Source organism: Empidonax traillii, unplaced genomic scaffold (genome assembly GCF_003031625.1).
Source record: "Empidonax traillii isolate 1590-97213 ecotype Southwest subspecies unplaced genomic scaffold, ASM303162v1 scaffold455:size476776, whole genome shotgun sequence".
NCBI classification, from domain to species: Eukaryota; Metazoa; Chordata; class Aves; order Passeriformes; family Tyrannidae; genus Empidonax; species Empidonax traillii.
Window position 1 is genome coordinate 18,419 of NW_020955648.1, and position 60,948 is coordinate 79,366.

At 55.2% G+C, this 60,948-nt stretch overlaps 4 protein-coding genes across 10 annotated transcripts; 2 read left to right on the forward strand and 2 right to left on the reverse strand.

Moving 5' to 3' along the window:
* Window positions 1-1,858: 1,858 nt before the first annotated feature.
* On the reverse strand, window positions 1,859-22,693 carry NDST1 (N-deacetylase and N-sulfotransferase 1). 2 transcript variants are annotated; one of them, XM_027895283.1, is made up of 15 exons: window positions 22,646-22,693; window positions 10,605-11,507; window positions 9,615-10,097; window positions 9,319-9,406; window positions 8,932-9,086; window positions 7,674-7,859; window positions 7,241-7,369; window positions 6,956-7,138; window positions 6,508-6,604; window positions 6,231-6,354; window positions 5,904-6,078; window positions 5,526-5,696; window positions 4,560-4,669; window positions 3,668-3,770; window positions 1,859-3,555 (listed from the first exon to the last, which is right to left on the reverse strand). In XM_027895283.1, the coding sequence occupies exons 2-15, from the start codon at window positions 11,112-11,114 to the stop codon at window positions 3,436-3,438; spliced, it is 2,634 nt and encodes an 877-aa protein (XP_027751084.1). In that variant the 5' UTR covers window positions 11,115-11,507; window positions 22,646-22,693; the 3' UTR covers window positions 1,859-3,435. The 2 variants fall into 2 exon arrangements, with proteins under 2 accessions (XP_027751084.1, XP_027751085.1); XM_027895284.1 differs by lacking the exon at window positions 22,646-22,693 and adding an exon at window positions 22,145-22,159.
* A 4,401-nt stretch (window positions 22,694-27,094) lies between these two features.
* On the forward strand, window positions 27,095-30,021 carry RPS14 (ribosomal protein S14). Of its 2 annotated transcripts, none has more exons than XM_027895286.1 (5): window positions 27,095-27,256; window positions 28,382-28,532; window positions 28,832-28,993; window positions 29,159-29,235; window positions 29,910-30,021. In XM_027895286.1, exons 2-5 carry the CDS (start codon window positions 28,384-28,386, stop codon window positions 29,975-29,977), a joined length of 456 nt encoding a protein of 151 aa, XP_027751087.1. In that variant the 5' UTR covers window positions 27,095-27,256; window positions 28,382-28,383; the 3' UTR covers window positions 29,978-30,021. The 2 variants fall into 2 exon arrangements, with proteins under 2 accessions (XP_027751087.1, XP_027751086.1); XM_027895285.1 differs by lacking the exon at window positions 27,095-27,256 and adding an exon at window positions 27,972-27,993.
* A 2,708-nt stretch (window positions 30,022-32,729) lies between these two features.
* Window positions 32,730-38,044, forward strand: CD74 (CD74 molecule). 3 transcript variants are annotated; one of them, XM_027895292.1, is made up of 10 exons: window positions 32,730-32,808; window positions 33,796-33,944; window positions 35,190-35,365; window positions 35,470-35,561; window positions 35,650-35,703; window positions 35,882-35,977; window positions 36,216-36,306; window positions 36,680-36,868; window positions 37,208-37,300; window positions 37,446-38,044. In XM_027895292.1, the coding sequence occupies exons 1-10, from the start codon at window positions 32,737-32,739 to the stop codon at window positions 37,454-37,456; spliced, it is 1,023 nt and encodes a 340-aa protein (XP_027751093.1). In that variant the 5' UTR covers window positions 32,730-32,736; the 3' UTR covers window positions 37,457-38,044. The 3 variants fall into 3 exon arrangements, with proteins under 3 accessions (XP_027751093.1, XP_027751094.1, XP_027751095.1); XM_027895293.1 differs by having other exon boundaries at window positions 37,449-38,044; XM_027895294.1 differs by lacking the exon at window positions 36,680-36,868.
* Window positions 38,045-38,558: 514 nt separating this feature from the next.
* Window positions 38,559-58,650, reverse strand: TCOF1 (treacle ribosome biogenesis factor 1). 3 transcript variants are annotated; one of them, XM_027895290.1, is made up of 18 exons: window positions 58,541-58,650; window positions 58,005-58,060; window positions 55,244-55,386; window positions 54,427-54,533; window positions 53,808-54,159; window positions 52,845-52,948; window positions 52,178-52,399; window positions 51,280-51,549; window positions 47,205-47,379; window positions 46,898-47,040; window positions 44,859-45,032; window positions 44,128-44,377; window positions 43,813-43,898; window positions 42,891-43,119; window positions 41,271-41,840; window positions 40,132-40,232; window positions 39,562-39,598; window positions 38,567-39,098 (listed from the first exon to the last, which is right to left on the reverse strand). In XM_027895290.1, the coding sequence occupies exons 1-17, from the start codon at window positions 58,643-58,645 to the stop codon at window positions 39,566-39,568; spliced, it is 3,120 nt and encodes a 1,039-aa protein (XP_027751091.1). In that variant the 5' UTR covers window positions 58,646-58,650; the 3' UTR covers window positions 38,567-39,098; window positions 39,562-39,565. The 3 variants fall into 3 exon arrangements, with proteins under 3 accessions (XP_027751092.1, XP_027751090.1, XP_027751091.1); XM_027895291.1 differs by having other exon boundaries at window positions 38,559-39,598; window positions 43,813-43,895; XM_027895289.1 differs by having other exon boundaries at window positions 38,559-39,598.
* Between the last annotated feature and the right edge of the window lie 2,298 nt (window positions 58,651-60,948).

Consider the following 60,948-nt stretch of genomic DNA (forward strand, 5'->3'; position numbering starts at 1 on the left):
GTGGCTCTCTGGAGGAGCAGAGATGGGAGGTGGTTACACAGATGGGAGGGGGGTGTGACAGCGAGATTTCTCCAACATAAATCCGTGGTATTGACATTTTTTTGATTGAAAGAATTCTGATTTCTAATAAGTCTCTTTGTAAAGCTTGATTTAAATGTCAAACTTAAGCAGGCTGTGAAGGCTGGACACAGCACAGAGTGCTTGGAGGAGGAACCCATCCCACTTACAGACTGCTGAGCACCCCTACCCTTGTCTGCTCTGGGGAGTCAACACAAGAGATGGCTTCTAAGTCATCCAAAAGGTTTCTCTGTGTGCCCAGCCAGGCGAGTCCTGCTCCCTGCTGCCAGCATCCTTCCTTGCCTGCATCCCTCCCTGCCCACATCCCTCCTGCCCACATCCCTTCTGCCAGCCCAGCATTGCCTGACCCCAGCCAGCCTGGGCACTTCTGGGGTCTCCATCGCTCCTGCAGCCATTTCCAGGAGGAATTCACCACCAGCAGCATTCCCAACAGCCAGGAGGATGCAGGACGTGTTGGAGCATGGATTTGGGATGTGTGTGGATGAGGATACAGGACATGTCAGGGCATGCTGCAGGATGAATCAAGGTGCAGAAAGCTGCCATTAGGGACGAACCCAATGCTGCAGCAGCTTGTGGGCTGGAAAGCCAGCCCTCACCATGGCCACCACGGTCCTGTCTGCAGGCTGGGGCTGAGAGGGCTTGGAGCAGCCTTGGCTCAGCCCTGTGCCCTCCAGGACCCCCAGGAGGCTGCTGACTCCCACCCACTGCCCCACACCACCCCCAGGGGCTCAGAGCTTGGCAGGGGCTGTCGTGGAATCTCCAGTAAAAGGCTACAGCAGGGAAAGCCCCAGCAGCCCCTGGCCAGAGCGAGGAGCAGCGCAGGGGCACGGAGGGTTTGAGCCCTGAACAGGGATGCTTCGGGGTCCTGCTGCCCCTGGGGCTCTGCTGGCATCAGCTGCCCAGCCCCTGGCCATTGCCCAGCCAAGCCCAGATTTCGCCAACTTTGCACATTTTTGGCAGAAGCTAGAAAACATTACTGGTGCCAAGACAGGCGACAGGCGAGGGGGATGGATCCTCCCTCCCCCATAGCTCTCCTGCAGCCGTGGGAGGGCAGGGACCTCGTCATCCTACCGGGCACCCCACAGCCATGGCATAGGGCTGAGCTGTGCTCCTCGCCCTGTTAATTAGCAAGCAATTAACTCAAGGCTAAGCTGGGCAGCAGCTGGGCCCACCTGGGGCAGCCCAGGGACAAGATGGGTGGGTGCATGGCCTGGCCTTACTCCAGCATGGCCAGGAATTCACAGCCTCCTGCTCCAGGCAGGCAGCTCCACGGAGCCCGCAGCCCCCGGCGCTCCCCTTGCAGCCCCCTCCTCCATCCGGCGGCTCCTGCGGCACCGCACATCGTTTGTCACTCCGACAGGTTCAAACAAACCCGGCTGGGATTAATTAGGCTCTGTCTTCGTTTCCTCCAACACTTCGCAGGGGCCGGGCAGCGGAAGGCGGTGGGGAGGGAGCAGACGAGCGGGCAGGCTCAGGCAGGCGGGGACTGGATAATGGGGCAGGGGGGAGAAGGTAAGCAGGGATCTGCCAGCCCCACAGCCCCCCGCCCCAGTGCTAGCGCGGTCGGAGCTGGATGCTGTCCCGGGAACAGGAGGCTGTGGGCGCTGTGCAGCGTGGATGGATCCAGGACTAGACAGCTGCTGCCACCTCGTGCATGCAGGGCAGCTCCCACACACCACCGTCCCAAAACCCTCCAAAGATGGGCCCAAAGGCAGCCAGGAACCCCAGGGGCAGGACTGGATTGTGCCACTGAGGAGAGACACAGGCAACAAACAGCAAGTAAAACCAGAGCCCCCCATTTATTAGCAGTTGGTTCAACAGGACCTTATACCGGTGCCTGGGAGCCTCTCCCAAGGCAGCCCCATGGAGAGGCAGCAGCAGGAGGTGCAGCCCCCTCAAGGCTTCAGGGGCTCCTGCTGAAACAGCTGGCTGGGAACCCCACTGCCAGCAGGGCCCCTCTGTCACCTGTGGCGAAACACCTCGTTACCCCACTGCCCTGGCCCCACTCTGGAGGCAAGGGCAGGATCCTGGGCACTGCAACCCCCTCTGTCAGGAACTGCTGCCATCCTGCATCCTGTGGAGCAGCTCCATCCAAGGGGAAATCTGGGCCCTTATCCCGGTAAACCCGTGATGGCTCAGTCTCGTCTGCCAGCAAATCCCAAGGCGTGGGAGAGCAGACTGGGGCTGTAGCTCTGTACGGCACCACTGGTATAAAGACGTGTCTCCCACTGGGAAAACTGTCCCGTTTCCCCACTGACCTTTGTCCATGTCACGTGTCACAACCAAAGAGACCACGTAAAACCCTCGGGGTTTAGGTACAAATTCTGGCACTGAAGAAAAACACCCCCCCCCCTGCAAAATGGGAACCAAACGAACCCTTCCCCCCACCCCCCTAAGCCCCAACATTATTAAAATACTTTTGTTTTTTTAATATTCAAGAGGTTTGAAGTTCTCAGAATCCTTCTGACTGCTGTTATCCCACTGTTCTGTCCCCGGGCTCTCCTCTGTGCCAGGGGATGCCGGGCACCACTCGGCTTTACCACAGGAAACACCACGTGAGTACAGGATTGCAGGGTGGGCTTGGGGGTCAGGAGCGTACTGGGACCAGCACACTGGGACCAGTATGCCCAGACCAGCACACCAGACCCTTCTCCTGCTAGGCTGCAGTCCCACCATGCTGCCCATGAAGGGGGAGCCAGAGGCTGAGGAGCTTGAAGATGAATAGAGATGACAAAAGAAATAGTGCCTGAGTCTTTGAAATCAAAATCCACCTGGTTTGCAGCATTTCCAAGCAGGTGATGGGGGAATCCTGCAAACTCTTCTGTTTCCTCCCATGGGGCTGATGGCAGGAGCAGGTCTGGGTTCCTCTCTGATTTGGGTCTCCACCAGCTCCATTTCTCTGCTCCAGCTGAGCAAAGTCACCACCAGTGCACCCAGAATGGCTGCTCCACCCTCGGACCAAGAGGTGAGGGACAGCTCTGCTGCTGCTCTCAGGCTCAGGGCAGTTGGCGCCCATTTTGGGCAGAGAAAGGGGAATTTGTGCCACTTCTCTACGTCAGAACGGGGCAGCAGAGGGACGGGAATTAAAAAGGGAAAATAAAATGAAAGAAAATGCAGGAGAGGTGACAGCACGGGGACTGCAGAGTCGGACTGCTGCTTGGGCAGCCGTAGCCTCCTGGGGGTCCCCTCCAAGCCTCTGGTGCAGCCATACGCTCCTGGGGGTCCCCTCCAAGCCTCTGGAGATGCTGTACACTCCTGGGGGTCCCCTCCAAGGCCACGGCCGGGTATTGCTGAGAAGGTCGCGCCGGAGCAGGGGTCAGCCCCGCTCAGGTATTGCTGGGGGGCAGCAGGCAGCAGCTACCTGGTGCTCTGCAGCTCCTCCCGCAGCCAGGTGGGCAGTGTCTGCCCCATTTTGTACAGGAGCTTGGAGAGCTCTATGTTATGGTCCCTGTAATAGTCCCGCAGGAAGGCGCGTGACTGCAACGGGAGAACAAAGAGGAGGGTCAGGGGGACCAGCCCCAAGCCCACTGCCCTGGCACAGCCCCCAGCCCCGCTCAGGACCATCCCAGGAGGCTTTCTGCATACTCACATCCGAATCCATCTCGGGGTACTTCCTCCCTTTGCTCTTTCCCAAGCATTTCGTTTTCCCTCCATCCAGAAGCTGACACCAGAATCCTTTCTTTGGGTCAAACCTGCAAAGTGAGAGCTCCGCCTCAGCCCTCTTGCCCTCCCACACACACCTTCAGCAGGCCATCCCTCTGCCCAGCAAGTCCTGCTGCTGCCCAGCCCTGCACAGGGCACTTTCTCCACCTCTGGAATCCACAGCACAGCTGACATTCTTATCAGCCCCCTGGCACAACAGGTTCCCTCTGCAGCTATGCAATAAGCAGCCCACCAAGGCTCATTCACCACCACACCACCTCGCTGACGGGGCATGGAGCCTACCTGGGTTTAATTACTATTTTCTGTGGCACCTTTGTCCTTGGATGCCCTCAAGTGCCCCATGGCACCTGGGTGAAGATTCAGTGGCCACATAACTAAGCCCTGACAGAGGTACACTGTTATTTTCAGAGGTAAATTAATATTTTTCTAGGAGCTCTGGAGGCTCCTGCTTCCCACGGTAGGGTTTAACGCCTGGAAGGCTCAGAGCAAGGTGACACTTGTGGAGTTGCCACATGGCCAGCAGCAAGAGCTGCTCTCGTGCCTTCACGAGGAGGTGGGGTGCCAGGGCTCAACACCATCATCTGTGCCACAAATGCACTCCAGGAGCCCAGAGCTGCTCTTGGGCTGTCTAGAGTGCCCCCACTATGGTGTCTGTCTGAGCCTCAGGGGAAAGCCTGGCCTCATCAAAACCAGCAGCAGATCTATGGAGAGCCCAAGGACTGGGGGCTGCTTCGGGACACTGCTGGGTGTCCCCAGGGTAACTGCTGAATGGGAGCAATGTCAGGGTGGAGGAAGGAGAAGTTCAGGCAAGAACTCACGCGAGGGTCTTGTGGTAATCGATGAAGTTGGTCACGCCGAGGAATTTCTGGACCGTCTCCATCACTTTGGCGGGTTCTGTTCGGAGCAGTTTGCCGTCCAGCACCAGGATCTGGAAGGAGCAAGGAAGGGTAGTGAAGTGCCACTGGCTCCCAGCCTTGCTTTCCTGGGGCACAACCACACCTTCACCACACCCTCAGCCGTCTCGGAGCCAAAGCTGCCACCAGCGTGCACAGGGGCCCCTGCTGAATGCCAGTGTGCCCTGCTGTTCTCTTACCCTGGATGGTGGAAAATTAAATGCAACTAAAAGCCAGGGCTAGGACCCATCCAGGAAAACATGAGAGCTTTGGCTCAAGGCTGCTCGACCCACGGCCAGACAGGATTGCAACACAGCAATTATGCCAGCAGCAGGAAACTAATAGACTTTATAAGGTTAATCGACAGTGGAAAAATCATTCAGGGATTGATCATGTACACCCCAGCAGTGCTGCACTGTGCAGGTCACAGCAGGGCTGGCATCCAGCTCCTATTTTTCCTGCAGGCAGCTCAAACCATGGGCAGCTTCACCTGCTATTTTTGTCCTGTTTGATGCTGTGGCAACACCAGAGAGGGAAGCCCCAGGAGTCTGTGGACAAGCATGCAGGCACGTGTTGGGTGACCCTGCAGAGCCACTCACAGCCCACCAAGCTCCCTTTCAGCCCTGCTATGACAACCTGCACATGGACATCTTTGCACATTGTCCATCACGCTGCAAGGGCTCCCTCCTTGCACAGCATCTCCCCACTGCCCTTCCTCCAAGTACTTTCACTCTTCCCTCTGAGGTTTTCAGGGTATAACAAAAGCAGCTCCCAAGGGAACACCCCCGCAGTGGGCCTTGGATCCAAACTCTTTTGCCCCTGCATCCTTGCTTGGGTGAGGGCTCTTCCCCAGGTGCTGCCACTGCAGGATTGGGGTGCTCCCATCCCTACCTGGTTGGCGTGGTAGCTGTTCAGCCAGCGCTCGATGTGGGTGGCGTACCAGCCCGGCACCAGGCAGCGGTTCTGCAGGGTCCGGAGCTTCGGGGCAGCCTCGGGCCCGGCTGTGATCACCTCGTGGAAGGTGTATTTCAGGGCGACCGGGTCGTCGTGAGCTCGCTGGTGCTGTCAGGCAGGAGCAAGGCAGGTTTGTTCCTGAGGTAACCCCAATCCTGGGCTCCCATGAGGTGCAGCAGCTCCCAGACCCCCAGGATGCGTCCTCACGCATCACAGCCAACAAGTGTGTGTCAGCTGTCACATCACATCCCAAATCAAACTCCTTGCCCACTGCCCTATGGGACTGCTCAATCCAGAGGGGAGGCAGAAGCTCACCTGATACCAGGAGTAGGCTCGATCTGCAGGGTTGATGAGGATGGTGATGACTTTGGCCTTGGACAGCAGGGCTGCAGCTCGCCGGGGAGCCACTTCAGAGTCAAAATAGTTGGCACTTTTCTCAAAGTAAAAGTCAGAGGTGGTGTTGGAGGGGATGGGGAAGAACTCCATGTACCTGGGGGAGGCACAGCGTGAGGTAGGCACATGGGCATGAGATGTGCCCGGCAGCCCCCTCACAGGTGACATCTCAGACACTCAGATGGGAAACCCCACAGCATCACTGCTCCCATTCCCACCCCACTCAGTCCCTACAGCACAGAGACCCACCAGTCGATGCCCTTGTGATAGTTGTGTCCATTGAAGAACTGTATCTCCTCGAAGGTCTCTGAGCTGGGGTAGTTGCTGCTCAGGTCCGGGTGCATTCCCAGGAAGAGATAAAGGGCGGTTGTTCCTTCAGACAGACAGAAAGCAGGAGCTGACTTGGGCCAAACCTCCCTCCAAGGTCTGCTTCAGGGCAGGAGGGCTAAGAGAAGCTATTTGAGGGGGTGGGGAGTTCTGTCAAGCCTCCTGGAATGCTCATGGCACCAAAGGTGGAGGGAAGCACCTGTTTTTTGAGGCCCGATGATGAGAAGCTTTGGGAATCGGTCACAGGTCTTTTCTTTGGACCAAATGTCCTTGTGCCGTTTGTCTTCACAGGGATCCTGCAACACAGCGGGGAGGATCAGAGACAGGGCAGCCTGGATGGGACTGCACACCACTGCTCAGCCCCTCAAGCCTGAGCAGACACATGGGGAGGCCACACTGCTCAAGGCAGGACAAAGACCAGGTTTATCTCCAGGTCTATGGGGCGAACTCCTTCCTGGTACTGCCCATAGAACCAAAGAGAGGTCAAAATCCACCGCTTACCCAGGGAAACAGAGGGAAATCCAGGCTGGAAACTACCTGAGGAGGTCATTTAGTCTGAGCTCCTGCTCGGAGCGGGGCTATATCACACTTCCCTCTCCCAGCAAAACAAACAGGGCCACTCCACCCACTCAGGGCATAGGGGGTACCTGCCACAGCGGGTCCTTCTCTTCAGAAAAGATCTGGAAGTATTTCTGTGCCAACTGCACAGGTGGCAACGTCTGCAGCTTCAAGTTGGTCCAGGAGTTGAGGAAGCGGACCAGGTGCTTGAAGGTGTACAAACCCAGGCGGTCGTTTCCGTAGTTGGACAGATGGGTCATGAAGATGCTGATCTGAAGCGGAGAGGACAGAGCAGGGGTTTAGCAGAGCCTCATCCAGCAGCGCTGGGACAGCTCTGCAAGACGCCCATCCCTCTGTCCCCGGGCAGTACTCACGGGGTTGAGGAGCACAGTCAGGAACAGTTCACCCCCGTTGATGATTTTGTCCAGCTCACTGGAGCCCCCGGGGTATTCATTGTAGAAGATGGTGTGCGTGAAGAGGCCGCAGGTTTGCCGGGGGAGTACCTGGGGCAGGAGAAACATATGGATGGCTTCCAGAGCTGTGTCCCCTTCCCTTCCCAACAAAAAGGGGGTCCTTAACCCCTTGGAGGTCAGGACCACTGCCCCTCACCACCCTCAACTTGCATCCACACAACAGAAGAGAGACTGTGGACAGAGGGAAAGGCCAAAAATTGCCCTCACACGAGCCTCCCCCATGCAGGATGAGCAGAGGGCACAGCCCCCTCGAATTGAACCGCCTGCTGGGGTTCTGGGTTTTGCTGGGGGGACAAGAGGAGAGAAGCACCAGAGACAAAGCCTGGCCACTCACCATGATGCCATTGTGGATGAAGCCGCGGCGATAGCGAGCGGGTTTCAGGTGCGGATACTCCTCCGTGCTCGTCACTTTGATTGACCAAACCTGCTTCCACGCCTCGTACAGCTGCACGTGCACGGGGTACACGCCCGAGTGGTGCGGGGCCACGGCGTACCCCATGTCAGTGGGGATGCCATGCTCCTGCAGAGAAGAGAGTGGGGACTGGGTGACTGTGGAGACCCCAAAATCACAACATCCCAAACCGATCTCTCCACAAGGGACTGCCCATTCCCAGCTACAAATTGTCTAAGTCGTGCTTCTGGAGAGCAACCAGAGTGGGGCTGTGCATCCTCTCCTAAGCCTGGCTGTCTCCATGAAAGGGAGCCCAGGAGCAGACATGCTGGGTGGACACCCCACTCCTGGCTTCACTCAGACCATCCTCATCCCTGCCTTCTGCTGTCACCCACAGAACAGCAGCAGCAAAGCTTTTCTGTGAAGAACAAGGAGATACAGCTATACAGGACCGTAAATTGGTTTATATTAGTAAATTTAAAACAGCCTGGAAATTCTGAGCTGGAAAATTGCCTATCCGAAGCAGGGGTGGTCTGGTGTCTCTCTAATTAAGCACATCTAATTATCAGACAATGAATTCAAATTAGTCTGAAGATCCCTCTCTTAGGCCATAGGATGCAATCATTATTACTGAGTCTGGCTTTACTCGCCTGGATTCAAGACAGCTGTGGGTCAGTCACAGCACAGTCTGGTGTCAGTGCTGGTTTCCTCAGGGCCACACAAAGGACAGTGAAGAGGATGAACAACCCCTGACCAAGCTGAAGGGCAGAGCCTGCCTTTCTAAACCAAACATGTCCCCAACAGCTCGGCCTGCAGAGGGAGTTTCCATCAGCTGAAGCCTTCTGGCACAGCCACAGCCCTAGGATCCCACATTATCACTCAGCACAGCATCACATGGTGCCAGGCTGAGCATCCCCCTGGACTGGACCTCTGCACCCCCACAGTGCTGGGCCAGGTGGGCACAGGCACCGGGGCAGATCACTGCCAAAGCAGCAAGTTGGCTGGTGCAGATAAATCCTTTTGCTCCAGGTACTGTTGTATAATTGGATTTACCCACCCAGCTGCAGTGTGGGGTACGTGACTTAACGTCACCAGGTCCCTTTATTCCAGCGATTAGAGACCATCCCCTGGGAATCCTCTCTGCCCCCCTTCTCCCCTCCTTCCCCACCACAAACATCCCCACCGGCGGCATCTTACTCACGACAGCGAATTTCTTGTTTAAGGTCATCTGCTCGGCGAGAACCGACTGGTTGTGGAAGAGGTGAGGCTGCATGTGGCTCCACATGTGGGGGAACCACCAGAACTCCTTCACGTAGGACAGCAACAGGTCATCACCTTCATCCTCGGCATCGGTACCTGCGGACGCGACACCTGCTGTCACCACGGAGCATGGAGAGCATGGGAGCAGCCAGGGCTGAGGAGAGGGAGGCTCTCTCTCAGTGACTCTTGGTGCAAGTGGTGGGAGAACAGGGTGGGATGCCTGAGGACCCTCTTGCAGCCTCAACATCAGCCTCTTTGAGCACCAACTGGCGCCTCAGCACCATCTGTGCAGTGACCACAGGCAAAGGGATGCCCTCACCCTCCTCACCTGTGTGGAAGAATTTCCCTGAGTATCCCAGGTTGAAGGTGAAGTTCGGGATGTGGGTGCGCAGCTCGTTCTGTGTGTCAAACAGCGCCTGGGAGAAGGGGAGGGAAATCAAGGGATCCTCAGCACGTGACCTCGGGGATGGCTGCCACACCAGGGAGAGGACCCGTGTCCCTGAGAGCTTCGCAGAGGGGATGCTCTGGGGACAGGAAAGCTCATCTCTGGAGCATCCCTGAGCAAGCACAAGTGTCCAGCCCCACGCACCCCCCGCCCACCCAGCTGGGACAGCACAGCCTCACCTTGACATCTTCCACTTTCATGCGCGTGCCCTCCTTGCCCACAAAGATGTCGTCGATGTCCACCAGGATGTAGCGGTCGAGGGGCAGGGAGAGCCTCTTGCCCGTCAGGAAGGAGACAGAGTCCACAAAGACCAACTTGTGCAGCCAGAAGTTGAGGTTGTTGCCAAACAGCACCCTCTGGATGCCGTCGTGGAGGCCCAGGTCCTGCATCACGGTGGTGTGCAGCGCGGCGTCCACGCTCATGTGCGGGATGGACTCGGCCGACTTGGTCTTGGCCAGGAGGACCGGCTCGTAGGTGGAGTGGTTCGACTGGAAGACGGTCCAGTCCTCCCCGGGGAGCACCCCCTTCTCCACCTCGCTGGGGCGCGTGATGTAGAGCAGGGGCGACTTGGGGTTGATGCTGCAGTCCTTCAGCGCCAGGTTGGAGTGGAGGAAGAGGGGGAAGCCCTTCAGCTGGGCACTCAGCAGGCTGTTCTCGTTGGCCTGCATGAGGAAAATGGGGGCTAGAGGAAATGGGATGCTGGGCACAAGGCAGAGGCTCACTGGGGATGCCAACAGCCACAGCAACAGAGGAAATCTGGGTGCAGAACTCCCCTTTCCTCTCTGGAGCAGGGGGTGCCCTTGTCTCTCTCACACACTCAATCCTGCTGCTGAGTGAAATACCTGCTCATGCTTTTGGCAGACCCCAACAAGGGTCACTCCTGGGAAACAGGGATGCTAAAAGCAACTGGACTGATCCCAGAAGTGTGTTTTTACCCCCCAAAACACCCAGAGGCCACACAGCCCCTCCAGAGGGAGAGGACTAGGATGATGCCATCTGCTATAAGCCTGTGTCCCATGCCAGGTTGCAGCCCAGCTCCACACCAACTCAGGTTGCCTAAAGAAAGCATGGAGAGGGCAAAGTCCCTGTGGGGCAACAAGATCCCAGAGCCTCCCTGCTCACACCTGGCCTGGCACTGGGGTCTCGGTTCACCCCCTGTACCCCCTTACCTTGAAGAAGCCGATGATGCCCACGCCATACTCCACACAGTACTTGTCCAGCAGCTCCCGGTTCCAGGCGTCCAGGTTGACATACTTGAGGATGTTCTCGTAGATGATGAGTGCAAAGCGTCCCCGGTCCTTGTCGGTCAGTGTGGGCATGTCCCCCTTCCCCGGGGCAATCTCTGTCCTGTATTTGAAGCGACTCGACTCCAAAATGGCCACGATCTCCTGGCCCAGCTGGGAGTAGAGGCTCTCCACGAAGACCAGCACCAAGGGGTCTGTGCGGGAGGAGTCGACCACCTTGACGGTCTTCAACGGCAGCAAACGGGAAGGGGCGACCTTGGGCTCATCACAGTCCGGCCCTGCCACGTCCCCAGAGGGCTCCAAGCCCCTTTTCCACCCATATAAATAATATGCAGAGATGAAAACACTGAGCAGGCAGAAGGCAAAGAGCAGGAGCAACACCACCTGCGGAGAGAGCTGCCAGATACCCCGCCGGGCCCTGGCCAGCACAGTCATCCTTGCATCCGCTGGGCAAGGTGGGGCCCCTCTCCTCTGCCCACCCCCTCCCCTTGTGAGCCCCGGGGAGGGGAAGAAGCAACCAACCAACCAAAACAAAATTAGATAAAACAAAGTTGAATACTACTAATAAATTAAAATACTAGCAGGCCGCCTGTGCAGGCTCTCTCCCCTCCAGCAGTCGGGCGTCCCTCGCTGTCAGCTTCATGTCACCATGGCAGAGGCACCGAGAGTCCCCTTGCTGAGCCGAAATTCCTGTGGTGATGGCAGTGGTGGCAGCAGCAGGAGCCCCATGGCCTCAGCGGGGCGAGGGGGTGGCGGGCAGCCTGGGCGCGGTACACGGTGGGAATGTGGCCATGGCAGCTCCCTGGTTCCCCGGCTCCACACGGTGCCCTGCAAGACAGAGGAGGGATGAGAGGGCAGGGACAGGACCAACGCCGCTGCTTTTACTTCTACCAGCACAATCCCTCGGCGAGCTGGCCTGCGTGTCAGGGCTTGCCACAGGAACGCCGTGAGCTCCCGACGGCGCTGGGGATGGGGCGGGAGCGCAGCGCGCACGCGTGGCCTGGGCTCCCGGCTGTGGGGTGAGCCTGGAGTGTACCAGCATCACAGGTGCTGTGGAGGGGAGCCCTCAGCCCCTCGTGAGTCCTTGACACCTCAAGCAGCTGGAGCAGCAGCCCCGCTCCTGGTTGCCCAGTGGGAGCCAGGCTGTGTCAAGGAGACTGCTGGGAGTGGTCTGAGCCTCCCATGGCCCATCCTGGCTGGCAAGGAGGGACATGGGCTGCCAGCCAGATGGGTGGCTCAAGGCTGAGTCAGGAGCTGCCAGACAAGGTCACTGAGAGGGGCACACAGGAACATCCACATGGAGCCAAAGAGACCTTGGGAATATTTTTCCCCTCCCTGTGAAAGGCCCATTTGAAAAAAGAAAAAGGATGGCACTGCTTGCTGGGAGGTGGAGCCACCCAGGTGACACCAATGCAGTGTTTAAGGAAAACAAGGTGCTGGCATGGTGGCTCGCAGCCCTGCCCCAAACTCACCACCAGTGCTGGGGACAAGGGCAGGAGTCCCTGTCCCTGTGCCCTGCCAGGGCCACGGCTGAGCACCCTCCCAGCCGACACCAGCCAGGCTCCTAACAGGATTAAACGTGGCCAGCTGAGCGGTACTGTGGATTACAGGCTGGGTTTAGGCAGGGTAATCCTGTCATCCCTGCCCTTCCCTGCAGTGAGTCCTGCTCCAGACACACTGCTTCCCAGCCCTGCCAGTATGGCACCGCTTCAGCCAGGCCCTTGCAGCTGCCACCAGCGGCCAGTCTCCATCCAGCCTCCACCACTGTCTCCTCCATCACCACCTTCACCGCCCACCAGCAACCCTGGGTTTATTGATCTGTAATATACCTTTGTGCACATGGATGGTCTCCAGGCAGGACCAAGAGCAGATGCACCTTCACTCTAAGCCCCCTAAGGTGTGCCCTGCCTGTCTCACCTCACTCCTTTCTCCCTTCCAGTGGGGCTGGACTTTCAGCATCCCCAGGCAAACATCCACAACAGGATTTTAGGGCAGAGCACTTCTCCAGGTCCAAAAGGAGAAGCACAAGGGGATGTAGATTTTAGGGATGTGCCTGTGCAGAGGGAGGTACCTGCCTAGTGGTGGGGAGAGCTGGAACTGTGTTATCCAGCACCCTGGCCACGCCATCCTGCTCCATCTCTATTTCTTTCATCTGCCAGGAGCAGTGGGTGCTAGCAGCATTCCCACAGTGATGGGTGGGCAAGTGACAACAGTGGGTTGTCACCGGAGCTGGTGACTGATGGGCAGGGCTGTGTGTCCATCCCTGCACCACCCTCCACGAGACACCCTCCATCACCTGCCACCTCCAAGGGCGCTTCATTAGTCCATCCTCTTCTATGAGCTTTTAATTACAGTACTTAATGACCAGGCTTTGGAGACAGGATCTCCGGGCAGACGCCGGCTGACTCTCCCTGGGCTGCCACGTCAAAGCCTGCCCGGGCAGGGGGCCAGCACCAGACCCCTGGAGCAGCCAGGAGGGAGCTGGGACCGGGGCAGGCACCGTCCCGCCCCACGCGCCCGCCAGCGCGGCAGGGAGCAGGCAGGAATCCTGCTCTGCCGGTTCAAACCCTCCGTGGGGAGGATGCTGAGGGGTTTGGGGCAATGCCACGGGGTGGGGATGCTCCTGCTTTCCCCACATGAGTGGGTGCTGGCTGCACTGTGCCCAGCACACCCCTCCAGTGGCGGGAAAGCTGACAGCTCCCCGCCAGAGAAGGAAGCAGGTTTAGGTCCAAGAGCACAAAACAAGTCCTTGAGACCAACAGCTTTTCTAAAACAAAAGGGAAAACATGATGATGAAATAGAAAAAAAAAAAAACACAAGAGCTGACAAGGTGACAGCCGGGGTCAAACTTCCTTTTAACCTGATTTTTAGAAGCTGCTCAGGTGCCTTTTAAACCCATACTAGTTATTTAAAAGGCACCAGCTTGAAATGTCAGCTGGACTCCCACACACAGACCTCAGGCCCCCAGAAACACTGTACAGTGCTGGCAGGCTCCCATCAGCCAGGTGAGCCACACATGAAGGACCTTGGGAGAAAGAGCCCTGGAAAATGTTCTTTTCTGCTGGGTTTCTGAGCAACACCACAGCACAGGCTTGCTGGAGAGGAGGCTCAGCAAGGAGGCTTAGCCACAGTGCTCCTAATCTGGCTGCCCTGACAAACACAATCAGCGTCCAAGCGGCTTCCCAGCGTGGCTGGGAGCCCGGAGCACCCTGCAGAGCCGGATCCGACCCCAGGACAGGCAAGGAGTGCAACCAGTGGGCAGAGAAGCCCTTTACTATCAGCACTTAAAATCTGGGAGAGCTGCAGGAGGAAGAGGAAAACAGCTGAAAAACTTTTCTAAATGCACCCCCCAGTGCAGCTGGGGGCTGTGGTTTCCCCCTGCCACAAACCCTCCCTGGGGAAACACCGCACCCCAGAAAGCCAGAGGGGTACTGCAGGAGATGAGAGGGGATGAAACCATCTCCATTAGCAGCTTGCAGTGCTCTTCCTTTAACCTCCAATGAGATTTTGCAGGGATGCAATGGAAGGATTAAATATAAGCAAGGAAGTGCAAGGAAATCCGGAGGAGAGGGAAGGGTCAGTGATCCCAGCAGACAACCACAGCAGGGTTTGATTTATTGGGGGGTGGGATAGGTCTGGCTGCAGGTGCAAGCAGTGAAGATCAGGCAGTTCACAAGTCTCAACTGTCAGATAAATCAACTGTTCCAATCCCATGGCCCAGGGATGGGAGGTGAGCTCAAAACTATGGGTGTGACACAGCAAGAAATTGCTCACACACTTCCCCTGCACCACTTTGGAAAGGGCTGCAAGGGGAAACAGGCACCAGTGAGGGAGAAGACGCCTCAAGACTTCGTGCAAGAACCCCAACCCCTGACTCCAGTAGCTCACAAACCTCCAACATTCAACCCACAGAGATGAAACCACATCCCAAACACCACATCCAGATGGGTCATTCTGCTCCTCTCCTGTTGGCACTCTCTGAGTGGTCACTCCTGCTGCTCCTCATCGTCACAGGGAGAGACCCACCACTGCTGGGTGATCACCAGCTCACCACCATGCCAGCTCCACTTCTCCACGTAAGCCAGCCCTGGGGGTTAAGCGTGGATGGAGGAGGATTTACAGGCAGGATGCTAAATTGCATTGCACAGCTCAGTGATTTGCAATCACTCCTGCTCGCTCCAACACTTCCCTTCCCGTATCCGACCACCGCAGGGGATGCAGCCGGCTCGGCCCTACCGACACATCTGCTTCATCTCCCACTTGGACACTGGAAGGTCTAAATTTGGCCAGGCTGGGGCCCAGGCCCCCAGCATGGCAACAGTGCTCACCCCACCCTGCCTCCTGTCTCTCCCGCCCCTCACACACTCTCACCAGCATTCCCAGTGATCACTAAATGGCTGCTTGGAGCCCTGGGAGTCAGCACTACCTGTAAAAGATTCACAAAAGGCAGCCAAATTATTATTAATAGGTTTAAGGTCCCTCTAGAGGGAATCCCCTTCACTCAATGGTAATATTTAGAGGACTACAGATCTAAAACCACTGAGCTAAGCACGTCCTTAGAGAGGAGATTAATGCCATCACATTATTCAAGAGACAACTGCAAGCTCAAGACAGGGGAGCTTGCTTTGAAAATGAAAGAGTAACTGGCGTGAAAAAATGGCCTTTAAACACCCACCTCTGCACTGCTGCCTTGATCAGCTCTGAATGGCAGCGACGCCAGCTGCCACTGGAATTATCTGCAGAGAGCTGAAAGTACTGGCCAGGGAAAAGAGCTATCACAGGGTGCAAAGGACCACAGCCTGTCCCTGTCCCCATCATCTCCCTCCCCAGCCAGGGCCAGACCCACTGGCCAAGAAAAGACAATCAGGAGGACACGATCTCCTTCACTGTGCTGAGCGATGATGATCCCACCAAGATGCTCCTGGAGCTGGGACTGAAGCCCTGCACCGGAGCAGCCCTGTGAAGCCACAGCAACCCAAGGAGAAGAAACCTGGCATAAAAACTTCAGCCACTGCAAAATCAAGGGATTTTCCTGGCGAACCCCATGTCCTGACAGCCTGGGCCATGAGCCTTTAGGATGGGCCCAAGAGACTTGGAAGAGGGGTGAGCTGTAGGGATGTCCAGCCACCTCCTGCCAGGTGGCAAACCCAGGGTGTCCAGGCAGGGGAGTGGGGTGAGGAGCAGAGAGAAAGGGGAAAACACTAAGAAGGACACAGAGGAACAAAAAGGAGCTCGTCCTGGCCACTTACTTGCCAAGGCTGCCCCGCAGTTTTGTAATGCCAGATAAGGAGCGTCTTAATGGTAGATTACAGGGGCTGCTTAAGCGCTTTGCAAACAGTAGTTAGAGCCTGCCAGGGAGAAAAATACCCTGCTGATGGGAGAGGGACAGTCCCAGCACTGCTTTCCTAAGGACAGCCACCTTCCCCTAGTGCCCAAAAGGTGCAAAATTAAAGGACTGGCAGCTGAGCCTGGCACAGGAAGGGTCAGGCAGCCACCGATGCTGCTCCTATCCAAAACCCACCCAAACTTGGCTCCTCCCCTCCATGAACAGGCTGGATAGGACTAAACACAAGGGAATATCGGGAAAACTCATCCGTGGTTTATACGGTCTGGAGCATTTTCATCCCGGGAGGACTTCAGCAGGAAAATCCCCCCTTTTTCTCAGCTCTTTTGGTAAGATCTGAACTATAAAGCCTGGAGAGAAATTGAGCAGTTGGAGCATCCACCTGGACGGCTACTGCTGAATCAAGTTTCCCCTCGATGCCTCACTCCCCTCTGGAAATAAACCTGTGGCTCTGTCTGCCCACCACCTCCCTGCTCCTGTGGGAAAGAAACCAATATGAGTGATAAGCCCAGTGAAAGTGGTCAAGGATTTTCACTCTAAAAAAAAAGTTATTTTTAGCCAAAGTGCCCAGCTCTGGAAGAGGCGTTTTTTTTACTCAGAGAGCCCTGTAAACTCCTCAGTTTTACTGCAAAAGATAAAAGTAATGTTTTTCTCAGGTTTTCTTAAAAAAAAACAATCATGAAAATGGTTCTTCCCCTGCAGGGGGATGGAAAGGCAAAGTCAGGTGTGTGGTAAATCACTGCAAGTAGTTGTGAATTCTGAGGGGAGAAAAAGCCTCAATAAATTAATTTTTTTTTTCTATGGCAAAGCAGCTGGCAAACCCAACTGGCAGGGCTTTTAAGACTAGTTCTGTCAAACCTCACATCTTAATCCCACGTCCCCAAGTCCTGCCCATGCCAAACCTCATCTCCCAGCCCCTTCCCCAGCTCCAAGGTGCTGCAGCCCCCACCAGTGAGGCCGTATAGAGGAATCCCTCTGCAGAGGTCACCCCATTTCTGATCCTGAGGCACCAGTGGCTCCAACCCCCTTTGTCCTCAGCATCCTGGTCTGGAAGAGCACCTCTCCACCTCCCAACACCCACCATGAAATCAGCCTCCTCCAAAAACTAGGCCAGCAATTAGCAGCAGTCATTAGTTTTCCTACGCCCCAGGGATGCTGGGCCGGGGCAGCCAAGCCCCGGCACTGATGATCCCCGACATCATCCCAACCAAACACCCCAACATCCCAAAGCCAGGTTATGATTTGGGTTGTGCTGCTGCAACCCCCCAAAAAAAAAAGCTGGAGCCCTTTGCAGGTGACTCTTTTCAGGGGTATTTTTTGCCCTTGAATCCTTGGGAAAAGCCTCGGAGAGGAGCTGGGGGAATTCTCCCAAACCTTAATTGAAAGAGGCACTTAACGAGGAGAGTTTCTTTTGTCTCTTAATTGAAACAGGTTCTTACTGACAAAACTCTCCATGAATTTTAAGTGGGTTCACAGAGGGGGGAAATCCACTCAGTGAATTGGGTTTTCCTGCTTTGAAATGTGTCGTGTCGGTTCCTGTGGCTCTCCAAGCATCCAGGAGCCTTTCTGGATAATCAGTGGCTAAATCCCAAGTATTTTAAAAAGAAAAAGGGCGAAGGGAAAATAATCCCACATGAATTTTTATATTTCATGGAGCAGCAGCCTGCGCTCTCACCCGCTAGGTCGCATGAGGACTCCTACCCAAAAAAGCACGGACTTGAAAGCCCCTTGATGACACCTTTTTCAGCCTCTGACATTTTGCTTGGCTAGACTTTCCCTGCAGAGGTGTTGATCCTGCTGTGAGTGTGAGGGTGACCCTGGATCATGGAGAGCTGCAGGGCAGCAGTGATTCCCCCAGCTCAGCCCCAGCAGCCCTGTGAGACCCACAGGACAGGCCAGCTGCTTCTTTTTTCTGACAGCTTCCCACTACAGGGATCCTCAAGTTGGTAGGAGAGCAGACACATCCCACCACAGAAGAACTGCCAGCTGTTCTGGGAAGCACAGACTGCCCTGCAAGTGCCAGCCCAGCCCCAAAACAGCACTTTTGCAAAGAAACATCCATAAAACCACAGCATGAACCAGCTTACAGAGAGCAAACTGACCCAGCCGGTGCCTGCGTTCTGGAGAAATCCCCGTAAGGAGGGAGCTGCCCCTTCCTCCCAGGGACTCCCTGGGATGCTCCTACCAGACCACATCCATCCTGCATGATGCCCCAATGCTTTGCTGAGCTGCAGATGACCTCCACTTCCCTGCAGTCTGCCAGGACAGACACTGCCAGGAGCCCAACGCACCCGCAGGGCCGGGTGCTTGCGGCCAGTATTGAATTAGAAGTGGGAGCAGTCCCTGCCGTGAGCGTGGGTGTGCTCCTGTGACAGCTCCTGGGGTGGCAGGTCCTCTGGGAAGGGCTGAGCAGCACATGCTGACGCACAGGCGGGATGCTTCCAGGGCCAACACTCTCTAAGGTCGTGGCCGGGCCAGGCTGGAGGTCAGGTCTTTTATTAGACCAATGGACACAGTTGGAAAAACCGGCACATTTTGGCTGCGCAGGCATTCTTTGGACATCTGTTTTTTCCTAAAGGTATTAGTTAGGCTAATAAAAGACATTACCTCTGCACACAAACTTTGTCACCCTTAAAACGCACCGGAGGCTGCAAGGCTCAGCAGCCCATGGGGAGCAGGAACAGGCACAGAGCACAGGAGGCACTTGCTGGAGCTGTTTTGTTTCCACCCCCTAAAACAGCACTGGCCAAAGCCCATGTCTGCCCCCAGCAAGCACAGCACTGGGGCTGGCACCCAAACTGCTTCTTGCCCCCCCCATTTCCAGATCTGTGTCTGAGGTTTACCTGCTCCCTGGCTACAGCATCAGCCCTGTCCTTTCCTTCTCCTCTGCAGCGTCTCCAGGCCAAGCAAATGCTCAAGGAACCAACTTTTGATGGTCCACCTGCACCTCCCCATGCTCGTGTTTTCAGCTTGTGAGAGCTGATAAACAACTGGTACCATCTGCTGCTTCACATGACCCCGGCCAGCAGGGCCAGAGGACCACACTGCTCCTGGCCTCTCTGCCTGGGGACATTCCCCATTCAGGTGGGCTCCTGTGTCCCCACCAAGCCACCAGGCAAAGCATCCCCATTGCAGGTACCTGCACAGACTCCTTCCCTCCTAGCCTCAATCCCACCATCCAGCATAAATCCACGAGGCCAGTAATGCACCAGCACAGCAAGGGATGGATCAAGGCTGATAGAGGAGATTGAAAATGGCCCGAGTCCTGTGTCCAGGCACTGATTGCAGTTTGCAGCCATATCTTTAACAGTTTTTAACACACCCCCTTTTTTTGAAGGGCTCCAAGCCCTGAGGCTACAGGGCTGTACAAGGCTGTGAAGATGTAGATGGCATTGGGAAGGAAGGGGATACTGGCTGAGGTGCCGACAAGTAGCTAGAAAACACTTGAGTTTTTTGCTGGGGCCAAGGCATGGGAGGCAGAGCCAAGAGAGCAGCAGGATACTCCAAGGAGCAGGGACACCCTGGGGGCTGTCATCCTTCCACAGCATACCTCGAGCCATGGAATGAGATACACATCTCCCTGTGTGGTGGAGGGAGCAGAGCGGGACACCCCTCACTGGACATCCAACCTTAACATACCCAAGCCCAGAGAGACAGAAAACACTTCTTCTTCCCTGCTTTACATCAGTAATAAGACCTTCCAAGATATTTTGGGTTCCCTGGAAGAAGGGGGGACAACAGAGTAGAGTTCCTGGGGGACAGTCTTGGTCTCTCCAAGACAACCTCCATCTCCACAGCTTTGGAACAGACAAGCAGCAGGGCTGAACTCCACACAAGCCCACCATCAATACCAGGGTAGTTCCTCCCGGGACACCCCACATTTAGGGATCTCTTGACCTTCCTAAACCCCTCCAGAAAGGCTCGTGCCACCTGAAGGTAGTGCTGAGGATCCTGTCCCCTTCTTGGGACAGAGGGCTACAGCAAGGTACTGCTGTTTCTGGGGAGGACATGGGAACCAAGGCACTCCCAACCGCAGCCCCCTCACTGCTGGCCAACAGTCACATGTGGAATTTACAGCTTGATATCGATTCGTCTTCTGCAAGCTCTGCCATTGCAGTCGGTGGCTTTTGCAGGAAAACAACATGAATCATAAGCTACAGGCCGCCATCTCCCTGCGTCCGCACGGTGTGACTCATCCAGCCCTTCCAGGGGTCTCTCACTGCTCCTCCACACCTGGGGATGGGCACACAGAGGAGCATGGGGGGCACCATCTCCCACTGGCAGCTGGGGACTGAGTTGTCACAGCTCCTCAGGTTTGCAGGGTGGTCTCCAAGAAAGCAGCATCACACTTTCCCTCCACCCGGGTCCTCCTGCCCCTTTCTCAGGCTCCAACACCACCAGCACACATGTGGCGATGGCAGCGGTAAAAACACACCAAGCAAAGTCACCACCAGGGCCAAAAACACAAAAGGAAGCCAAGGGCAGTCCTGAGGTACTGAAGTTGAAAGGGTTGGAAACATCAGTGAGAGAGACTCATAACCCCTGTCCTCCGAGGCCATGAAGCAGGCACAAGACACAGGAGCTTAATATCTTGCTTCTCTCTTTGTCTAGAGTCCTAACCTCATTCTAGCAGGCTCTACCCTGACACCCAAAAATAAAACCACAACTCATTAAGGTACATCCAGAAGGCAGAATTCCATAAAAAACCCTTTTAAGCAAAATCCTCCATGACCGTGCCCTGGAGCACAAACAGCCAAGACAGCAGCTCCATCTCCAGTGCCCACCCAGAAATCCTCAAGACAGGATGCTCAGTGGGATCACAGTCCTCTGTGCCCAGCCCAGCACCCAGAGATGCCCCCAGAACCAAACCTGTTTATAAAAGCCTGCAGAAGCAGAGGAGCAGGCGGTGCTGGTGACACTCCGCAGCGGGGACACGCTCGCCTGTGCCATACTTCACCATGACACGCTACTGAAGGAAATATTTCCAGCCTGGTTTTTGACTGAGGCGTCCCTTTCCTTCTGTTTAAATTACCACCAACAGCGCATTAAATATGACACGTTCTACAGTACTGACAGTACCGCACAGAGAGGGGGAAAAACGCAAAACAACCTGTAATGAAAAGTCTGTTTGGCTGGGATGGGTTTTCTATCCCCACCCAACACAGCCACGCCAGACCCACCAGCTTCCCAAAGGCACGGGAAGTGGGAAAGGCTTTGTGCATGTGAGTTTTCCGGTCAGCATCCGTGCCCCATGCCAGCAACACCAGGTTGCAAGGGAGGAATTTGGGGGCTGCAGCTGCTGGGGTGACTTGGCACGTACCAGGGGGCTGGGTGAGGTGAACCTGGTGGGTGACCTGGGGAGGTCCTGGCTTCCCCCTGAGCACACAAGGGTGCCCCAGACACAGATGGGCATTGGAAAGCAGGAGCTTTGCCTTCACTATCCTTGCCCAAAGGAGCACCACGGGTGAAGGGAAGATGCTTGGCGATCCCGCCAGAGGCCAGCAATGTTGGGGTTTATTTTCCTGCTGTATCAAGCCCCGCACGTTTTTTCTATTGTTTAATTTCCTTCTTCTCCACCCACGGCAAGTTCACTCAGAAGAGAGGAACTTATTTCCTATTGAATTCATCCTGGTTGTTTTATTTGGAATAGGACAACTTCCTTAGCCGTGGTCCCTGTGTGCAGCTGAGGGGAGAAGGCACAGGGCCGCTCACCTCCCCATCTGCACCAGCCCTGGGGAAAAAACACTCTCAAGTCAGAGCAACAAAGATGCTGCTTTGCTGCAGGAAGAGGTGCTGTTCCAAGGATGCCGGTGACAAAGGGGCACTGCAAGGCACTTGCTTCCCAACACTGTGAGCACCACCAGTGGGAAGATGACCATCCCATGGTGTGCTGGCTGAGACCACAGGGAGAGTCCCAGTGCTGGGATAAAACTGCAGTGCTGGGAGGGAGCACAAGTCTCGATAGGAAGCCAAGCCTTCCAGGTGATTCCAAAGGTTGCCCAAGCTGGTGTGTCTCCATACCGTGGGGTATCAGGGGCTGACCCCGTCAGCGGTGGAGGCAAACCCAAAAGACTTGGGGAGATAATACACACAGCTGTGCGTGAGAGGCCCAGGAGCTCACCAGTGGCTGGGAAAAAGCCAGGACCTCTTCCAGAGGGGGCAGCGAGATGCTTCACAGGGGCGCCAGCCAGAGCGGCCAAGCCGTGCCATGCACAAGGTGTGAACCTGCACACCGGCTCTGGGCCGCGCTGGTCCTGCATGGACCTGCTCGCACCCCTGCGGAGCGGGGACGCCCCAGGCCTCGCCTGCTCGTGGCCGGTGCCCGGGCCGCGGCGGGCGGGAACACCCCGGCCCCGCGCGGCCTCCTGCGAGCCCCCCGTGCGGCGAGTCCCCCCTCGGCCCGGCGGGCGGCTCGGGGCGCTGGATTCCCGCCGGACCCCCCGCTCCGCCCGGGCCGGCTCCTCCCGAGCGCACGGGGCAGAGCCGCGGTTCCCGGCGGGGCGGGAGGAGCCGCCGGGCCCGGACCCCGGCGCAGCCCGGCCGGGGCGGTGCGAGACCCAGCCCGCGCTGCCTCCCCCCATCCCTCCCTTTGTCTGCGCCGCCCGCCCCGCTCGGGCCGTACCTGCCGCCGCCGGGCCCGCTCCGCCAGGCCGCCGCCTCCACCGCCGCCCGCTCCGCCGGGCTCCGCCGGCCCGGCCCCGCTCGGCGCGTCCCGCCCGCCGCCCGGGCAGGCACCGCCCCCGCCGCCCCCCGCCAGCACCGCCCCGGGGGCCGCGCGGGGCTCCCGCAGAGCCGGGGCTGCGGCCGGGGCAGCGCTGACCGCGGGGCTGGGGGTGCTCCTGCCCCAGTGCCCCCACCCTGCCCAGCTCCTCGCCCCGTCCAGTCCCCGCGGTGACCGTGAGCCCGGCGATAATCCCCCGGCGGGAGGGCTCTGATCGCCGGGCTCCGAGAGCCTGTGATGATCCATGTGCCCGGCGATGCTCCCACCAGGGCCCCTCGCTCCCGCGGTTCACCGGGATGAGCGCGATGGGGTGCGCGAAGGGAACGGCCCCAGACAGTGTGTTTGGTGGAACTGGGGTGTCAGGCTCACGGCTTCTACATGGAGCCCTTTCATATTTCCCCCAGTGTAGGCACACCTTTTGTGTCACAGTTTTGAAGCCAGCCAAGCCTGAGGTTGTCCCCATCCTCCTCCCCAGCCGCAGAACCCAGGTTCAGAGTGCTGGTACACCACATCGTTTCAGCTTTTCCGCCCCGGCTCCAAGACAAGCTCAAGGGCCACGTCCAAGTCACGGGCTGGCTGCCTCCAACCTGCACACACACACAAAATTCCCTTCATTCCTCAGAGAGGGGGAAAATGAGCTTAACACGGCTCAGCTGCTCCACTCCTGCCCCTGTCCTGCCCTTGGAGGCTGCTGAGGACACCAACAGCATGCGGGGACATTAACCACCAGCACGAGCCACTCAGGCCCATCTTACTGCCCATGTCAGAAGGGATGTGGTGCACTAAGACAACCCTGCCAGGTTTCATGTCCAGTCCATGGGGACAAGTTTCATGACCAGCTCACAAGGATAGGATGTGGCAGGTCTGCTGGGTTTGGTTTAGGCAGCCCGTTCTGGGAGAGCTTCTGACTGAGCCGGGGTGGAGGAAGCAATTTCAATCAAATGAAACAGACAGATAAACAAACAAAAAGAAAAGACAAAAGGAAATCGTAGGGAAAGAGACACAAAGAATGGCAGACAATTACGGCTTCAAATTTTCCAACGGGCTCTGAGGCGTTTATTGAAGTCAAAGATTTCTTTATCCTTAAACATTTCACTCCCCTCACAAGCCTTTTCTCCGAAGATCCATGAATAACTTGCCAATGCCGAAGTTACTTGAAAGCTCAGAAAACAAAAAGGGACAAACAGCAAGTTTTTGAACTGCGAACTGCTGTAAAAGGTATTAAAGGGATTATGGTTTTTTTCAGCCTTAAATGATTTGCAAACTCAGCCTGAAAAAAGTATCTCCCCCGGGAACAGCATTCCGAGGCCATGCTAACCTCTGCCAGAGGAGATTCATGCACAAATCATTGAGCAAAAAGCCAGCAATGAGTAATCAAAGGCACGCGGCAAACTCCAGGAACAATCTGCAGAATCCACAATCTCCAGTGGTAAAGTTTTCCACTGAATAATTTCTTCTGTGAAAAAGGAATTTGTTGAATTCTTGGTCTGACATTTGCTAATACTTTTTTTTTTTTTTTTAAAGAATGACTGGCTCGCTGGAAACAGAAGGCTGCTCAGAGAGGCACTGGGGTTTATTAATACCAGCTCTGCCATTTTACATGAGTATCAGGTAGCTTTCTTTTTTCTCCTGTTTTCTGTTTGCAAACACAAAGGAAACCAGTTCCTTTCCTGTGTGCTTTAACTCACAGGCTCTTCTTCAGCACATCTGTCGGAAAGCAGTTCCGCGGCTTTCCTCCACATTGTCTCCAATTTATTAATCAACACTTTCAGCTCCCTACTGAGTTACAGCCAAATTATGGTCCTTGAAGTCCATGGCAGCACTTCCACTGACTTCATTAGGACCAGAAACTGGCTCTTGAAGTCTCTGCCAATTCCTTAAGTGCTTTAACTTCAGTGTTGGACATTTCTGTTTTAATCTTCCTATGCCTGTTTCTGACACATCATTTACATGTGTGCATGCACAAACTGCCTTTCTGGAACTAAAAGCTGCCTTAAAAGCAAACAGAAAACTTTTCTTCTTTTACCTGTGAATGGGTGGACTCAGGACCCTGAATGTGTCTTTGCCAGGGCTGTTAGAGGACAGATGCCATTTTGAGGGGCCCGTGAGAGAGCCAGGACCGCAGACCCTGCTCTGTACCAGGGAGACAGCTGGGGTTCATCCTGCTGTGGGAAGAGTTTTGGCCTATTCCAGCTCCAGTCTCTGTTTCAAGGCCACCACTGGTCCGGTGGCTTGTGAGAACAAGTCGCAGCCATGGAAACAGTGATATTTGAGCACTAAAAATTCCTGCTTGCGGGAAGCCTGGAGCTGAGACCTTCACAGGTCAGGCCATTTACTTCCCACTGACCCCTCTCAGCCTGAACCAGTTTACTCCAAGGCCAAAGCCCCGCAGGAGGAGAGGCTGGGAGCTACATTCCCATTTCCCTGGCCTTTTTGTTTAGTCACTGGCTGAGTTATGAAATCCGCCTGCAGCGTCACCCTGTCTGTGGGTTTCCCATGGGCTGGAGAGGCTATTACCAAGAAGCAGTTGGAATGTTAATTACCCATTAAGGAAATAAATCTGGGGGATTTCTCAAAGCAAATACACATCATCTCTGGCACTGACCTCACCCTGGCCTGAGCATCCTTCCCTTCCCGGCAGGCTGGAGGACACAATCCTTGCAGCCCCTGCCCAGTGCCTCCCTTTTTGCTCATCCCAGCCTGGAAAGGCTCTCAGTGCTGTCCTTGGCAGTAGGACAGCCTGGCTGGAGCTGGCATTCGAGCCCCAGGAACATTTTGCAAGGTAGGCAGTTCCCTTGTGGATACATCAGGACTAGTACAAGGCAAAGTGAAAGGCAAGAATGTGTCCCAGGGAGTGGGGAAAGCCCCATCCTGCCCAGAGGGACCAGGAGCAGCCTGTTTCCCAAGCAGCTTTGGGGCTGAGGGCACTGTGGGATTTTGAACCGACGGGTAATTTTTTTAGCAGCTCATCTGGTTATTCCAGCCTGTTACCCCATAAGTGGAGACTAGTTTGTTTCTTTGCCTCTGGCTTGCATCTGTTCCAGGACAACATCCATAGGCTGGCACAAGCCTCACCGAGGATCGTCACAGCCAGCCCTGCACGCGAGGCTCCACGGGGATAAACCCACCCTGCCTGGCTGCCACACACCCCTGACCGTCCCCAGGCTCCTCCTCAGATGGGTCACCCACAGCCACACACGGCCTGATGCAGGCTGACCTCTGCCATACACCCTGCTGCTGGCTCCTTCCTTCCCCCTTCCTCCAAATCAGGGCACAGCTGCTGTCACTGGAGCCCTCGGCTGGAATTACAGCCGTGCTGCCAATGTATATTTTAAAAACCTCTCCTTCAATATTTAAACTGGAAGATCCCTGATGCAGTGGCAAACGGGTAACAAAGACGGGAGTGAGTGAGGGTGGCCCACCAGGTCAGGATGGGCATCCCTGAGCACGGAGGGTTTTCCCAGGGAAGAAACCTGGCACAGGGGACTGCAGAGCCTCATGGACCAAACCTCCTCTCCCTGGTGGCAGTGCCAGAGGTTTGCAATCTGCCTCTTTTCCAAAGGTCTTTGATGTTCCCTGTCTTTACTCTCCCGAGCGCTTTTTAAATGACTCGGAACCAGAAAACATTCGCTTGCAGGACCACCTTTACGTAAAAATTTACAGATTTTGCTGTAGAGGTGGAACAAACCCCCCTGATCACAGCTCTGGTCCCTGTGCCATCGCCCAGAGCTGCACAGTCTGCACTGCTCCCATCAGCTGCCAGAGCTCCTGACAGAGAATCACCGGACTGAAACCTCTCCCATTATCTCCTTGATGAAAAATACTCCAGACTTACACCCACTGAACCACCACGCACATCCCCTTGTGGGTGAATTCTCAAGCACCTCCTTTTAGGCAGGGCTCCTGCCTGAGCTCGGGGCAGGGACAAGCAGCTACCTGGAGACCCCCTCGACACCTCGCTGTGCTCAGTCCCCACAGCGGAGCGAGGGGGAAAGGCCTCTGTGCCCCAACATGGCTGAGCTCCCCTCTGTGTAGCCAGGGAGAAACGGGCTGCGTCCTGGAATTACAGCCACCTTCATCCGGTTGTTTTTTTTGAACTGAGTCGTTTCCTAAGCTCTCCGTGGGCGGGTCCGTCAGGAGCCCAAACACCCAACCGCGTCCGCCTCCATCTTCGGGAGGAGCGGAGGGGGACGCGGCGGCGGCGCCATCTTGGTAAGGTCAAGCGGAAAGGGAGCGGTGGAGGGAGGCGGCCGCCATCTTGGGGAGGTCGGCGCTGCTTGGCCTCGGGACCGCCGGTTACGGTGTGGCGAGCGGTTACGGTGTGGCGAGATCGGGACCAGGACCTGAACTCGGATTGGGATCGGGATTGGGATCGCGACTGGGACCGGGGCACAGCCTTGTAAGCTGTCGGGGACACGCCACGTCCCGCCATCCCTTCCGGGTGAGGCGGTGCTGCCCGCCCCCTGGCCCTTCCGCTTCCTTTCCGCGGCGGCCGCCGGAGCAGAGGGGCAGGTGAGTGCGGGGCTGCCCCGCATCCGCCGCCATCCGCCCGCCTGCGCCTCTCCGCGGGCCCCGGGCCCTCCGCCCGCCCTCACGGACCCGGCGCTGCGCAGGGCAGCGCTCCGGGCGTGGGGCGGGAGCGCACGGCCCAGCGGGCCCGCGGGGGAGCCCGGGGCGGGCGGAGCGGAGCTGCGGGCCTTGGCGGGGGGAGTGCAGGGCGGCACAGCCCTGAGCGACCGGGGCTGAGCCCTGAGCGGCCGGGGCTGTGACCCGAGCGCGGGGGAGCGGCGGGGTCGTCACCCGGGGGTCTGTGCTAGCGGTGCAGCGTGTGCCGCCTGTGCCGTGTCGGCCTCGCTGGGCCGGGGACGGCGGTGTCCGTGGAGCTTGTGGATGTGTCGGGAAGGGGACGTGGCGCTATCGGCAGGCACTGATGGGAATTGATGTTGTCTGCGGAGGGGGACCGCCGAGGGTGAACGTGCGTTCTGTTGGGGTTGGTTTCCTGAGCGAAGTGGTCGGACATCTCGCTTGTGCAGGGCACCGGCTGTAACAAGTGTTTGGCAGGAGAGGGCAATAGGGGACCGTCTTCCTGTGCTCGGGAGCAGATGCACGGGATCCATGGCCACCAAAACAAACAGCCCATCTCCCGTCGCTGGGTGTCGTCTTCAGAGGCAGAAGATTTATCTGGGCTAGTCCCAGGGATGTGGTTAGGAGAGCAGTAATGTGGAAGAACCCAAGCTGGTACCTAAAAGGTGTGGAGAGTTGGAGCTTGGTGACTTGTGGAGTTGTTTGGCTTGGTATTTTCTTTCCGTGAAGCCACACAAACAAGGGGAAGTGCTTGGCACTGCTGGTTACCTAGGAGAGGGCATCTCTTGTGCTGCTTTGGTGGGGCCTGGGGACAAGTGCAGCAGGAGAGACCCCACTAAACAGCTGTGGGTGGTGACCCATGTGCCAGCGTGCAGCAGAGCTGGGAATCCTGGAGTTTGTAAGAAATGCACCCATACCCCCAAATTGCTACCTCTGTTTTGCCAATGGTAACTCATTTTTCTTGCTTGGTTGGGATAATAGGAATTTCATTAAATCCTTTAGGAATGCTGAGAAACTTAACGTCACTTGTACTTCTCTTTGGTTGTTGTTCAGAAATGGCACCTCGTAAGGGCAAGGAGAAGAAGGAAGAGCAGGTCATCAGCTTGGGACCGCAGGTTGCTGAAGGAGAGAATGTGTTCGGTGTCTGCCACATCTTTGCTTCCTTCAATGACACTTTTGTCCACGTGACCGATCTCTCTGGCAAGTGAGTATTGAACACCCATCACCTGGCTGTGGTACACGGCTCCCTCGGGTGTGAAAACAGAAACTAGGCTTGGCCAGAGGTTCCACCAAAGTCCTGGAGCTTCTGCTGAGCCCGATGGGATGGTGTGTGTACACAAAACAGGTGGCTTGGTGAGTTCCTCTGATCAATGTTGCAGTCAGGGTGGCAGTTTGTTGATCTGGTAACCTTGACAATAACAGGTGCTGTCCATACCTAGAAGCTGGTTTGGGGGGAGGAACAAGGAAAGGCTTTCTCCTGAGTGTCGCCTTTTCCTTCTGTAGGGAAACCATCTGCCGTGTAACCGGTGGGATGAAGGTGAAGGCGGACAGAGATGAGTCCTCTCCCTATGCGGCCATGCTGGCGGCCCAGGACGTCGCCCAGAGGTGCAAAGAGCTGGGCATCACCGCCCTGCACATCAAACTGCGTGCAACTGGGGGGAACAGGTACGTCACAGGGACACTGTGGTGGCTAATGGTGAAGGGTTTGGGCCTGGGACAGGAGGAGGATGGTTTGGGATGGGGAAGGTGGGATTTTAATATTGCTAGTTGTTTGTAAACTATTCAGCTTCCAAGTCGTTTAAGGAGTTGTTGGCTCTGACTCTCTTCCAGGACCAAGACTCCTGGGCCCGGTGCTCAGTCAGCCCTGAGAGCTCTGGCCCGCTCTGGGATGAAGATTGGCCGCATTGGTGAGTGAGGGAGAAAGGGATTAATCAGTGAAAGGAGCTTTGTAGGCATGTGTGCTGCTTTGTCTGATGGTTTAACTTCAGGATGTTCTTCGTGGCCACTCAGGTGGCACAAAAGGAAGGATTTAATTTAAACAGATCCCTAAACTGACGATTCCTCAGGAGGTGCTGAGAGCACAACTCAGAACTCAGGTTTTTATGTACAGGGTACCACTGCTCCTTGGATGTCACAGTGCTTGTCCCAGGGCTGTTCAGTCACCTAAAAATACCTTGTTGGCCTCAGCTTGAGACAGTGACTCACTTATAGTGGAGTTCTCCAGCTGTTGGAGGAGAGTCCTGAACTTTGTGGGGGAGTCACAAGAAGCTGTGGTGGTGGCTGCTGTGCTGAAAATTCAATGAGGCATCTGTTTCTTTGGAAACCCTGTGGCTGCTTGGTTTAAGTGGGACGGAAGATGGGAATTTTTGCTTCCTATATTGCATTAAAAGCCCCGGGTACCCAGCTCGTGGCAAGTTCCCAAATAGCTTCCCTCTGCTGGGAGTTCCTTCTGCCCCTCCTGCACTGCCAAGGTGTAGCCGTGGGGTGTTGGGGTGATGGCTGGGGTTGGTGGCTGTACCCCATTGGTTTCTGGGGGTACCTCTGCAAGGTAACTGTGTTTTGGGTTTTCTTCCCCCTGCAGAGGATGTCACCCCCATCCCCTCCGACAGCACTCGCAGGAAGGGCGGTCGCCGTGGACGTCGTCTGTGAACAGCGTTGCACCTTCTGTTTATTAAAGCTCTCTTAAACCTCTGCTCAGCTGTGTTTTCTTACTGGGGTTTGCTGGGCTTCCGTGTAATTCCATCCACGGATGGCTTGGGCTCTGGAGCTGGGCTTCTGGGTTGGGGGGATGTTAGGGGGGAAACTAGGCTGGCTGATCCAAAGCCATGGTGGGTCTTGGACTTCATAAAGCAAAAGCTGCTTTGATACTTGTGCTTTCAGATTGAGTCATGATCTCTTGGAAGTGTCCTTGCCACAGAAAAAAAAAGCTGGGCTGGGACTGAGAAGCTGCTGCTGGGTTTTCTGCAAAATGCTGCTTAATACATCACTTCCCCTTTCTGTGGAAAAAAATCCTCTGCCTGTGCAGATGTTCCTAAGCCAGCATTTCCCTTGGCACAGCCATAGTGCTTTATTTGTTGTTTTTTATGCAGCCATGGAAAATTCTAGAATAAACTTCCCTTACTGTCCTAAAAGTGCACTGTTTGCCATTCAAATGGCTGTTTTCCTGTACTTAAAGTGTTCTTTGAACTTAGTGTTGACAACCTGCTGGAAACAAAATCAGCAGCAGCTCAGCCAGCATGGAGCTGAACAGAGGAGGGGACAGGACGGGAGTACAGAGTGGGACTCTCTGTGTGTTGGGGGGTGGGTGTGGGTGTGTGACCAACAGCTCCAGTCAGTGTTTTTTTAATAAACTATTGCTGTTCTGTGTGTGTTGCTCCATCCCAGGGGACATCAGCATGGCTGCTTCACGGGGCACCTTTGGGGAGAACTCTGCACACTAACAAATCCAAGGCAGGACCTTTGTGGTGACACAAACTGAGCTCATCTCTGAGTGCAGTTTGAGATGTTTCTACTCAGTTTCTCTCCCCCCTGCTGCTTACCCAGGCCCACCAGGGCCAGCCTGGTCCAGGCCATTTCAGCCCTGCTGGTTTTAAGGGCAGATGTGGAAGTGGGAAGGTGTCTGCTCCCTGTGAAGGTGGATTTGCTCTATTAACCCTTAATCCTTGGAAACTGGAGCCCTGCTGGGTGCGCAGGGATGGCTGAACCACTTGGTGCCCTTAACATGACGTGCCGTGGGCAGGCTGTTCTCTGGGCTTGCTGCACAATTAATGGCAAAAATTGCTTTGATTTCTTGGCAGACCTGACGTCTTGAAATGGCTTCCTGCATCGGTGTGCAATCCCCAGGGGGGAAATGGTGAATGAGGAAGAGAAACTGGAGATCCAGCACAGATTGGCTGCCTGGCAGGTCTCCTTTCTGGAGAAAAAGACCTTCCTGTCAGAGCAGCATGGATGGCTCTCATGGCTCTTGGCAGTCCGTGCCCTGACCCAGGGGGTTTGTCTTGGGTGATTGAGCGAGGAACTGCATCACCTGCAACCCCCCTGTAGCTGGGTGATGTCTCCCGGGCTGCACGGGGGTGGGATGTGTGTGCCTGAGCTGTTGAGGCCATCATCTTAGGGGCAGTGGGAAATGTGTGTCTGTTCCCCAGACCTAAATCTGTGCAGGGTCTGGGGGCTGAGAGCTGTGAGATGAGGCCCAGCTGGTGATGAATGGCTTCCTGTGAATGCACCTGGGTTATTCCAAGTGCCTGCCTCAAATAATTGCTCTGCCGGCCCCGTCCTCAGCAGGTCTGAGCCCAATCCTGAGACCACTCCACTCTCCAGATGGCTTTTTATTTTCCCAAAAAAAGAGAACTAGTTCCCCAGCTTCCTGCAATGGTGCTTGTTGAGTTTTTATGGTCAGCACCAAACACAAAGCCTTGGGGTAACAGGATGATGAGGAGCCAGTGCCAGCCTTGTGCAAGGGGGGAATGCAGAGGGTCAGACAGGATGAAAGCTGCTCTCTGATAGGGTCTGCATCTTCCCTGGAAAATCGATTTACAAACTGGAAACACCAGATGCCACAGCCACGGGCGGAAAGTGTGGGGGGTGTGAAGTACTGAAGAGTTGATGGGGGGTGTCTGTGTGTGTAGTGAGGGCTGGCTTTGTGCTGACCCTGCCCATCTGGGCTGGGGCTCGGGGGCTCAGCCTACCAGGGGCAACAGGGCCCTCTCCCACCCCCAGGTTATCACCCATGTCTGTGGTTTGCAGAGCCGGGCCCAGCTCCATGGGATCGCTGGGGTTTCACTTGCCAAGTTCCTGTTCGGACTCTCTCTGGTTCCCCTTCAGGCTGAGGCTGATCACGGAATGCGCCTGGAGCATGGCCTCGAGGCAGGGGTTGTGGCCCAAATGAGGAGCTGAGTGAGGTCTGGGGCCTCGAGGAAAAACCTGTGTGACTCCCAGAACCCCTGCTGCCCACAAGGAGAGAGACAAGAAATTTATGGAAAGCTTCTATGTTCTATTTCCCTTTTTTTTAGGTTTTTTTTTCCTCCTCCCCCCCCCCCCCTTTTCTTCTCCTTTTCCCCTTTTCTCTCCGTTTTCTCTCCCTTTTTATTTTCTTTTCAAACGCCTCTGATGGTTTCTAGGTACAGCTGGTAGCCTGGGATGAGGCTGATGGACACCCCTCGCCTGGTGCTCTGTGCACCTCTGAGTGCCCAGGGCTTTCCCAGCTGGGTCACAGGAGCCTGTGGATGGGACCAGGCTCCAGGCACGTAAGCCCTTCTACAGTGGGGCTGCAATTTCCCACCTGGGAAGCCGGAGCATTGTCCCTCTATGCCTCCTCCAGGAAGAGCAACTGCCAGGAAACCCTGCCCTGCTCCCTGGAAATGCTCCACGACTATCCCTGCTCTCCAGGCACAGCCAGGGCTGTCAGCATGCCCCTCTGGCCAAGTGGCTCAGGTCTGACCCAGGAGAAGTGGCCGAACCAGCCCCAGCAGGTTTGCCAGGTAACCTGGTGGTGTCTGGTTTTTAGTTCCTCATTCGTAGTTTCACTTTTGGCTGAGCCCTGGGCACGGTGGAGCTGGATCCCAACGCTGGAGCTGGATCCCGATGCTGGAGCCGGCTCGGTGCTGGGCACAGTGTGACCCTGGCTCAGTGTGGGCACTTGGGGGTGTGTTACCCCTGGGGCTGCCCTGATGCCTTGAATAAAATCACCAAACCCCAGCATTATGGTGTGGGTGGCTGCTCTCGCCCATGTAGCATTTCCAGGGCTGTGGGGAGGGTTGGGAACCCCCAGTGCTCCCAAAGCATTTCCACTGGTGCTTTGGGGTTGCTCTTCTTGAGGGGCTGCTCCTCATCTCTTGGTTTTGGGGGCTCAGCCTCTGGAAGCTGCTGCAGGTAAAGCAAGGAGGGCTGGAAAGCCCTTAATCCTTGAATTGGTCCCCCCTCACCTTGAGAAGGGCTGGCCAAGCACCCCCAGCCAGGGGGGGTCTGAAGTGACCTTCAAACCAGGGTTTGAGCCAAAGTGCAGGTCAGTGCAGGTCACTGACCACCAGGTCAGTGGTCAGTGTGCCCACACAGAGGGTTCTGTTTTCAGTCTTGGGTGTGGGGTCTCTCCCCATGGTGTCCCACGCCTGGTAACCCACCTTTGGACCCCACTTCCTTCTTCACACGTCCTTCACCTCCCCCATCCCAACACCACATCCTTTTTCTCACCTCCTGCTCCCCCTTCATGTACCACCTCCTACCCCCCTTCCCCCAGGGGTACCAGAGCCCCCAGACCCATGTCACTGGTGTCACCAGGCTGGGCACTGTGACCTGCCCGTGGCGTGGGGTGGGCAGCGATGCCCCACTGAGCGGCCTCGATCCTCCCCACCGAGCCCAGCATAAACTCTGTACTGGAGACCTGTGGAGCAGAGCTCTGCCTGGCAACAAGTGATGCAAGTGCCAGCAGCCAATAGGATTTTTTGTTTGCTCCCCCCCCCGGGTGTCAGGGCAGGGTGGGGACCGGGGGGGTATTTCCAGGGGCAGAGCTCGGGGTGCTCATTTCCACCGAGGAGCCCACCGGAGCCATGGCGGAGGAGCAGCGGGACCTCATCTCTGACCGCGGCAGCGCCGTGCTCGGCGTTGGGAACACCCAGAGGTGCCACTGATGGGGGGCGAGGGGGTGGGGGGCACGGGGAGGGCGAAGTGGGCACAAGTGGGGACGTGGGGACATGGGGCAGGGGGGCATTCCGTGGGTATGGGACAGAAGGGGACACAGTTGTGCCAAGGGGGTCCAGAGTGATTAGAGGGCAGAAGGTGGGGGGCACAGGGTGGCTATGGGGCACTGTGGAGCCAAGGGGCCTGTGGAAGGGGCCAGAACATGGCTGTGAGGCAGCAAGGGGCACGGGGAGGATGTGGAATGGGTGGGGCACAGGGTGGCTGTGGGACAGGGGGGACATGAAGTGGCTATGGGATGGAGAGGGGAATTGGGTGGCTATGGGATGGGGGACACTGGGTGGCCATGGGGCTGAAGGGGGTCACTGTATCTCTGAGGCGGTTGGGGACAAGGCATGGCGATGGGGAGGACGGGCCCAGCGTGGCTGTGGGGCACAGAGCCATGGCTTGAACCTATGGGGGAGGCAGCACGGCTATGGGACGGGCTGTGGGACAGGCAGGCTGATGACGTGTCTGTGGGGCAGGCTCGGTCCCTGGACCCAACTGGCGACGCAGTGGGGCCGCCATCCCACTGCCACCGCGTGTCCCAACTAGTCCCTATGTCCCAAGCCCCGCGGGGGCAGCCCCCCTGCAAAACTTCCAGCCAATCAGAATCCCGGGAGCTGTGACATCACCAGTCTCCGGGCAGACACCCCCGCAGCGCTGTCCCGTTCGGGACATGTCCCTCGGCCACGCAGTGCCCGCTCCCCATCGGGCAGCGGAGCCAGGGGGCGGCCTCTGGGGCACCGCTGCACCCCGACAGTGCCCCATTCACCCGGCGGGGCAGCATCTGACACAAAATTTTAAAAATTAAGTGCTGTCCGGCATCCCATGGGCTCTGTCCTCTGCCCCAGGAACCTGCGAAGATTCAGGCGGCTTCATCATGCTGCAAAAGGCGATGCCCAGAGTGATTCCGTGCCCCAAAGTCCCCTGGCAGTACCCTGTCCGCACCTAAATGTGCCCACATGCTCCTCGGTACCCCTCCCGTGCCCCCCCCCGCTCCCACCCCCTCAGTGAGTTTCGGTTCCTGGTGTGACCTTCACACTGAGTTTTCGCTTCTGCACGCTGCAATGGGGGAATTTGCATTTGTCTGGCTGCAAACCCCCCTCCCCTGGGAAGGGCGTGTTTGGGGCAGGGAGGGGGTGATGGCAGAGGATCATCTCCTGAGCCCCCTGTCCGTGCCCCGCAGGTCGGTGCTGGGGCGCAGAGCCGCCCTCTCCACGCTCTCCATCCTGGTGGCCCTGCTGATCGCTGGCCAGGCCGTCACCATCTACTTCGTGTACCAGCAGAGCGGGCAGATCAGCAAGCTGACCAAGACCTCCCAGACCCTGCAGCTGGAGGCTCTGCAGAGGAAGCTGCCTGGCAGTCAGTAGCCCTGTGGGCACCACTGTGGTGGTGGTGGGGGGGTGTCCAGGGAGAGGGGACAGGTTCCCCTGTTGGTGTCCCTCATGGTGCTCTTTCCTCGGCAGGTGCCAAGCCAGTGAACAAGATGAAGATGGCCATAGCGAACACCCCCCTGGTCATGAGGGTCCTGCCTGATGCCCCCTTTGCAGACCTTCCAGTAAGAGAGTTCCCCCACTGCTTGGCCCTGCCTGCTGCCCTCAGGGCTTGCTGCCGCGCTCACACTGCTCCTTTGCTTTTTCCCTCAGGCTGCAGCCCCTGCTAGCAACAAAACCGAGGACCAAGTGAAGCACCTGCTGCTGGTAAGGTCCCCTGTACCTCCACCCGCCTGACAGCTGCCCCCCTGCATTGGTCTGGGGTCTCTTGGGGCGCTGGTGGGAGCTCCTGGCTTCCTGCAGCATCTGTCTGGGTGATATCAGCACACACCCATCCCATTTTTCTTTGCCCTGTCTCACCCTGGTCACGCTTGTTGCTTTGCAGCAAGCAGACCCCGGGAAGATGTTCCCTGAGCTGAAGGACAACCTTCTGGACAACCTGAAGAGCCTGAGAAAAACCATGACTCACACAGACTGGAAGGTCAGTGCTTGTTGCCGTCCTACTCTTCCCCATCCAGTAGTTCTCCTGCTTGGGGGAGGGACTGGAATGTCCCCACCTGGAAAAACAAAGGCCTGCTTGAGCCAGGCTTGGGCTGCTCCCACCCCAGGGAAGGGGATGGTGCTTACCACCTTCCTTGGCCAAGCTGGTGCCTGTGGCACAGCTCCCCTGGGGGGAACTCCCCCGATGCCCATTAACATGCTGGTCCCCCTTGTTGCAGTCCTTTGAGTCCTGGATGCACAAGTGGCTGCTGTTTGAGATGGCCAAGAACCCCAAGTCGGAGGAGGACAAGGCAATCCCAGCAACTAAAGGTATTGGGGATGGGGCTGCCGAGCTGGGGAGGGTCAGGGAAGTGTTGGCACGGGGTGTCCCACAGGGAGCCAAGCCCTCCCTGCAGTCATGGACCTGTTCATTCCATGGGGAGCCTCTGCTTGGTGGGCTATAGGACATCAAAGAGCATCTCTGCCCGCTGCATGCAGGGCACTTGGGGTAGCAAAAGGCTGAACAGCTGGAGCACCACCCCAAATCCTCCTACCCTGGCTAGCGCAAGAGCTTGAGAAAGGTCACCAGGCTGGGGCTTGTTCACCTTTAACTGCTTCTGGGTAGAACTCCCTGCTGAGGTTGCTGAGGGGGAGAAGGGCCGGGGGGGCTGACGGAGTCTCCCCTCTGTTTCTGTTGCCCTAGTGCAAACTAAGTGCCAGGCCGAGGCCAATTTTGGGGGTGTCCAGCCAGGCCGGTTCCGCCCCCAGTGCGATGAGAACGGTGACTACCTGCCCAAGCAGTGCCATGTCTCCACCGGCTTCTGCTGGTGCTCCTACAAAAACGGCACCAAGATTGAGGGCACTGCTACTCGGGGAAAGCTGGACTGCTCTGGTAGGTCACCAGGGAGGGGAAGGAGAGGAACGAGCAGTATGCAAGGACTGCTTGGGATTATGGAGGAGGAGAGAGGAGAGGCATCCGTGCTGTAGGGAGCACCCCTGTGGTGCCAGCACGTTAAGACTGGAGGGCACCCTTAAAACCACAGACCCCCCCCCCCCCCCCCCCGCCCAGGTCACTGCAGCTGGAGCCAAGGTGTGCAGTCAGGGTTGTCCATAAGCCCCCCTTGCCCCCAGCCCACAGCTCAGCAGTAGGTGCAACCTCTCCCCCACTGCCCTCAGAGTGTGAGGGGGCAGCCCCGGGGTCCAGCACCCATATCCTGCCCTCCCTTTGCAGGGGCTGCTGCTCCCACCAGTGCCGCTGCCACCCCGGATCCAGAGGAGATGATCTTCTCCGGGGTGGACGTGCTCAAGCTGAATGCGGAAAAACGTGAGTGTCCAAGGGCAGCCCGGGACCAGGAAGGGGAAAGTCCTGGGGGAGCACCAAAGCACCGTCAGGGAGGTTGGAATGGAGACAGGGTTTCTGGGAGGTCCTTGAGCTATCTTGCTGACTGTGTCCTCTTTTTCCCCCACAACAGAGATCTAGAAGATGCCAGCAATTGCCTCCAGCATCCCAGCTCCTGTCTGATTTTTTTTCCCTGTTTCTTTTCTGCTCTTACACTGCTGACCTTTCCCCTGCTGCAGAGCACCAGCCGGGGCTGAGCTGCCACGACTATCAGTGCTAGAGATGAAGTGTCTCCTCAGAGAGTGGGTAAAGCAGGCTGGAAAATGATTTCAACCATATCAGGTCCATAAATCCTGTTCCCTTTGGCTCATCGACATCCCACAGCACCCAGGCAGTGGCAGAGCTCGCTCCTGCTGAAGAATTAATGCTTCCTTACACTAAATGAACATTAAAAGCAGCAAAACAATACCCACCAGCTTCTTAACTGATCCCTGTAGGCTGGAACCCTGTTAGATTAGTGGAGTAGAGGGTTTTTATTGTGGAGTGCTCAGATTTGTAGACAGAGATTCGCCTACAGCCGCAGCAGTGGGTATCCATGGGCAGAGGGGCTTCTAATCTTCCTGAATATATCTGATTGTTCCTTTATAAATGAGCTCAAAAGCTAATTATTTCAAATAAACTTTTGAATAAGAAAGCCTTGTAAGCAACTCTAGCAGGGCTGTGCTTGCAGTTTGCAGCTGTCTTAGGTTAAAAATAAATGCATCTTAACAAAAAAAAGGGATAAAGAAAAATCTCTGCAGACACTTGGACACCTGTGTCCTCACGCAGGACTGTACGTGTTTCTTGCCCCATTGCTGGCCCCTCCCTTGTTTGATTTCCTATGCACCCTGGGGCCCTCCTGGCCCCCATCATGGCCTGGGAGGCTGAAGTTTCCTTTCAGGGAGACACAGTGTGGGCAGGAGAGGAGAGGAGCAGCCCCTGTGCTGGGAGCCATCCCCCTCCTGGAGCCAGAGAGCTCTGCCCTCACCCATGGAGCACAAGGGGACCTGTGCCCTTTTTCCTCACCTCCTAAATCCCAGTCTGTCCCCAGGAAGAAAGCAATCATTTTTTTCCTCCAAGGGTTGAAACAGTGCCCACGAACCCAGGCAGACATTGGGCTCTGCTCTCCTACCCACAACCTCCTCCAGAGCCAGAGTGCCTTGGTCACCTCCCCTCCCCTGAAAGTAGCAGAAGCAAAATCTCATGTTGTTGGTTTTTATTTTGTACTCCATAAAAAAAACAACACAAAAAACTGACTCTGCCTTGGCTGAGAACAACTGCTGGACACAGCTGTTCAGTGCAACTCCACACACATCATAATCACTGCTGTCAGTGTTAGAATAAAAAGGAAACTCAAGAGCTCTCTTCTGTAGTAGCAAAAGGACTGACACCACAAGTCACAGAAGGAGGAGGGGAAAAAAGGTAAAAGTTTCTCTTAAAAATATAGCTCTGTGGTACGAGAAAGGGATGGCTGGGTGTCAACAAGGAGAAAAGCAGCTTGTGCTCTGCTCTGGTCAAACTGCCTCCTCCAGTTCTGTTCCACGGGGAGGGACAATAAACACATCTCTGGGCCCCAGCAGGGCAGGAGGAGGCAGAAATTACACTGCTCTGCTCTAAAAGTCACAGTTAAAAGAAGTTATAAATTATTATTTAAAAAAAAAGTTGGAATTCTCCTGATGAGCTTCCTTTTCCTTTCTTCTGTTTGATCTTCACCCATAAATCCTTAATCACAGGAATGCGGTACCTTTGGGGAGAGGAGTTAAAAGCGTTAGGGTTGGGGAGGAGGAGAACAGCCTTACAGCTGAGCAGAGCACGGGCAGAGGCATCTGGTCCACTTCCAGATGGCTACATCACCATCTAATCCACATCACTCTTCCAAGCTCCCTGTGGTCAGCAGGGACAGACAGACACTGCCAGAGGCCGCTCATCTCTGCTGGTGACAGAGGTCAGCAACATCCAAGCTGGATATCCAGTTCTCAGCAGCTAAAGAGATGAGGTCAGACACATTCCAGAGAAGCCAGCACACGGCTGCATGACATTCCTCACACTGCTCCACTCCCTGGCCCTCTAATCTAAGGCCAGGCTGGCTCAGTGAGCACTTAGAGGGCACACTGTCTTCCCAAAACTGGCCCAGGAGTTCTGAATTTGGCCAAGGTTACCGCCGCTCTGAGGTACCAATGGATAGTCCCCATCTACAGGCCATGTACCTTCTCACAGTCCTTCAGGCTCAGCTGTTTTCTTCTTCTAAAAAGAGGGAAAAATAAATAATTATCATCAGAATCACAAACGTGAAGGACCCAGCAAAGCCACAGAGGCTTCCCAGATATGTCCCTGTGGAGGTGGTAGCCACCACAAGGAATATCCTGTAGTCTCCCTCTGTCACCCCTTCGAGCCCTTGGAATGGGATGCAGTAGCCTGCCAAGCCCTGGGGAGCTCCAGCTTCTGCTGAGAACAAGATGAACAGACAGCTGAAGAGCAGCACTTACTCCTTGGACAGGCTCTCTCTGCCACCAAAATGGCCCCTGGCTTTGACCCTTCCAGGGACAGGGATCTCTCTCCTGGGGCAACAACCCTTCTTTCAGCCACCCTAATCCCAAACATCAGGATGTCTCAAAATTAGCCAGAGTGAACTGCAGGCTCCCCTATACTGCCAGCAAGGCCGGGGCATGGCTCTGTTCCTTCTCCAGCCTGGCACGCTGCTGGGATGGGATGAGCATCAGAGCTGTGGCTCAGAACAGCTCTGCCCGTGGTACCCCAGCCCAGGGTCTGGCACGTACCTTCTTCTTTTTCTTGGGAACCTCAGCAGAGCCATCTGCTACAGGTTCCTCTTCAAAAGACACCTTTTTGCTTTTCTTCTTTTCTTTTCCAGTCTTCTTTTCTGGGAGAGGGAAAGAAAAGCCAACTAAGAGAGGGATTCTGGTATTGTCAGCCTCTGAGAGGGAGCACAGACTGGCAGGAGAACCTCCAGTAAGTTTATGATCACATCCAGACTTGAGCAAGCTTTCCAGAGCAGGAACTGGATGAACCCTGCTACAGGCAGCTGTACCCAGCGATGTTTCCTCAGTACCTCTGAGCCAGAGCAGTTTGATCTCACCATCTGTCTACACATGTGGGTGGCATTACATAGGATTCCCTTCTATCCATATCCTGCTGCCCACCCGCTCCAAGGAACTGCTCCAGGGCTGGAAGAGCTGGGCACATGCTAGAAATGAGAGCAAGGGGAGCTGCTAACACAGGATGGGCACGAGGTTCAGCTCTGCACAAATGAGGCTTCAGCTCACCCCCGTGCAACTGCCCACACGAGGGCCAATGGACAAGTCTGTCTGCTCCAAAAATAAGGGCTGCATTTCGGCAGAACAGAAACTCCAGATCTGGCCCAACCAATCCATCTCCTTTTCTTTTTTTTTTTTAAAGCCCACAAGATCCAGCACAGAACCAGCTCTGATTTGCAAATGCAGGCTGCACTGCAAACAAAAAAAATGGCCTTTGGATCAGGGCAGCAGGCAGAGCACTATAGAATGGCAAGATGTAGAGAGGTAACAGTGACAGGATAAGAGGAAATGGCCTCAAGTTGAACCAGGGGAGGTTTGGATTGAGTATATGGAAACATTTCTTCACTGAAAGGGTTGTCAAACACTAGAACAGGTTGCCCAGGGCAGTGGTGGGGACACCATCCTTGGAGATATTTAAAAGATGTGTAGATATGGCACTTGGTGACATGGTTTGAGAGTAGACCTGGGTTGGACTTGATCTTAGAGGTCTTTCCAACCCAAATGACTCTGATTTAAGAGGGAAGCAGTCAAGCAGGAAGCCAATGGGGAAGTGGGTGCTACTTACAAGGCCCTGTACTGGAGGCTGAACATGCATCAGCTGCAAGAACCTACTGCTAACTAGGTCCCAAGTATAGGATGCTTACTTTTAGCTGCTTTTTTCTTTTCCTTGCTGCCTGCTGTCTTCTCCAGGTCACCATCTGCTTTCTTTTTTTTCTTTTTGGGTACTTCATCATTAGCCTGCCCTTTCCGTTTCTTCTCCTTGGGCTGCCCCACAGCCCCATCCTCTCCTGCCAGTTTCCGCTTCTGAGACGTTTTCTGCTTCTTGTTCTCTTTGTCTTTGCTCTTAGACGTTTTCACAGCCTTGTCTGCTGTGGAGGATGGCTTCTTCTTCTCCTTCTTTTCTTTTTTCTCCTTTTTCTTCTTCTTCTTCACTTCCAACCCTTCCCCTCCCTGCACTGCAGGGACTTTGGCAGCAGTGGTGACCTCAGTTTCGCTCCCTGAGCTTGGCTCCCCTGACTGTGGGACAGAGAGCAGGGCATGTGATGGTGCTGGGGTCACTTGCACTTCTTTTGCACCAACATCATTCTCTTTTGCTTGTCTCTTGCCTTTCTTGAGTGAAGCTTTGAGGCTGGCATGACCTGGCTCTGTTTTCCCTGCCACCTTCTCTTTGTTGGAGGCTTCTGTGGCTTCCTGCCCTGAAGGGGGGTTGTTTTCTGCAGAAACAGTGACAAGAGAGAGAAGACAACTCAAGGAGTATTCATTACACAGACCACAGTCACAGGAGGATGGAAATATGCATTTAAAGAGGAGCATCCAGCACTTCTCCCAAGAAAGCCAAACCTGCTGGCTATCTATAGCAGAGTCAAAGAAAGATGCCTCAGCCTGAGATCAAGTATCTGGAGAGGGAAGTGGGTGACAACACCCACAACAGCTTTGGCTGTTTGACAAGATGGGTGAGCTCAGATAGAGCAGTCCTTCCCCAGAACACCATTCCCAGTAAGTCAGGGACTTTCCAAGGTGGTGAGGGTATCCACACCACCACATCCAACCATCATCCATGGCAAACCCCAGTGCACTTGGGCCTTCCTGAGCCCATATATAGCTCTGACCTCTTCAATAGCCCTTTGCACAATGTAATGATTTGCCCAAGGGGCCAGCAGACCTGTTTGAGCCTCTAGAGCAGGCCAGAGCTCACAGCTGGGCCAGGGTCCACACCACAGCAGAAGCAGTTTCCAGCTCAAATTTTTACAATTTGCCAACAAGCCAGGGAAATAGCGGGACTTTTCCTTTCTCCACAGGTCTTCCCACTTGTTTCCCCTGTTCTGCACTCCACATATGCTACAGAACCCACACAGCCCAAGGGGAGGCTTAAATAACAGCACTGTGTAGCAGGTGTTCATCAGCCAGCATTTCAATCTGCCATCACTACCTCAGCACACCAATGCAGTGTGCCTCAGCTCCAGGGAAAGCCCTTCCTGCTCCTGTTAATTACTGTGGATAAAGTAGAGCTCGGAGGAGACAGAGGCACGGAGCACTGAGCCTCACAAGCAGCCAGCACAAGCAGGGTGTTCAGGGAGAGGGCTGTGCCATGGCCAGGGAAGCCAGCAGACGGCAGCAGCACTCCATGCTGCTGGGCTCCATGATGGAGACACACTGGGAACACGGCCCGTCCCAGTGACACCCTCCCCAGTGTCACCCTCCTGTGCCAGCAAGGCTTTGCTCCAGGGCCAAGCAAATTCCCAGCCTTGCCAAAGGAGACCCACCTGCTTTGTGGTTTGCAGCCACCTGGTTGTCATCTGTGTCGGAGTCACTGCTGTCGGTGCTTGAGCTGTCGGCTGGGGCTGCTTTCAGAGGGGCCTTGGCGGGAGAGTTCGCAGCAGTCACGGCTGCTTTCCCTGGCCCCACTTCACCTACAGGCTGGGGGGAAACCGTCTTTGGGGCCTGGGGTGCTGCTGGGGCCTTGGAGAAGCCCAGATAGCCTGTGAGGAGGGACTGAAACAACACAGACACACTGAGGAGTCACAGCAGGGCAGCCTCCCACACACCCGACACGCAGATCTGTCTCTGCTGCTATTGTCCTCATACTCCAAGTGAAGGGCCCACCTTTGGCCACCGGTGGAGCCAGCCCTGAAGAGCTCACGGCTACCAGGAGAGGAGCCAGCCTTGACAGACACCAGCTGAGCTGACAGCCACCAGAGCTGGCGGCCAGAGGTTCTCCTCTTTGTTCTCGCCCAGCAAGGCAGGCTTGGGGGAGGCTCCTGGCCACAAGCGTGCGCCCACGCACAGCTAATGCACTGCAGATGTGCTGCACGCCCTGCATGTTACTTACAAAGGGAATTTAATGGCTTGGACACGGGTTAAGTTACAAATAAAGTGGGGGGAAAAAAATCCCTGCTGCTATTGGCACTGTGCACCAGTTCTCCTGGTTTAACCCTTGCAAGGTACCACCTCCTCCCGTCTCTTCTCCCAGTGAAGGCACCACGAACCCTGGACCAAGGCTGGCCGCCTGGGGAAGCATTCCAGGTTCAGAAGCCTCTCTGTGCTCCCACCAAAAAGTCTTGCTCACACCACTGCATTGGGGAGCCCCCAGTTCTCTGCTGGAAAACCAACCCAGCACCCTGTCTGCCACGGCTGAGGGTTGAGTCCTCTCTCAGTCCTATTTAGGAGCCTGCTCAGGTCCCATACCTGTGATGCTGCCTCCTCCTCCTCACTGGACTCTGAGGAAGAGCTGTGGGCTGGCTGGGTCACTTCTGGTTTCTGCAGCGAGCCTGCTGGAAGAGCAGAGTTCATCCCATTAAAACCACCCCTGGTGCCTGGAGCCGAGCTCACCTACCCAGCACAGGTACTGCCACCAAAAGGCCCTTTACCTCCAAAGAAAGGAGAGTGCTCTGCCAAGCTGGAGAGAGGGAACCACTCTCCAACCACTACACACCTCCCACGGGGCAGCAAGCACTGTCTCCACCCTGACAGCACCAAAAGCATCTTCTGGAGAGAACTGACCAGTTTTGGGGGGCTGCTTGGGCACCTCCTCCTCGTCACTGTCAGAGGAACTGCTGCTGTCTGAGGTGTCCTCTGCCTGGGTGGGCAGCGTGGCCTGGCTCAGCTGGGCATTCTGCACTGGCTGCAGGCCTGGCTTCTTCCCCTTGGCAGTGGAACTTCCTGGGAGCAAAGCAGCCTGCGGGGCGGCAGTGTTGGCAGGAGGAGCTTTTCCCACAGGAACCGTTTGCTTTAGGTTGGAAGCAGCGGGGGCCTAGGGAGAGAAAAATGAGATAGATCTGAAAGGAAGAATAACTAACTGTTCATGTCCATGAACTATACGCAGCAGCCTGGAGCAGATGGGCTTGAACAACCTTAGGCCTTCTTCAGCTGTACCACTCCAGTTTGTGTCAGGGTTAGCCCAAGAACCTCTCAGGTAGGACACAGAGACCCCAGCTCCCCTGGCCCCCAGGTGAAGTGGGCAGCTGTGACCAAGCAAACAACTGCTATCAAAAAAGAAGGAGGAAACCAGTCAGCCAGCTGGAAGACAGGAACAGCAAAGCTACCAGGGCTACCCTCTCTCCTCTGCCTCACCTCACGGTGTGGTAACAGTAGTTAGGAAAGAGCAGTCCTTCTCTCCCAGCTTCATGAACACACTCCCTCAGCTGAGAACATGGCACCAGCCTCAGGCCCAGCAGACCCATCTTCTCCCTCTCCCCAGGGAAGACCCCCACCTTAGTCTCCTCCATCATTACCTTTCCTGCCAGCACACTGTGCTCTGAGGAATCCGTGCTGGAGCTCTCAGACACTCTGCTCACTGCAGGGACAGCAGGAGTTTTTACCCTCTTCCCTGAGGGCAGGGTGGCATTGGCCTTTGCAGCCACCGTGCTCAAACCCGGACTCACTTTGACATTCTGCTGGGGCAGACTCTAAAATAGATGAGAAAGAAAATCAGGACAGAGCACAACCTGGAGGGAAAAGATAAAGAAGCCTACACCAATCCAGCACTAACTTTCCATCATTTTCAGCACCAAGGCCTTTTGTTTTTTTCTTCTCTCCTTTACAGACCAGCTCTCCCTCCCACGAGCCTCTGAGGCCTCTGGCACAGCCAAGAGCAGCAGTGAGGGCCAGCACCCCAGGAGAGCCAAAAGCATTAGCTCAGTGCCCCAAAGGCACCCACCAGGAAGGCAAGCAGGTAAAATGTGTTGTGCTTGCAGACTGTGAATCCCTACCCACTGCAGCACCAGCAAGACTGCAGTTGCAAACCTTTGCATAGCGGGCACTTGGACTCCAAGATGTCTTCTACACTCTAGAAGTCACATACCAAGAGTTAATTGGCAAGAAGAATAAACAAAGACACCAATCACAGGGAAAATCTGCCTCCAGGTCCACAAGCCAGCAACAGATTAGTGAACAAATTAACAAGAAGCAATTTTGTTGCTTCACATTTAAAACCTCCCATCAAACTTAATGTAAGTGAAGTTAAAAATAGAAGAGCCAGGGGCATGGAAATCAGGCATTGACGACAGGGCCAAGACACAAATGCCAGCAGAGGAGGGAGCAGGAGCCACGAAGGAGCATTTGGCCTCCTTGTTTGTGTTACCAACAAGGCTACGTGAGCAGCACTGCCTTCTCCAGATCTCTGACAGGCTGGGCCTTTGTGGGCTGACATTTCCCTCACAAAACATCTGGCCTTCAGAAAGGAAAAGGCAACGCTCTGCCATGCAGAGCCACCAATCCAGTGTGAGCTCTCAGCCCTCACGCAAAGCTCAAGTTACAGCAACTGCATTATTTTATACAATCTTAGTACTACAAACATGCTTTACTCAAGGACTGCTCAGGCTGGCTGCCTGCCCATTAGCTGGCAGGAGACAGCCTTTCCATGGCCACAGCATCAGGCCAACACGGGGAAGGGTGTCCTGAGTGCACATAATGTCCCTCTCCCAGCAAAGGCACTGGTAGAGGATGGGACTGTGTGGGATTTGAAGTGTGCTTGGCCACCAAGCCCTGGGCTTAGAGCATCAGCCAAGCCACCACCATGTAGGAACAGTAGCCACGTTCCTTTGGCAGTGTTTTTTCATGCAGCTTTTTGGGCTCAAACTGCAGCAGAAGCACAGAGACACCCAAGAGAGCTTCACACCAAGGCTCTGTCCAGAGAGCTGTCCCCAGGGAGCTCAGCCACAGCCCTGCAGGACTGGCATGGAGACACGGAAAGACTCCAGTGGGAACGCTGGGATCAGCTCCATGACACTCAGCCGTGCCCTCAGCACAGATATGGAGTCACCTCCCTTCTCCAAGACAGGGTCTGGCTCCTCCAGCTGAAAGGCAGCAAGGACCACTGTGCTACCCTTCAAGGCAGATCCTTCCATCCTCCCAAGGCTTGCAGAAGAGGAGTCCAAAGAGCTCCAAGTTTTTGGGAGGAACCAGGCAATGGATTGCCTTGGAGCTACACAACTCATGGAAAGATGCTGCCTGTAAGGATTTGGCTGCTTTTCCAGTCTTACTTCCTAGGGTAGAGCAGAGAGAACAGAGTCCCAGAGAAGGTCTGGGTTTGTGTGTCTACTCATGTTCCTGTCAAAGCATTCACATCCCCCACTGCTCTCACACACTGCAAGATTGCTGTGGCCAAGATGGGCACCCAAACCCATGGACACTGCCAACAAAACCTGATCCAGCCAAGGGGAGGCTCCTCTGAACCGCTTATCACCTGCCCAACTACCATCTTCCAAATCCTGAGACCTCCTGAGCCGCAGCACTAACAGCCTACACACCCAGTGCATCAGCAGCTCCTCACCTGAGAAGGGGGGACTATTTCATCCTCTGAATCTGACACCTCACTGGAATCATCACTGCTGTCCACAGCTGGAGGGGCTGTGGCTGGTGCCGAAGCTGGTGCTTTCTTCACATTTGTTGGCTGGGGCACAGAATTGGTTTTCACTGCAGGAAAACCATAAGAAATTGTCACTGTGAGAAAGAGTTGCTCTCTGTGGCCATCCAGAGCAGGAGCTATCACAACAGGCTGCACTGTTCCATGTGCAAGGGAGAGGAGGAAACGCACGAGGATGCAGGTGAGGGATCCTGGTTACTACCAGGAGACTCACCAGCTTGCGGAGGCTGCCTCTGTGCCGCAGGGGACTCCTCTTCACTGTCAGACGAGTCACTGCTCCCACTTTCTGAGACCTGGCTTTTCAAGGTGCTTCCCACTGCTTTTTCAGGCGGCCCAGCTTTTGCAGGCTGGCTCAGGTTGGGAACAGGCCCGGGCTGTTCTGTTAACCTCTTAACAAAACAGAAACATAGGCCCAGAAATGTCGTGTTAGTACAGGTGTTGTTTAGGAGTTTAAGTGCAGTTTCAGCTCAAGTTGGGTTTTGTTTTACCCTAACACAGCTGTTACTAACACTCTATCCTTGGCATGTTAGGAGTGGAAAAGGCTTCAGTTACTGCCTGGACTGAGCTGCTGTACACACATACCTCTGCATTTAGCAATTTGCTTCTGACAGGAAACCTGAGCGTGTTTCACTCACGAGCATGCAGGCTGACAGTGCTCGTAAGCACACAACAGCAATTCCTTCTTCAGGCAGAGACACTGGCTGGACAGGAGCCTGAGGAGAAAGCACTGCAAACCCAAGCTTTCCACTCCAAGGAAGACTTCTATTTAAGTATGACCTGCCCTCAGCTCAGGGAATACACTGAGCTGGGAAGCCTTGTGCTCTAACACTTGCAAGATTCAGAGACAGTAACTGAGCAGCTACATCTCAGAGGTGCTGGAGGACTCAGAGTTGACACAGGGCTGACACAAGGGTTTGGGGACACAGAGGGCAGGCAGAGAGAGACTGGGATTCACCTTGGAAACTGATGTGTCAATAGGTCTCAGAATTTAGAAATCTCCAGACAACAAAAAACCTCTGACATTTACTTTCTACATCACCTGTCAACACTGATGTCCCAGGACAGGCCACATGCCACTTCCCCAAGCAACTGCTGTGCCAGCACTAGGAAGTCACAGTCATCTCATTCCCAGATACACACCTGCCAGGTGAGACCCTCTCTCTTCCTGGCCCCTCTCCCAGTTTGTGCCGAGGGCTGTAGACCCCTGTCCTGCACACTGAAGGCTAGTGGTGGCAGAGGGACAGGCAGCACTTGTGCAGAGATCTGGGAATTTCACTCCCCACAGATACTCCCCCGGCTCACAGTGCTCTGCACCCACTCCATTTACTCCACTCATGGCTCATCTCCGGGCTGCTCTGCCAAAGAGTACATCATGTTTGCCAGGGCAGGCAGACCCTGTCCCCCTGGCATGTGATGGCAGCCTGCTCTGGCACTCAGCGAGAGATTCCTGTCCAGCTGAACCGCCCCTGCCACCCCCCTGCCATGCTGCCAACACAGTGATACACCCCAGCAGCAGAGAGCACCAGCCTAGCAGCCCCCTCAAAAGACCAATCCTACCGTGCCTCCTGGCACAGCCCCGCCACAGGCTGCCACTGGGGCAGCGTTTATCATCTCCAAGCCAAACACTAAACAGACAACAGCATCTGCATGTTTATCCCATTACAGAACAGCTCTCCGAACAAGCCAAGTACATTTCGACTCTCTGCTCAGAGAAACAAAAACCTCCACTAGTGCTTGGGGAGGGGGGGGCTGCAAACCTCAATTCTCTGTTTTGTTTTGATACCAGTGAGTCACAATCTCCAGGAGATCGGCCAGATTTGCAAAGCTGAAGAGAGAGAACTACTTGAAGCAGAAGAATTCACACGCAGTACGCTGAGCGTGTTAGCTCCTCTCCCTGCTGTCCCAAGCACTGCTGTGCAAGGGAAGAGCTTACCAAGATCAGAGCCCACTCACTCAGTTTTAAGCCCTTCATAGCAACAGGACTGGTTTCTCCCCCTATGCGGATGCACAGCACGGGGCTGCTTGATTTCCTAACTTAGCAAGGGAGTGGGAACGAGCTGCCAGGCAGGAGCATCCTAACAGAGAAAGAACACAACAGCATCCACAGAGAAATCACCGTAAGGTTTGCACAGCCTCGGGACCCCTCAGATCTTCCTGGGAGGAGGTCAAGGTCCCTCCATCCCCATCGGATGGATGACAGCCACAGGTGGGATCACATCAACTGAGTTACACCCAGGGAGCAGGTAACACAGGCAGAGAGCTTCTGACAGCCTGGGAGTCACAGGTACTGAAGTAACTCGGAGAGGAGGAAAATAACTCAAGAGGAAATCATTTTTCCTGCTCCCTCTCCAGCCCCCAAAGCAGGAGCTGCCTGCGGCTCCGTGAGTGTGATGACTCAGCTCCCGCACAACCCATCTGCCACTCGCTGGGTCCATTTGCATCATGCAGCGCTGCATGACAACAGGGGGAACAACACCGAGCCACGTGCGCCCAGCACGTTGTACAACCACATTCCATCGCTGCCTGAGCACCGCGGAAGCACCGCCGGCAGATCGGGACTGGGAAAGGCATCTCAGCTGTGCCACGGCCCAGCAAAGGTACAGCTGTCAAGAGCACGGGAGGGGGAACAGGGCTCAGAGAGACTCTCCCTCTTTTGGGAGATCCGGCCTCTCCCCACAGGGCCCGCGGTCCAGGATGAAAAGCCGCAGGCACAACTCCTGCTAGTGCAGCCCACGCGGGTTTTCCTGGGATGCTCAAGGAAGACACGGGTTCCCAACACGTGGATTCACGTGCATCTCACACCTACTCCTTGTAAACAGAAGCCAAAGCCACAGGGTTCCATAGGGTTCAAGTGCCACTTTTGGCTCAAAACGTTCAGGAGAGAAGCAGCAGAGCAGAATGAGCAGTTCCAAAAGAAAAGCAGCCCACAGCATCTTTAGGATCAGACTGTCCCCCATCACCATCCTTCCCCCCAAAAAATATGCAAAACACCTTGTCAACTTCTTTGACTAAATATTCCTGAGTCTTCAGGGGTAAACATACCAATTAAGCAGTTCAATTTGGGCATGATGTTCATTTTAATTGTGCTAATCCACCCCCACAGGGAAGGATGAAGCAGCTTCCAACGCTCTGTATCTGTTTGGATCTTGCACAGAAGCCAGAGGAAGTTGCAGGATACAGTAAGTCAGTGGTTAGCATATGCCCAAGTAGCAGATGGTGAGGATGAGCTAAGAAGAGTTTGACTGGGAGGACAGGACTGTGGACACAGCTAAGCCCAATGGTTTGTCTTCAGGCTTCACTCGTGGTCTCTGCCTGTAGGCTACTAACACGGGAAGAAACAGCCTGTTTGGCAAAAATAGAGCTCCCTTGGTGACAAGCTCTTCCTTGCTGTGTCAGTTTGCAAAAGGGAAGATGCTGAAGTGGTTAAATCAGCAGGTAAAACTTGCTGCTGACAGCTTCACAGAATCAACAGTGGGGGAAACAAACCTACCTCAGCACATCCTTCACCTAAAACCCTGCTAAAACGGACAAGTCTCAGCGGTTTTGCAGCGGGACCCCATGGCACAGCCATCAGAATAGCTGCTCCTGTCACCCAGAGCTGAATCCTCACATACAATCAATCATGCAGGAAGAGAGCAGCACAGAGCCAACTGTTGGAGATGCGTCCCCCTCCACCCACCTTAGCAGACCAAGGCTATGAAGACAAAAATGTAGAGCCTTGCTGGCTCCTGCCTGTCAATACTGAAAGGACGTGTTGACAAAGAGCCTCCTTGCAAGGACACGTGAGGCTCTGCCCCCGGCTTCCACCCCTCCCTAGCAGACAATACGTGCCATCTCCAAAAGGCTGCTTTCAGGGCACTTTCTGAAGGGCCCTGCAGCTCAGAGTCAAGGCAGGAGCTCTCAGTACAATGTGTGGGATTGGCTTCCCTTTGAGTTTGGCCACCTGGGTCCAGTCTGAGCTCACGGTTAGAGAACTCCAACCAAACCCTCACAGGAGAGCCAAGACCACTCTAGCTGTGACTCTGCACACAAGGTCCACTCCAGAGGGGCAATGCACGAGTGAAGAGAACAACTGGTATCAAACAGGGGGTACCCTCTACCCTCCTCTGGTATGGCTGGGTGAGCAGAGTTAGGCTGTACCTGTTGCTTCCATAGGGAAAGATCCTCCTCTCTGAAGGAGATACGACATACTCCCGTTGTTTCAAGGAGATCAGTATTAGCATTTAAGGGATAAACATTTGTCCTGCATATCCCATCCCTTGGCACCGGGCTGAATGAGGATCACCTACCTTCTGGCTGATGGGCACGGGGAGATCCTCCTCTTCACTGTCTGAAGAGTCAGAGCTCTCCACTGGCTTTGTACTTTCAGCAGGCTTTGTGGGAGCAGCAGTCCTTCCCAGCGCGGTTTTAGCCTGCTTTGGTACTGCTGTTTTTGGTGCTGGCTTCCCTTGGGACACTGGAAGTGTTTTTGCTGGAGATGCTTTGGCGGAAAGTGATGCTGCTGGTGTAGGTTTCACTGGGGATGGGACGGCCTGGGAGGAGTTTGGAGGTGGCTTTGTCTGGACAAGACATGAACAGAGTGAAGTAAGGCAAATTCCACAGCAGCATAATTCATTTGCTTAGACTGTAACGAAGGGAAGAGATTTCAGAGTCCCCAGGGAAAGGCAAACCCTGAAGGAAGTTTAATGACTGGCAGGACACAAGGAATTCTTTTATCTAGCTGTGTGGGGATAGTCTCCCAAGACTGGAAAGCAAGACCAAACATTCTTCATCAGCCTGCTGCTACTACCAGTCCCCTCCAGTGTGGTACAAGGCAGCACTTTGCACTCTCCACAGTTGGAAGCTGGGTTGCACTACAGCTTGACAATTAGACACTATTTATCGCTATTTAAACCTGAGGAGCAAATTCCACCACGGCAATTTGCCTCTTCAAGTGGTAAAAGAATTGCTGGGAGGCTTTTTTATTTAAAAGTACTGATGGATTTTTTTTTGTTTTGTTTTAAGAAAGGCACAATGGGTTGATCAAAGCTCAGAGCTCACTGAGGTGCTTTTGAACACCCCACGCCTCTTTCCTCCCACCCCCAGCAAGACTTTGCTACACACTACGTGCATTTACAACATTTTCTTTTCACTGCAGTTCCCAGCCCTGAGAGGTGTGCAAGGAGAGAGAGTCTCAGACAGACGCACTTGGGTTACTGAAGGAAGTTCATCTTCACTGTCTGATGAGCTGCTGCTCTCTGATGTGTCATCGGGCTGTGCAGCCCCTGGAACCGCTGTGGATGTAGGTTTGCTCTGGCTTGGTGCCAGTGCTGTTTGCTTCACTGCATTCTTCTTGTGAGACACCGGAGCAGCAGGTGCACTTTTCACAGGTGCTGCATTAGACTGCGCTGCTTTCACAGCTGGTTTCGCCTGGTAACAAAAGGGAACGGGAGAATCAGGTAACACCTCTGAAGAAAATGGCTGAAAGCTCCAACTGCATGGAATGTTTCAAAGCAAGCTGCCTTGCTAACTTTGACCGGGACAGGCTCGTTCAGACCCTTGTGTTGTGGAGTATCTGAAAAAAGCCACTTTCTCCACAGACTCCCTGACTACGTCTGTGAAACTGCACACCAATCACCTCCTACAGATCAAAGGATCTCCCTCAGCTTCAGGCACCAGTAGAAACTGGGTTGGAATGGTTGAAGTCAGCAGGGGTTAATGGGGCTCTCAGCCACACACCACATTCTCTGGCTTTGGGGATCTCACACATCCAAGGTAAAGGGTGTTGTCAGAATACAGCACTGCAGCATTTCCTCTCGTCTTCAAAAGAAGGGAAGTGACTTCTTAGGGACACAGAACGTGTTGAAGAGGTTACCTGGACGGCTGGCGTTGCCAGCTGCTCCTCCTCCTCCTCAGAGGATGTGTCCTCACTTGATTCCTCACTGCTGCTCTTGGCAGCCCCAGCTGCCTGCTTTGGCTCTGGAACACAAGCGAGGAGATGTCACAGCTGCTGCCTGCTCTGAGCCCCCAGAGAGCGACGCTAATGGGGCTTCTGAAGTCAGGACAAGAAAACAAGCTGCAGAAAAGGGCTAAGGGATATGCAGGGAAGAGGACCCAGCCCTGCTGAAAGCATCAGTGGCCCGCTGGGAACAGCTTCTCCAGACAAACACTGGCCCACAAACACCGCTCCAAGAGTGCAGGCAGAGATGGGAAATGCTTCCTGGCCATCCTCTGACCCTACAGGGAGCTGCCCACCAGCCACACACAGCTCCCTGCAGGGGCACCCAGCCTGGCTGGGCCTCCTCTGGAAAAGAGCCAAGAGAAGGATCATTTTCAGAGCTTCAACAGTCTGTGCCTCACCCCCCTCCTCCAACACACACACACACACACACACACACACACACACACACACACTTCGAAGCACTTACAGATTTCCCTAAAGACTTCAAACCCCAAAACTAACCATTTGCAATTGGGAATAAAGAGAAAACACTGCAGTGCCTTTCAAAAAAGCTGAAAGTATCTGTAGCATCAGTACTGCATCTCCCGTGGACACGCTACGCTGTTACCCCCAACCCTGTAGTGCTGGGTGCTGCCAGACAGACATCTTAGCACAGGATCTGCCGCTTGAAATGGGAGCAAGCACACTGGATTCATCCCACGGAGCTCCAGAGCTGGCTGCTTTGCAGTGTTCTAGCAGCCTCCCCAAGGAACAAGCATCACTCTGAGCTTTCCAGCAAGGGAGCTGAAAGGAACATGCTGAAGGCACGTCTCAGACCCAATTCACAGCAGAGCTGGAGCACACACACACATTTACCACACCCTGCAGGCTCCTTACCCGCTTTGGGGGCTGGGGCCTTTGCAGTCGGCGTCTCCCGTTCCTCCTCGCTCTCGGATGAGGAGCTGCTGCTGCTGCTGGAGCTTTCCGGTGCTTTGCTCACTACGGGTGCTTTGCTTTGCCCTACTTTGGCCGTGGCTGCTGTGGCATGTCTGGGCTTCCCAGGGGCAGGCAGTTTCTGAGCCTTGGCTGGAGCTGGAGCTGCAGCCACAGCATTGGGCTGCTGCTTGTTGTTGGAGAGCACAGTTCTGTCCGGGGCAGGGAGTGCTGCCGCTCTGCCCGCCGGGGCAGTGGGCTTGGGAGGAGAATGCAGGGAGTTGGCAGCTTTGCCACCCACCACAGCTGGTGTCACCTACAGGAAACACAAAAATTAGAAGCCTACACACAGATGAGGGGCTAAATTGGAGACAGTGCACCTTCCATAGCAATCTGGCAACCAGGCAAGCGCTTCAAGGAAGGATTTGGGAGACAGATATCTGAGAGAAGGCTTATGGCAGCATAGGAGGGTCATTTTAATAAGAATTCCACCCCAGCTCACAATTCTACACATGCCAAGGAGTCTGGGACAGTCCTGGCCTCAGAGTACCATCAGCCTTCAAAGCCAAGAGAACTGCCTTACCGTCACTGCACCTTTCCCAGCCGGTGTCTCCTCTTCTGACGAGGACTCATCCTCCTCACTGCTTTCTACAGTCACTGCTGAGTTCGTGGCCAGAGAAAGGCTGGCTGCTGCACAGGAGAGAGCCACAGAACAGCTCTGTGAGGGTGTTTCTCACACCAGTGTGGCCTCTGGTTTGCAGGAAGGTCCCATCTCCACACCTGCCCCAACACCACCATCACTGCTGTCCCTGTGACAGACAAGGGCTTTGCTCCTCCAACACATCCTTCTCCCCAGCACCAAGACAAGGAACCTGCCAAGATCTGCAGGTTTCCAAAGGCTGGTCTACAGCAGATGAACTGAGCCAAAATATATCAGACACATGGGTTTTTGATAGACTCTGCAAGCCAACGCCACCCACATCAGCTGCACCAGGGATCTATCCCCACTTCAGACAGGGGGCATGGGTTTTCCAGACCAACTAACAAGTCCTTCCTTCACCCATGTAACAGGCCTTTCCTGCTGACCTCACGCACACCTAGGACCAACTAATGCTCCATAGTGGGCAGTGAAAGGTTCCCAAGGTTTCATCCAAGCAACAACACCCATCCCTCCCCAGTGAATCATAACAGCTTTTTTCTAGCTTCAGCAGACATCTGTGCTCCTCAGAAACTCCACATGAGAAGAGAAGAGGGTGCTAAATTAGTTGTCCTATTTTTCTATGAGCACAAGGGAATAGCCATCACATTACAAGCATCTACTCTAGCCAGGCAAGTTGGGTTGCTCCTACACAAGCCTCCAGTCCTACTCTGTCAACCCCAGGGAGAGGAAAGGCTCCTACCATTTGCAGCTTTCGCCTTCTCTTTCTCATCCTCTTCTTTCTCTGAGCTCTCAGAGCTGCTCACGGGATCAGGAACTCTGATCTTTTCTGGGATGGCCGCCTCGTCATCACTCAACTTTCTTCTCCTCGAATTTGGGGGAGTTCTAGGGAGGAGAAATGGTGTCAAAACGTGTAAAATACATCTTGAACGAACTGGAATACAATTATTCATTTACTGTCAGGTGAGGTTCCAGGACAGGCAGTGTAATTTCTCTACAGCTTCTAAGGGGATGGGAGAAATAATTCTCTAATCTGCAAGGGGCATCTCTACTTCTCAGGAAACTCCCAAGAGCAACATATCCCTGCAACACTCAGGAGATACTGAACTTACACCCTTTTTTTTCCCGGGTCCTAAGCAGATTCTTTCTTACTTTAGCAGAGAAGTAAAAAAAATACATAGTCAGGATGGTGTTCAACACAGAGCTAAGGCATCCTATAGAACAAATTCCATCTCCAGGAGACAGCTGTAGCCACAGAGTCAGTAAATGCAGACCCGGGGTTAGGGCAGTGATCCCCAAACAGGTCTTGGTATTCCACAAGGCCAGAAGAAATTAATCTAAAGGCTGTAAATGCCATTTGAACTTGGGCTCACAGGTTAAAAAGGGCAGGAAAGTCAGGCTGCAGAGAGGTTTAAGAAAGAAAGTGGCTGGACCTCCAGAAGGTGTGTTGGAAAAAGGGAAGTAAGAGGCCACAGATAAGCTGTTCAACCGGGCTAAAACATGAAGCTGGAGAAAGATTCCGCCAGGCTCTAAATCCTACCTGTACCAGAAAGGATGATGTGGGCTAAAGTTATCCATGTTTTCATTTGAAAATTAAAGAGAACACATTTGCTTTATTACAAGGATAACACTGGGCAGATGATGCGATTCACACAGGCAATACTTCTAAGCCCTGAGACACACAATCACCAGAGGCAAATATCCTCATTTCTGTGCCAGTTTAACTCATTTTATTTGCTCATCTTAAAAACAAGATTAGTCCAACAATTTGTCGAGTAAAGATTGTGCTTGCCATCAGAGCGTTCTGGCAGCACAGCTGTAACAGCAAGTTCTGTGCAAGCGGGCTAAGCCAAAGGCACGTTTGCTATTCCAAAGTCCCGGCAACTACTCCAATAATTCCTTTTAATAAAACAACAGGGTAGCCCACACAGGTAGCTCTGATCCTGCAACACCTTCCTCATCCAGTGGCAGCTGACAGCACAACACAGGCTGCTGTGAGTGATCAGGAACTCAGGGATACTGTGTGAGGGGAAGATGTGTCTGCTAGCACTGTCCCTGCAGCATTCCAGAGCATCCGAGCGCTGCAGGGCTCTGGCTGCTCCTAGGATTGAGCTGGTCCAGCTTTCTCCTACCCTCAGGCACCTTTCCACCCACTCCCTGCATCCTCCAAGAGTAAATGCAGCTCTGGAAGGAGGCTACTCAGGTAACTGCAAGTCCCAGCTTTTAGGTTCACTCTGGAAGAGTTTCTGCAGGACAGCACCAACAACACCTTGGTGAGATGGGCAGGAGACACAGGGTAGTTTGAGGAAGGACATTCTGGGGCCAAAACTCTATGGAGTGACAAGATGTAATAACTGCAGCTCACTCACAGGAGCACTCCAGGACACCTTCTGGATAAACAGAACTACTGGTCAACACATCAATCCTTCTGACTCCAAACCAGGCATAACTCAGGCAAACCAGGAATAACAGATCTTGGTGGGGCAGGCTCACAACAGAAGGGTGGCACTGAAGGAGAAGGAATTAAACCTGATGCAAGACCCCAGCCGCCCCCAGGTTTAACAGCAGCAGTGTCTGGGAGGGTTTGCTGCAGCGGGCAGGGTAAGGTCACTCTCACCACCCATGAGAGCAACAAACTGTTAGAGGCAGGAACTGCAACCCCCTTTCTGTGCTGCTACACCCTCACCTTGACCCAGCCTTTCTCGTGCCCAAGTATGGAGCAAAAACCAAGGCAGCAGCAGTGAGGCACGAGGTGTTCCAGCAAAAACACACCTTTGAGGGAAAGACTTCCCAAAGCTGCTGGCGCAGCTGTGCTGAGGAGCAATCTCACTCCAGCGCTTCCAGCTCCAGGGATTCCCTGGATAACCCAGCTCTGAGGCTGTCAAAGGCCTCCCTGCAGCCCTACGCTCCAAAATCCAACCAAAGCAAGGCCTGGGTGGGTGCCACTGTCACTGCACCCCACAGACGGGAAGGCTCCACACTGCAGACCTTCCTGTGGGGAATGTGTAAGCGCTGGGAACATGTCAGGGCTTGAAAGCACAGGCTGAGACCAGGAGACGTCCTCTGAGTCAGATCATCTGTGTTCTATGCCAAGGTTAGTCCCTGCAAGAGCTCTGGCATTTCAGTCTCTGTTCTTGGGTCAATGCTCTTGTAAAGCATGTGGCTTTAAAAAGAAAGTGAAACAGGACGGGGGAACAGATTCCTGACAGTAAAGCACAACTCTGAGCCTCATGACATTCCAGTACTAACAGCATCAGCTGCTCAGAACTAAAGTAGCAAACTTATCTCCAAGCTCAAGATATTTTAAAAGCAGAGCAATCCTGAACATCTGAAACGAACTGCTGTGAAACCAGAGGTTAGGAGGAAAGTCTGCTGAGGACAGTTATCATTGGAAATACTCTGACAACTGGGAATTCCAGCAAATAAAGATCACACATGCCACGCAGCCTGGATGTTAGCACAGCCTGGAATCTACCTGATGCTCATTTCGTCCTTTGACTTACTTTTCCCAGTGAGTAAAGATGTCCTCGAGAGAGGTCGAGAGGGAAGGGAGCAACTTCTGTGAAAGCAAAGGGAACACCAGTCAGGCATCAGCCCCGTTTCGAGATGCGAAAGCGACCGCGGGGGCCCATCCAGGAATCCGCGGGAAAAGGGGACCACGCCATCCTCACACACGCACACACGCCCTCCCCGTAAATCCCGCAGGGCCGCGTGTACCCCTGGGGGGTTTCCCGGCGGCAGCAGCAGCACGTGTCCCGGTACGGGACAGCGTTCCGCGGCGGGCTGCCAGCCTCCTGCGTTCCCCCGGGCGGCTCGGGCAGGGACACCACGTGGGCGCGGCGGGCCGGGGTGCAGCCGCCGAGCCACGACCGCAGGGCCCCCGGGCCCGCACCGGTGCCACACCCGGGGGTCGCTGAGGGCGCCAAGGGGGTCCGGGCCCTGCGGCTCCGCTGAGGCCCGAGGGATCACACACACCCCCCCACCATCCACTGCGGTTCCGCCGCCTCCCCCGCGGCCCGGGCGCGGCCGGCCCCGTTACCTGGCCGGTCTGCGCCTGCAGCTCGCGGGCGGCCCGCGCGAAGCCGCCGCGCAGCAGGTGCTGGTGGATGAGGGCGAGCAGCTCCCGCCCGCCGCCGGCGGCCATGGCACTCCGCGCGCCGCGCCGCCGCGCGTCACTTCCGCCGCGCCGCCCAGCACCATGGGAAATGTAGTCCCGCGGGGATGGGGAGGGGTGTCTCGGGGATCGCTCCACGGGGGTCTCTCCCACCGTCCCGGCGGGAGATGGGGGGGAAAGGAAAGGGGGGATCAACCCATGGGGGTCTCTCACACCGCCCCGCTAGGGGATGGGGGAGAAAGGAAAGGGGGGGATCAACCCATGGCGGCCCCGGTGGGAGGCGAGGAGGAAGGGGCAGACGGGGGTCGTCTCCTCCCGGGGGTTTCTCGCACCGCCCCAGCAGGGCACGGGGAAGAAGGGAAAGGGGGAAGCGCCCCATGAGGGTCTCTCGCACCGCTCCTCCGGCGAGGGATGGAGGGCGATGCAGAGAGGCTGGGAGCGCCCTCGTGGAGGCCCCGCACATCGCCCCGGTGGGAGGCGGAGCAGGGAAGGGGGGAGTGTCACCCCATGGGGGTCTCTCACACCGCCCCAGCAGGAGATGGGGGAGGATGGAAAAAGGGAGGGTCACCCGCCCGGAGCTCGGCCCCTCACACCCCCTCGGCAGGAGATGGAGGCGGGGGCAGGACGGGCGGCCCACGGGCGGGGGTGGCACGGCGGGGGTTGCCCCACCCGCCACCATGTGTCATTCTGTGCTTTTCGGAACAGTTTTTTCCTGCAGGGTTCATCCACGGCGCTCCGGAGCTGAATCCTCGGGGCTGATTTAATGCTGAGTGGACATTAAGCTGCTGAGAGGAGCCGCTCTGGCTTTTTAGGGGCTAAAACAAGCGGAGGGCGAGAGGGAAGAAGCTGCTCCTGATGCAGAGCAGCAGTTGGAGAGGGGCCTGTGACAGAGGGGCTGCCTCGCTGCCACCCCCCGCCCCGCGCTGATACTTTCCAGGAAAAAATCTGGCTCCCATCACTTTGGCAGAGGTTTATTTTTGGAAGGTTTAATAGTGTCCATGGTGTGCCTGTCGCTCATTCAAAATACAGACCCTTTATTTGTGTTCATAGGCAGGATTAAATATAAAACTGGCGTGGCTCCAGCTGGCTCTTGCACCAAACGTCTCTGACACCAGCGTCGTCCAAAGCTGTAAAGCCACGGTCCAGGTGGCAGTTTTACAGCTCCTGTAAATGAATCCCAGACCTGGCCAGTCCTTTCTGGGACTGACCTCCCCCTGCACAAGTGGTCACGGCATAAACGTGGCCGTGGCACACACAGCGACGGCGTGGCTGCCGCAGGATGGGGTCCCAGCTCAGCTGCTGCTGCTCTGAGGTGACCTGAAGTAATCAGGTCTCAGCTGGTGGCCTGGTTTGGGGCCCTGGTTCTCCTTACTGGAAAGGAAGAGCCAGATGGAAGCATCCTTGGGCAGAGAGCCGAGAAGGGTGTCTCCTGGGGAGGCTGTGGAAGGGGCTGAGTGGACAGAGGCAGCCTGGGGGCAATTGACTTCATGGCTTCTGAAAGTGTGGTTGGGTGGAGATTCAGCCCCCAGGTGTTCACAGAGGGCTCTGTCTGCTGCAGGTACATGAATGAATAGATTTGAACCTGCTTTGGCATAGCCTGGAATGGCTTTATACCTCCAGGGATTGCTCAGTTTACTTTGTTTGGTTAAACCCTCCCCCAAATATGAACACCAACACAGCTCCCATCAGCAACCTGGTGATTAGAAGAGCTGCTGCCCAGGGCTCAGGTGAGAAGGAGCAGACACTCAGCTCACATAAGGGCAGGAGAGGGGAGCACAGCCCTGCAGGACATGGTGGCAGTGTGCCACTCTGGAGTTGGATGTGTTCTGCCAGCTCAGCTTATCCAGAGCTCTCTGATCTCTGTGCCAAGGGATGATGATGCTTCACAGGGTGCCTGGGGAAACTGGCTGCATTAGTTTTCCCCAGCATTTGGGTGCCAGGAGTCCAATAAACCCCTGCTCTGCTGCATTTTCAGGCCTCCTCCTCTCCCATGGCTTGGGACTCACATGTACTAGAAAGCATAAAGGGTTTGGCTTTGACCAACTTCATGGAAGAGAAAAAGACAAATGAGCACAGATGGCAGGAAACACTTTGAGGAGAGATCGCTCTGGAGGAAGGCAAATAGAGGATGTTAAAGGCTTGAGCACCCATGCACAAATGGTTTGAAAAATCGAGTCCATTTCCCTGCCCCCCCAAAGTGTCTCTTCACGGGTCTGCCACAGTTCAGGGTCACCTGAGTCCAAAGATTCATACCCTCAAACCACGAATACCCTCAGCAAACCACAGCTCAGGGCCTGGGAATAACACAACCCACTTGAATGGAGAAATCTGAA

What these genes read in the sequence shown, in the direction of transcription:
- RPS14 (XM_027895286.1), top strand. Translation starts at nt 28,384, where the DNA reads ATGGCACCTCGTAAGGGCAAGGAGAAGAAGGAAGAGCAGGTCATCAGC. An exon ending in CGTGCAACTGGGGGGAACAG is followed by an intron (nt 28,994 to 29,158) that starts GTACGTCACAGG and finishes ACTCTCTTCCAG; the next exon opens with GACCAAGACTCCTGGGCCCG. An exon ending in GATGAAGATTGGCCGCATTG is followed by an intron (nt 29,236 to 29,909) that starts GTGAGTGAGGGA and finishes TTCCCCCTGCAG; the next exon opens with AGGATGTCACCCCCATCCCC.
- TCOF1 (XM_027895289.1), bottom strand. Translation starts at nt 58,645, where the DNA reads ATGGCCGCCGGCGGCGGGCGGGAGCTGCTCGCCCTCATCCACCAGCAC. An exon ending in AACTTCCTTCAGTAACCCAA is followed by an intron (nt 51,550 to 52,177) that starts GTGCGTCTGTCT and finishes TGTCTTGTCCAG; the next exon opens with ACAAAGCCACCTCCAAACTC. An exon ending in ACAGTGTGCTGGCAGGAAAG is followed by an intron (nt 44,378 to 44,858) that starts GTAATGATGGAG and finishes TTCTCTCCCTAG; the next exon opens with GCCCCCGCTGCTTCCAACCT.
- NDST1 (XM_027895283.1), bottom strand. Translation starts at nt 11,114, where the DNA reads ATGACTGTGCTGGCCAGGGCCCGGCGGGGTATCTGGCAGCTCTCTCCG. An exon ending in TAAACAAGAAATTCGCTGTC is followed by an intron (nt 7,860 to 8,931) that starts GTGAGTAAGATG and finishes TCTTCTCTGCAG; the next exon opens with GAGCATGGCATCCCCACTGA. An exon ending in CATCGGGCCTCAAAAAACAG is followed by an intron (nt 6,355 to 6,507) that starts GTGCTTCCCTCC and finishes GTCTGTCTGAAG; the next exon opens with GAACAACCGCCCTTTATCTC.
- CD74 (XM_027895292.1), top strand. Translation starts at nt 32,737, where the DNA reads ATGCCCCTCTGGCCAAGTGGCTCAGGTCTGACCCAGGAGAAGTGGCCG. An exon ending in GCAGAGGAAGCTGCCTGGCA is followed by an intron (nt 35,366 to 35,469) that starts GTCAGTAGCCCT and finishes TTTCCTCGGCAG; the next exon opens with GTGCCAAGCCAGTGAACAAG. An exon ending in AAGTGAAGCACCTGCTGCTG is followed by an intron (nt 35,704 to 35,881) that starts GTAAGGTCCCCT and finishes GTTGCTTTGCAG; the next exon opens with CAAGCAGACCCCGGGAAGAT.